Source organism: Miscanthus floridulus, chromosome 8, assembly GCF_019320115.1.
Source record: "Miscanthus floridulus cultivar M001 chromosome 8, ASM1932011v1, whole genome shotgun sequence".
Classification (NCBI taxonomy): domain Eukaryota; kingdom Viridiplantae; phylum Streptophyta; class Magnoliopsida; order Poales; family Poaceae; genus Miscanthus; species Miscanthus floridulus.
Window position 1 is genome coordinate 38,878,542 of NC_089587.1, and position 72,089 is coordinate 38,950,630.

The 72,089-nt window shown below is 46.2% G+C and overlaps 2 protein-coding genes and 1 pseudogene across 2 annotated transcripts; 1 reads left to right on the top strand and 2 right to left on the bottom strand.

Moving 5' to 3' along the window:
* Positions 1-21,565: 21,565 nt before the first annotated feature.
* On the top strand, positions 21,566-22,596 carry LOC136471692 (protein STRICTOSIDINE SYNTHASE-LIKE 10-like; annotated as a pseudogene).
* Positions 22,597-35,655: 13,059 nt separating this feature from the next.
* On the bottom strand, positions 35,656-36,703 carry LOC136471693 (uncharacterized). Its single transcript, XM_066469438.1, has 2 exons — positions 36,308-36,703; positions 35,656-36,197 (listed from the first exon to the last, which is right to left on the bottom strand). Exons 1-2 carry the CDS (start codon positions 36,443-36,445, stop codon positions 36,048-36,050), a joined length of 288 nt encoding a protein of 95 aa, XP_066325535.1. The 5' UTR covers positions 36,446-36,703; the 3' UTR covers positions 35,656-36,047.
* Positions 36,704-38,813: 2,110 nt separating this feature from the next.
* On the bottom strand, positions 38,814-42,974 carry LOC136468902 (bisdemethoxycurcumin synthase-like). Its single transcript, XM_066467304.1, has 2 exons — positions 42,785-42,974; positions 38,814-39,895 (listed from the first exon to the last, which is right to left on the bottom strand). The coding sequence occupies exons 1-2, from the start codon at positions 42,972-42,974 to the stop codon at positions 38,898-38,900; spliced, it is 1,188 nt and encodes a 395-aa protein (XP_066323401.1). The 3' UTR covers positions 38,814-38,897.
* Positions 42,975-72,089: the final 29,115 nt, after the last annotated feature.

Here is a 72,089-nt window from a genome sequence, read left to right on the forward strand (position 1 = left end):
AGTGATATAACCGAGACATTCATGTCCCTTAAAACACGTCAGCTAAAAGGACGGATAAGTAGTATTGTAAGTCTCTTACTCTCTTCTATACCAAGATATTTTAGATTATCAGTATGCATTTTCAACTACCAGTGAATATGCATGCGCGACACGCGTGTGTCTAAAAAAATTGACCACAAGAGATTAAGTACACAATATTTTATTAAATTATTTTTGAAAATAAAAAATAACTAAACAGCTAATAAATAGGATTGACGACAACTTCAGCGAGAGGATTTCAAGAGGTCACAAAAACTTATTTGGTATTTATTTTCATATGTAGTACAATAAGATACACCATGTACCTTGACAAAAATATTTATTTTCTGTAGCTAAAACTTATGCTCAACAAAAGCAATGTTGCTACTTAGATTATTGAGTAAGGACCGTCAATTAATAAGTCACAACGAAAAGGAACATACATACATCATTTATACTACATGAATAATCATTTCAGTGACATGTTTTGAGCCTGCTTTCTAACAATGCATCCAAATTTGAGCCTGCTTTTCTAACAATGCATCCAAATATAAACACTACTTTATATAAGCAGGCTAAATCTTTGCTAAAATAGGATCCTCTAATCTATCTTCCAAGAGATGTAGAAGAAACATCTTCGTAGGGAAGATTCTTGTCCTGCATGTTTTTTTGAAAAATAAGTCCCAACATAAGCTCCACAACTGGATAACACCAAAGCCTTCAGTTCTGATTGCACTCTGAGAAACCTACAAATAGATAGACCACAAAAGAATTTATACAAGATTGATCTTGATTAAAATGAACATGAACAAAATAGTGCATCCCAATTTTGTTGAACGAAACAAGCTAACAGAAATACTCCGAAATGAAAAAGGTCACCATGCATGAAGTCTACCTTTCTAGCACGTACATATGGACTGTTCTCAACAAGCTGGATATGATGGTGTGGCAATCTAATTTGAAGGCAACACCAAAATGATCATGTATATTCATAGGGTTAAAATAAACGATTGGCCATATATGAACTATTGACTGAAGCTAAAATGGAAAGGAAACGAACTCGGGCTTATTTTGTCAGCAAAAAAAAAAAAAAAAAAAAAAAAAAAAAAAAAAAAAAAAAAAAAAACAGGTAGTTCACTCAGTCACCATAGTCAATACAATTAATTAAACGGCTACCTTACAGTAATAGAGGCGAACTCAATCTTGCCATTCACAAAAAGAGACATAAATTGCTAGTACATTTTATATCTAAGGATTGACACTATTTCAAATTTTCTAATAGCCAGTAGTGCTTAATTTAATAGTACAAATGAGAAAACTGTGATGCCTTATCTAGTTTAAACTAAAAAAATATGCCTAATATTTTTCTCTAGATAAATATGTTTATTATGGGGGTGTGAAGAAAAAATGCTTTAAATATAGGTATGAAGAAATAAGGCTTCATACTTTGGAATTAATAAATATATGATCAACAAGGGGACTAAAATAAGAGAAAATTAACTGTATGGCTCTGTGAAACTCACTTAATTCTTCCATGGCCCTGAAAACTTCAAACTTCCTTCAATGGCCTTGTATTCGAATTTCAGTACCCTATATGACACTACCATCCATTCTGTTAGATTTCTCGGTTAAAAAGTGGGCCACCTTTGTCATATTGTGTTGGAGGAGACAAAAATACCCCTCGCCTCTCCTTTCTGTCTCAACCACCACCGACCACCAAGTCTGTTCGGAAAAAGGCAAAATTTGCCATGGGACACCGTTCAAAGGTGTCTTTTGCTACAAACCACTAAAAAAGATGTCTTTACCAAAAGACATAAAAAATCATAGCCAATATGGTGGAAGACACTAAACTGATTATTATATTTGGTTTTAATGGGTAGCCACGCAAAATGATGAAAATGCCCTTACCCTTTTATCCCCTCCTCCTGCACGTGCTGCTCCGACTCGCACTCACACTACTATAGATTGAAATGTCACTATCACCACTTTCACTGACGTAGCGATATAAGCGAGTGTGTTATACTTCCACCACCGGTTGGACCGATAATGAGGCCTCCCAAGGAAGAAAACTGACAGTTGAGACTTCTACCACCAACGGGTTAACAATAGATGCGGCAGTGGTATTTTCTCAGTTGTATGAAAAGCCGAGCCAACTGGGTTACGTGTTATGGCCACCGGCCCTCCACGACCGTTTGGTCTATCGGCGATGAAGTCAGCGTGAGTAATTTCCTAACTACCCACAACACAGTTGCATCACCATTACTTGCACTTCTCCATCTTCAAGGTTGGCCTATTTAACTAGGGTCTGGATGCACCTCTTAGGCTCAATCTACACACTCTTGAATCCACACACTCGTGAGAGCTACTGTATCTTTTCTCATCGCCAAGAAGTGCTTTATCTTCATCCTTGCACCTCTCACGGCCTCCTCCTGGCCATGAGAGGTGCAAGATGGAGATAAAGCACCTCACTGGGTGTCTAGAGAAGGCCTTCAAGATTGGGTGCTTTAGATTACATAACCTTGCTGCCCTTTAGCATCGAGATGCAGATCTGCATCCCTTGACGGTAAGAGGTAGCAAGATTATGGAATATAAAGAACTTCACTGAGATGCAGGTGCAAGTTTTGTGAGGTGCTCCTTCTCCATCCTAGGCAAGGTGCTGCCGCTGAATAGGAGCTTGACCTTGATGATTACAGATCTTCTTGTAGATCTTGTGTTAACAGAAGATCTGTAATCATCTAGTTCTCTCTTGTTTAGGGGCTCCATACTCGATTGGGGATGCTTCAAGTTTGTGAGGTGCTCGTTCTTCAAGATTGGGTGCTTTATATTCCATCTTGTAGCTCTCACGGTCAAGAAGCAGATCACATCCCTTGACTGTGAGGGTTGCAAGATGGAAGGTAGAGAACCTCACTGAGGGTGAAGTTTTGTGATGTGCTGCATCGTTCTTTAGATTCCATAATCTTTATACCTCGGAGGATCTATTGCTTTGTATATGTGCAAACCGTCGTATGGTACGGATCTGTTATCGCGTAGACCTCAATGGAAAATACATAAAGAAGTACTACCAAAGTATTTAATTTTGGGTCGGTACTTGATAGCCTAGTCTCATCGGCTCAAAATAGCTGACACCTAGAGTATCGCCTTTAGAACAAAAAATAACAATAAAAGACAGGATCAAAAGTGACATTCAAATAGTAGATTGTTTACTTGTAACTTATAAGACCCTAGATATAATCTATGGTCCTAAGAAAATATTGTTTACAACATCTTGTGCATGGATGGTCTCTGCGATAGCCTCGGCAGCATCAGTGAAGTCTCCAATCAGGTCCTCTTGATCTTCCAGCCGATCAGTGTCCGGAAAACCAGGTTCCAGGTGACGGAGCTCGTGCCCTGAATGCAGTTGCACTGTAGCAAGAGCGGCACCGACACCATAGCGGACGCCATGAGTTGCCACTTCTCTGGCATGAACTGGGATATTCTGCAGGTGATCTTCAAGAGAAACACCCCTAGCGTTGACTGCTGCAACTGCGCCAAGTGTTGCACGTTGGAGGGTCTCATGGTGATTCTCTAGGTCGATCTTCTGGTGATGAGCCTCCTCGATCTCACGATGAGAAGCAGCCAATTGTTCCTTAAGATCTAATGAAAATGAAGGGTTACCGGATAAAGTCATGAATATAAAAAGCAAAGACTCTTCAAAAAAAATTTACCTGTTGCCCTAGCATGAGCTTCATCAGCCCTCATCTGAGCAACATTGGTCTCTTCTTCAGATGCAGAGAGGGCTATTTTAACAGCATCGAGACATTGCTCGAGCTTACCTACCTCGAGCGTGGCTTCAGAATATAGGTTTTTGGCCTTCCTCCTTTCACGGATAAGATTCTGGATATCCTGACCTAACTTGGAGGATGAAGATGAAGATGAAGATAAAGATACCATGGACCCAACAAGATGTACAATCCATTGTTATCCAACCTCTGCCAGAGTTGGCCGTTGTACCATGGCATGAGAGGTAGCCCTGCATATTCAAAGGATTAATGCAAGTCAGCCATAGAGATAAGAAATAATTCCCTCTCACCGTTGGCGACGAAGAGGGACACAAAGGTGTAGAGGCGGATCCACGGTTTTTGGAGTTTCCTCCCTTGGACGCTTGTCGTGAGCCATTGTTTAGAAGAAGACTAGAAGGAGAAAATGAGGAAGAAAAGATATGTGCCATAGCACAATAAATGAACACAAGCAGTATTCCTTCTACTCCACCTTGCCTCCAAATTTATAGCCCCAGGGGATAGTGGGTTCATCGAAAATTTGGGGGCATGTGTTCACACCGAAATATGGGAAGATGCACATGAAGCCCAAAACTCAAGGAAGCGTGCATGAGTGTTGAATGTCATCCCAACTTCCAACACTATCCCCACCACTTAGTACACCGGGAACCGTCGTATACCTCGTCTTCTCTGATGCGTGCTCCCTAGATCACACATCTTAACTGCACTGAGTCTGGGTGTATCTTCAAGGTTGGCGTATTTAAGTGCATGAGTGTTGAATGTCCCAACTTCCAACACCATCCCCACCACTTATTACACCAGAAACCGTCATATACCTCATCTTCCCTGATGCATGTGAAAGCTCTAGTTTAGTTTTGGTGAATTGATAAAACCTTATATGCTAACCTAGTTTATCAAAGTGATTATGAGATAGGTGGCATATTCCAAGTGGTGAAGCAAATGAAGGTCATGATGTGGTGATGGTGTGACCATGATGATCAAGTGCTTGGACTTGGAAAAGAAGAAAGAGAAAAATAAAAAGCTCAAGACAAAGGTGATATCCATAGGAGCTTTTTGGTTTAGTGATTGAGACACTTTGTGAGTGTGATCACATTTAGGATCGATAGCCGTACTATTAAGAGGGGTGAAACTCGTATCGAAATGCGGTTATCAAAGTGCCACTAGATGCTCTAACTCATTGCATATACATTTAGGTTCTAGTGAGTGCTAACACCCTTGAAAAATATTTGTGAAAATATGCTAACACACGTGCACAAGGTGATACACTTGGTGGTTGGCATATTTGAGCAATGGTGGAGGATTTGGTGAAGTCCCCTCCCCTCCCTCCAAATCCCTTAGCATTAGACTGAGTGAGAGAGCGGCAACTTCTTTCGTCCACCATGGTTCATGGCATACTTCGGCAGCTCCATCGTTGCTAGGAGAAGGCTTTCAAGATCAGGTTCTACAGTGGCCTGCTGGTGGCCATTCATCTTGGGTGTTAGAGGAAGTTCCACGAAGAGATGGGAAAGAACAATACCATCTTTGGTGGCCTGGGTCGCCGATGACACAACGGCTAGGCTCATTGATGGTCGGCGTGCGGGAGACTTCTAGGTCAAAATATCTATAAGAAATCCTAGAGGGTGGAGGGTGCCTTGCTGTTGTTGGGAAACCTTTTGAAACCACAGATCTTGACCTAGGATCTCTTGATGCCGTGGCATGTGTTCCTCCCCGACATTGACAAAGACGGTGCGGGCAAGGCTCCTCGTGGGGCTCCTCATCCTCTTGGATGTTAGAGGGAGTTCCACAAGGTGGTTCTTCCCTAATCTTCTTATAGGCGTCGTCCCTGCTCATGGTGAAGATTCAGAGGCATGGTGAAGGTTAGTTACGCCTTTGTTCGGCTTCTACGCTTCGTGAGATGTCCATCGCTCAGTGCGGGGATAAACCTACGGTCATCGCTAAAATTTGGCTTATATCGATGTTTATACGGATTTGTTGTGAGAGAAAAACATTGTTCGTTCACTGAAAAGTACTACTGAATTAGTGCTGAAGAACAGGGCTAAGGTTTTTGTCATCATAACTGTAGTTGCTGATAGATCCTTGTTATTGTACGCCTGGTGAATGAAAAGTGTGTAACAGAGTTAATCGAAAAAGAATGTCTTTCGTTGATTTTGAACACTGTTACCTCACTGTGATGCTGGTGTGGTGTTGCTTTGTATGTGCAAATTGCCATATGGTACGGCTTTGTAATCACTTCCATTGTTATTATAGAGATCAGTACCTTTATTATGCAACATCAGCTGACGAACTTTGTCATGTTAGCGTCCATTGTTATTGTAAAAAGTACGTTGTGTGTTCAGTAAGCTACTGTTGACAGAAGTTATCATCCAACATAAACAATCAACTTTACTTGTATAAATACATAAAAAGGACCACCAATATAGACTTAGAAGTTTAAACTGACAATTTCCACAAGTTTTGTTGAATCTATGTTTTTAGCAGGGTTATTTCAGAAAACCATCAAGGAGGATCAAATCGTCAAATAAAATCACGCTTATCCACAGCGAAATCAACTCCAGAAGGTTCTAGAAGACTCAAGAGGACTTCACACCGAAGCAGGGGCCAAGTCACTGCTAGGTGGGGCCACCCACCTAGAGGCCGTCTAGCCCCTAGGGTACCCACCTGTCAGCCTCCTTCAAAAGTCAGTTTCCCACTACCTCCTAGGATGCATCTACGTTGTCCTTTAAGTCGGTTGGATCCAAGGGCTCATGTTGGACGCTCTGGCCTATATAACCAGCCCTTGCCCCCTCTCTAGAGGACGCTGCCATAAGTCAAGATCAGACCAAAAATTAGGATTTCCAGAGAGAAGAGAATAGAGCTCCAATTCTTCAAGTTTCTAGTATAGGCTAGCTAGCAAGGTTCAAGTAGAGTTTGGACTATCGCTCAGGATTTTGAATCTGCCATCTAGAGACTGGTATGGCCATTGTATCTCTTTATTTATGACTTTGTGCTACTTCAATATTATATTGCTATTTATTATGTTCCTAGTTTACTCTAGTAATATGCTTGATATAGTTATGATTGATGATGAATATATGCATATGTTCGTAAAGCTCTTAGTTCAGTACTCGAGCGAGTTAAGTGGTCAACATTATGTAAACATGGTGCTTAGATATTGTTTGCCTGCGGATGCATTCTGCACTCTAGGTCATATGGTAGATCACGGATGTGACACTCCCATTGAGTTCTTTGTAGTCCACTCCTCGTTTGTAGAGCAAGTAGAACGTGGTTGCGGAGGGAGACAAGCTCTATTCTTGATCTTATTTAGTAATGTTCCTTATGCATAGATCCAAAGTTAGTTATACTATAGATGAGAGTGTATATACTTGAGTGTATAAAAGACTTACTAGATAAGTAATGACTTAGGAATCTTTTGTTCTTAACGAATCTCCTGCTTAGCCATACTATATTTATGAGTCTCTATTTCTATCTCTGGAATACCATTATTACCTTACACTTACCATTTATTTATCATTTGACTTACCCCTACCATAGCATGAGAGTGATTTTATCATAAGTATACATATTTGTCAATATCTCTATGCCAATACAACCCCATAGCTCCCCCCTGTGGATAAAATATAAATAATGATACTTGGTATACTCCTGGGTGAAATGCTACAATGGTAAATTATTTGTGCGCTTGCGAATACCTTATATATAGTTTATAAGTGTTCTCATAATTACCAACAACGTATTTCTGGCATCATGCTAGGGATGACAACTTAGTTAAGAGTGATGTTAAGAAATGTCAACAGCTACTAAGGCCCAGCTAAATTAGTATCAACATTGTACAATTATGTCACCGTCGGATATAAGCGTCGTTGAAAAAATTGTATCACCGCTGCTATTCGCCGTTAGATGCTAACATCTTCTTACTGTAACCTGCAAAAATAATATTCATAATATTTTGTTCCTTTCCAACGTTCAATTTCCATATGACACGCCCATCGTTAGGTGCTACGTACCATCTTCTTTATGACCCAATCGCCACCGCCGGTAGCCTTCACCGCTGATATCATCAAAATTTTCAAGCCAGCGCGAGACTCCCGCGCGTTTTTAGAATTTTTGGCACATTTGTAGTTAGCTTACAAAGACCACTACCCACCCAGCTGCCACCCTGTCTGTCTCCTCCTCAAGTGCTGCTATTCCTCACCTACTCATCAGCGTGCAAGCCGCCACTCACCGCTGACAAGCTAGTGCTCTGCGCTGGTATGCCTCTGTAGGACACGTGGACGCCTAAGAGGGGGGGGGGGTGAATTAGGCAACTTAAAAAATCTAACTCCAAACTATGGCTTCTTTTTCTACCTCTAGCAAAACCTATGCAAAAGATAATCTATCTAGATGTGCAACTATGGTTTTGCTAGTGTGTTGCTATCTCTACCGTAAATGATAATAATATGATCAATGTAAATGCGGAAGCTTAAAGAGCAAGGTAGAGATATGCAAACTCCCGTCGACGACTCCGGTATTTTTACCGAGGTATCGAGAAGCGCGCAAGCTTCCCCCTAGTCCTCGTTGGAGCCCCTCGCAAGGAATCCCTCGCAAGGGCCAAGCTCCCGGTCGGGTAACTCCGTGGATAGCCTCGGGCCTTCCCCACGCGCAAGTGGGTCTCCGATGTGCCTTCCGGCAAGCCTCTCCCGGATGCTCCCCGCCATCTTCACTATCAAGCTTTCGGCCGAAACGCCGCGGGCCTTGTTCCCTTCGGTACACGGTGGCGGCCGCACCACAAACGCGGTTGGTGCGATCTCGCAAGACTTCAAGCCCCTCCGATGTACAACTCTTGTGCTCGCAAGCACGGGGTGGCAAGAGGTATGCAAACCTCACTAAACACTAGGCATACACCTAGAGCAAGCGCATAAGCGATGGTCTAATCAACCTAAGCACTTCGCAAAGCACCTACGCTAATCACCTGATGAAACACTAAGCACTATGCAAGTGGAGATCACTAAAATGGTGTATCAACACCCTTGGTATGTTTCCTCAGCTCCACTCTATCCAAATGGCCGGTTGGGGGTTGTATTTATAAGCCCCACTGAGAAAGTAGCCGTTGGGGTCGAACTCTCGCAAATCTGCTACTGACCGGACGCTGAATCGTCCTGACCGGACGCGTCCGGTCGTCCCGACCGTTGCAGCCGCGAACTATCGATCGGACGCTGCCAGCGTCCGGTCACCTGCCACCGGACGCGTCCGGTCACAGTTTCGCGCGCCTGGAACCTCTCTGTACTCGATCGGACGCTGCGTTTCTGCGTCCGGTCGGTTGCCGCCAGCGTCCGGTCCTCACGTCCGGTCGCCTGTCTGCCGAGCCACCGGTCCAGCGTCCGGTCGTGCTTCCAGCGTCCGGTCCAGCGTCCGGTCGCCTCTACGAGCTCGTTTCTTAGCGATCTTGCGTACGGCTTGGTTCCTATCTTCATGCTTGGACTTTGCTTGATATCTTGGGTCTTTTCTTGTGCTTCTAAGGTCTTTCTTAAGGTGTTGATCATCGGATCATCACGTCGCCTTCGTCCAAGTCATGTCTTGCACCCTATTGAACTACAAAATAAACACTTGCAAATTCATTAGTCCAATTTGGTTGTGTTGGTCATCAAACACCAAAATCCAAAGTAAATGGGCCAAGGGTCCATTTTCCTTACAATCTCCCCCTTTTTGGTGATTGATGCCAACACGACCAAAGCAAGCAAATAATTAGAATTTTGGAAGTTAAAAACTACCTACTTGCTAGGATGCAATGCAAAGGGCAAGTTTATTTGATACTTAAAGATACCAATTGAGACTAAATTAAAGGTTATCTTGCCCTTGCAAATGTCCCCATGTGGCATTATGGATTCCTACCAATTTTACCATTACTTAGACTAATCCATAATCCACTTTCCTCTCTTTCTCGGACCATTACCATTTGTAGACATCAACTTGATGCTTGCCTTTGGTCCTTCAAATTCTCCCCCTTTGACATCAAACACTAAAAAGGAAGACATTAGTAGCACAAGGGAGGGTCAAATTTCATGATCCTTTGTGTATAGAGTGAAATGGATCACAAAATTTGACTCTCGCATTATATAGACTAAGCTCCCCCTTAAATAAATGCATACATATTGTAGAAAGCAAAGCATATGCATAATTAGCAATTTGTTGCACAAAGGAGTTTAATCTATATAATGCATGGAGAAAGCATATAAATATCAAAGTGAAGTCAACATGATGATTCCAAATGAAGAATGATGCTTATCTCCGGGGACTCCAATTTCCTTACAATGAGACTACTACACATGTGATAGGTTTGAAAAATTGATACCATTTGTAAAAGTGTTAGTCTCAAAGTATCCAAGTTGTAGAATTACTCCCCCTAAATATGTGCACACAAATGTAGAATACTTTGTAGAAATCATGCACATTGATTTTGGAATAAAAAAATACCACTTGAAAGATGACATCTCATGAATGTGAGAATCATTTTCAAAGTAGATATTCGGGAGAGATTATCTACAATTTGGACTTTGGCACATATTAGATGAACAATAGTAAAACAAGCTATGTGCCGTGCTCTTAAACAATTGTGAACCATGTAGGTTTGCTCCAAGGGTTAAGAATGAAACCGAGCAAGCCTACCATATGATATACCTAGTGTATGCATGACAAAAGATATAAGAATTCAAATGCAAACATAGGCATGAAGAGTAACTAGATGCTAAAAGATACCAATTGTAGGAAAATTTTAAATCTAATATCAATTGAAGTAAATTGAATCTAGTTACCTAACATGGAAAGGGGAATTTGGGTCCATAGTATTCACTACCCCACTTGGCAATAATTTTGTCCAACATGATGCACCCCATGAAATGCACCCATACTTTGCCAAGTCTCCAAATTCCCCGAAGTCCTACAGACTTCTCACTTCCCTTTCGGGATCCAAACCTTCTTGGTGCTCTTCATGTTTGAAATGATTTCCTTTGGCACCCAAAAGCGTTTGACTCCATTGTTAGCTTGCTTGTTCACCTTGATGGCCACCACCTTGTCATTTTTCTTCTTCTTCAAGAGATAAGGTGTGGAGACCTTCTTGTCCACCTTGTTGGTGTAGGTGTTGGAGAGCTTGCTTGTTTGCTTTTTCTCCTTCTTCTTTGCTCCTCCCCCATTCTTCACCTTGCACTCATAGGACTTGTGGCCTTCTTTGTGGCACACGTAGCAAACCACGGTTTGTCCTTCATCAAGCTTCTTCACTCCCTTGATGGTGTTATCTTGATGAAGTTGGGTTTGCTTTGCCTTGCCTTTCACTTGAGTCAAGTCCTTGGTGAGGCGAGCTACTTCTTGCTTGAGTTGCTCATTCTCTTTTGCAACCTCTTGTGTGCATGTATCTACAATAACATTCTCAACACAAACTTGGTTGCACAAAGGTGAGTCTAAACATAAATTATTGCAAGAAGTAGAGACATCCTTTTTAATGATAGAACTTTTCTTTTTAGATGCCTTGGTGGGGGTATTTTTGACGGCTTCAAAATTAGCAACTTTATTAGTTAGCTCATCACAATGTTTGCACATGATTTCCATTTTAGCAAGCAAACTTTGATAATCATTTTGTGAGCTAGCTAACTTTTCTTTTAATTTTTCTTTTTTCTTTTCAAGTTGCTTATCATTAATTGTACATGCACTTGTTGTTGCACTAGCCTCAAGTTGCTCAATTTTAGTGGATAGTTCAACATTGAGATTTGCAAAGTTTTCATATTGTTCAAGCAAATTCTTGTATGCTTCTTGTGAACTACCTAGCTCTTCTTTTAAATTTTTGAGCTTCTTTTGTTGACTAGTGCAAACTTTAGCATATTTAAGATTTTGTTGCACAATTGTATTGTAAGAAGGCAAATCATCATCACTATCACTCTCACTAGAGGATGAGCTTTCGTTACCTCGTGCCATAAGGCACACACGAGAAGAGCTTGATGAGTGCTTGTGACCTCGCCTCTTGTGATGGTTTTCTTCTTCACTTGAAGAATCATCCCATGACCTTAATGTTGTGAGGGCTTTGTTCTTGCATGCCTTCTTCTTTGTCTTGGGTGTGGGCTTGTTCGGACAAACTTCCACAAAGTGCCCCAACTCGCCGCATCCATAGCATCCCTTCTTTCTTTGCTCATTTCTTTGATTGGTGAAAATGAGATCTTGAATTTGGATGGGCACACCCTTGACATTGAGCCTTTGGATCATCTTCTCCACCTTGTTGATTAATTTGATTGATTCTTCATCAAGATCGGAGGTGGAGGAGGAAGATTGATCATCATCACTTGAATCTTCATCATCATCATCATCCTCATCTTCTTCTTCTTCACTTGAGGAGCTTGAGCTTGAGCTTGACTCAACTTTCTTGCTCTTCATCTTTTTCTTCTCGCTACAAGCGAGAGCTTTGCCTTTGCTTGATGAAGAAGCTTCTTCTTGCCCCATCTTACGTGACATTTCAAATGCCACTAGCTTGCCAATGACAATGCCCGGGGTCATGGTGCTCAAGTTCTCCATGTTGTGAAGGATGGTGATGATGCTTGCATATTTCTTTTGTGGTAGAACGGAGATGATCTTCCTCACGATGTCGGCATCATCTAGCTTTAATAATCCGATTGAATGGAGCTCATTGATAATTAGATTCAATCGAGAATACATATCATGAACAAGCTCATCATCATTCATAGCAAAGGAATCATAATTTTGCTTAGCTAGACAATGTTTTTGCTCACGGACATTACTTGTACCGTCATGGAGCTCTTGGAGTTTTAACCAAATTTCATGTGCCGTATTTAATGTGAACACTTGGTTAAACACATCCATGCTAAAAGATTCAAACAAGCAATTCTTAGCTCTAGCATTAAAATGCATTTCTTTTTCGTCACTCTTTGTGGGCTTTTCGGGATTCTTAATGGGTTTCATCCCGTCACGAGTGACTCTCCATACACCTAAATCAACCGCCTCAAGGTGGCAAGCCATTCTTACTTTATAGTAAAGGAAGTTAGTGCCATCAAATTGTGGAGGCCTAGCGGTATCCATCCCAACCACTCTAATTAGCGTCGGCTCAACGGCGGTTAAGCCAAAGGTCCAAATATGAGCCAACCGGCTCTGATACCACTTGTAGGACACGTGGACGCCTAAGAGGGGGGGTGAATTAGGCAACTTAAAAAATCTAACTCCAAACTATGGCTTCTTTTTCTACCTCTAGCAAAACCTATGCAAAAGATAATCTATCTAGATGTGCAACTATGGTTTTGCTAGTGTGTTGCTATCTCTACCGTAAATGATAATAATATGATCAATGTAAATGCGGAAGCTTAAAGAGCAAGGTAGAGATATGCAAACTCCCGTCGACGACTCCGGTATTTTTACCGAGGTATCGAGAAGCGCGCAAGCTTCCCCCTAGTCCTCGTTGGAGCCCCTCGCAAGGAATCCCTCGCAAGGGCCAAGCTCCCGGTCGGGTAACTCCGTGGATAGCCTCGGGCCTTCCCCACGCGCAAGTGGGTCTCCGATGTGCCTTCCGGCAAGCCTCTCCCGGATGCTCCCCGCCGTCTTCACTATCAAGCTTTCGGCCGAAACGCCGCGGGCCTTGTTCCCTTCGGTACATGGTGGCGGCCACACCACAAACGCGGTTGGTGCGATCTCGCAAGACTTCAAGCCCCTCCGATGTACAACTCTTGTGCTCGCAAGCACGGGGTGGCAAGAGGTATGCAAACCTCACTAAACACTAGGCATACACCTAGAGCAAGCGCATAAGCGATGGTCTAATCAACCTAAGCACTTCGCAAAGCACCTACGCTAATCACCTGATGAAACACTAAGCACTATGCAAGTGGAGATCACTAAAATGGTGTATCAACACCCTTGGTATGTTTCCTCAGCTCCACTCTATCCAAATGGCCGGTTGGGGGTTGTATTTATAAGCCCCACTGAGAAAGTAGCCGTTGGGGTCGAACTCCCGCAAATCTGCTACTGACCGGACGCTGAATCGTCCTGACCGGACGTGTCCGGTCGTCCCGACCGTTGCAGCCGCGAACTATCAATCGGACGCTGCCAGCGTCCGGTCACCTGCCACCGGACGCGTCCGGTCGCAGTTTCGCGCGCCTGGAACCTCTCTGTACTCGATCGGATGCTGCGTTTCTGCGTCCGGTCGGTTGCCGCCAGCGTCCGGTCCTCACGTCCGGTCGCCTGTCTGCCGAGCCACCGGTCCAGCGTCCGGTCGTGCTTCCAGCGTCCGGTCTAGCGTCCGGTCGCCTCTGCGAGCTCGTTTCTTAGCGATCTTGCGTACGGCTTGGTTCCTATCTTCATGCTTGGACTTTGCTTGATATCTTGGGTCTTTTCTTGTGCTTCTAAGGTCTTTCTTAAGGTGTTGATCATCGGATCATCACGTCGCCTTCGTCCAAGTCATGTCTTGCACCCTATTGAACTACAAAATAAACACTTGCAAATTTATTAGTCCAATTTGGTTGTGTTGGTCATCAAACACCAAAATCCAAAGTAAATGGGCCAAGGGTCCATTTTCCTTACAGCCTCATCGGCACGCCCTCACAAATCCATCGGTGACCAGGCTGGTACTCATCACTGTCGTGGCTGCTCGAGCTCACCGCTGCAAGATCCAAAGGTAAGGGTAATGCTTTCTCGCACTTCCCTTATCAATGTTTCTTAGATTTTTATTCCCCTCTTATCTCATCTGAGTACAAATCAAGCTTTCATCTGATCATTAAGGAGCTCATGAGTACATCCCCGCAGGTGCTCCTACTCTGATTCAGGCGACAGCGCTACCGCTTCCATCATCGGCCCTGCTCCACCACATCCTAGTCAAGATGGAGGAGGAGGCCACCAACAAGAGGAATGAAGTAGACATCCTCATAGACGATGTCTTAGTCCTTATCCTCCGTCGCCTCACCGCCCGCACCTTGTGCAGCTGCAAGTGTGTGTGTCGCTCCTGGTACCGCCTCATCTCTGAATCCGAGCACCGTAAGGAGCTACCCTAGTTTGTCGCCGGATTCATGTTTGGCAACTAGAAAGGCAAATGTCGATTCGCCAGCTTCACCGGTGAATACCCCTCCTTTTCCTTCTTGTCCTTCCCCATTTAAGATTTAGTCATCTCAGATTGCTGTAGAGGCCTCTTCCTCTACTGGTGCGTTGGGCTTCGCTATGTTGTCTGTAATCCGGTGACTAGCAAATCAGTGGTACTGCCGCATAGCAACCTTTGTTATGGTTCAGCTCGCTTGGGGTTTGATCTCACAATCTCCTCGCACTTCCATGTGGTAGAACTGTGGGTAAGGTCTCATGGGGTGTTAGTTGTCAGCATCTACTCATCCAAAACTAGAGCATGGATGTGTAAAGAATCTGAATGGGGAGAGAATATTCTAGTATACAAATTTTCAGGAATTGTGTTTCTTAATGGTTTATGCACATGCTGGAGGTGTCCCACATAGTTGCTGTTGATATGGAGGGAAAGACATGGAGGAAAATTCTTATGTCACCAGGTCCTGCAATGTCCATCCTTGGAAATCAGGGTCAGTTGTGTCTATGTATTGCTGATATTTTTAATGCGTCTGACCTTTTAATCTGGATCCTTAAAGACTATGGTACTAATAAATAGACATTGAAGCATACGGTGAACACGCTGCAACTATTTAGACTGAATAATATTGGACTCAGTTCTGAGGCTGCCAACGCAGACTACAGAGTTATTGTAGTTCACCTAGAATGGAATTTGATTTTCCTTGTTGGGGAGGACAGAACACTGATGACATATGACATGAGCCGTAGAAAAGTTCATGTCCTCCCTGCCCGGGTCGTCCGCTATCCTAAAAGTACCTAGAGTATTTATTTGAATGGACCTCACTATCTGCCTTATGTTCCCTTGTTCATTGAGTTATTAGCAGAGCAGTAAAAGTGCATATGCTGTATTTTATTGTTAGGACATGTCTTTGTTCAGGTAGGGAGTTATTTTGAGTCTATATATAGTCCAATTTTGGCTTGGTAACTAAACCAATGGTATATTGAATATTATTAATTCGGTTGCTTTGCATTGTGCAGGTTTTGGAGTCTCTGTGCTTTTGAACGATTTTCCGGCAATGGCTATATGAGAAAGAAGAGGGGTTCCATGCTACATTGACTGCGAAGCTGATCAAGGAGTGCCAATCTGAAGGAGCGGAGCACATCTGCCTCGTTTTAGTTACGTAAGTCTGTAGGGAGTAGAACCTTTACTATGCTATCTATATACAACTTGTGTTAATTTATCAATTGACACAGTTGTTATGTTAGTGTCGAGCATTGTTATTATAACAAGTACTCTTCGTTATGGACATGATGAATGATGTGTAATGATTATATCTGTATGGTGTGTGTTCACTAAGTTATTAAGGTGTAGCTGAATTAGTGAATATATTGTGAAAACCGGATGCAATTCTATCACCGTCAGGTGTAAGGGCTGTTGGTTGTTTTGTCATCACCGCCGTACCACTCGCCTTTGGTGAAGTAGACGGCCATCACCACCGCTATTCTTCTGATGCGGCAAGGGTTAATAGTGCATCACCGCCGAATCATTTCGTAACCCAACACTCACCAAATGATCATCACGGGCGGATCGTACTGCAACGCGACGGTGACCATGCCCTATGACCAGACGGTTCATACGCTGAAACGACGGTGATGTTCGCCTCGACACAGGCGGGTCACGCTCCATTGCGACGGAATAAGGATCTAATCATGAACGGATCATAAGCATGCGACGGTGTTAGTGCATACCCACACATGTGGGTCGTGCTCCAATGCAACGGAAGTAAGGACCTTATCACAGACGGGTGATAAGCCAATACGGCGGTGTAGTGTACACCGCAGACGGTCTCAAATAGCGACGGTGAGGGCTATGAGCATAAGTGCCGATAGCTTATTGCCGAGGCCGAAATTAGACTGCGATATGGGTTATGATGCGGCTGTGGAAGGTGCGAGTGTAGTAGTGCCGCCTGCATCCGCACCGAAAGAAGTAGGAGGTGGCGCCAGGCTACGGCAGCGGCGGCGCGCATAGATGGTGAAAAAAGGATTAGGTCCCCAGTCACCTCAACCTTGGGCTGCATGCCAGCCAAACCCCGCCATAGCCAGATCGAAGGGCCCCTAGCCCGGCAGATCGGGAGGGCGCGATCCAACACCCGGGGTGGCGGCGGCGGGGCCTCCGATAGGGGTGGGCCAGTCAGAGCGGAGACACGCCGCGTCTTGGCTCTAGGCGCGCGGGGGGGGGGGGGGGTCTCCGATAGGCGACAGGGGTGAGTCGAGCACGCGCAACTCAGGACGAAGGGATAAATGGGTAAGGCATTTTCGTGATTCCATTAAAACCAAATATAATAATCAGTTTAGTGTCTTTCAACATATTGGCTATGATTATTTATGTCTTTTAGTAAAGACATCTTTTTTAGTGGTTTGAAGCAAAAGACACCTTCGAACGGTGTCCCCTGGCAAATTTTGCCGAAAAAAATGCGAGCGTTCTCCTCCGTCGTCTCTCCCACCTGAACCCTAGATCAAGGCGAGGCAGGGGCGCGGCCACCATCCGGCGGCGTGGCAAAGGGGCTAGGCCGGCGGTGCACAAGGGGCCCGGCCGGCGCGGCAAGGGGACAGGATGGTGGAGCCATACAAAGGTCCGACCGGCGACGGGAGAAGGGGCGCTGCAAGGGGCACCTGGCCGGGCACGCCGCTCCCCATCCTCACTTGCGCAGCAGGTCGACAGCTCAATCGACAGTGCCATACAAGGGCCCATCGGCGGCGGGAGAAGGGGCCCTGCTGGGTGCACTGCGAGGGGCGCTTGGCCGGGCGCGCCGCTCCCCGTCCTCACCTATGCGGCAGGCCGGCAGCTCCATTGACTGCGCCGCTCCACCCCTTCTCCTGCACACCCTTGCGCGGCCACCGGTCCACCGGAGCAGCAGCACGGGGCAAGGGCCGTGGGCTCCCTGGTCAGCCTCGCGGCAAGGGGCAATAGGACGGCGGCGGCGCTCAGATGGGACAAGCTTTTTTTTTAATAAATAAGAGAAAATAATATATCACAGACAATGACACGTGGGGTCCACCCAAAGCGCAAAAGGGCCATTCTCACCAAACAAGCCATTACTGTCAAAATAAAACATACAAAAAGTCAGTGTCACAGAGGTAAAAATTATATTTTGTAAGGAAGTTTGAAGTTTTCAGAGTCATGAAAGAATTAAGTGATTTTTCACATGACCATCCTAAAATAAACCGCGGACACTTTGGACTGCAACTCTGCGAGCGACGTCCGAACGGAGGGATGCCCGCACCACAATGTTTCCGGTGCAAATACCTGTCGCATGAACAGAAACCTAATTTCAAGCACCTGAAGTATAGCTGGTCGTTTTTTTTCGGAAACCTATACGTCAACCGCATGTTTTATTTGCCACTGTCAACCGAATTTTTCAACATTGGATCTTGACTCCGGCCCGAGAGCTGCCGCTCGATTTGCCGGATGCCTGCAGCGTCACGCCGCCCCAGCCCTTTCAAGCGTTGGATCTGATCGATCGCGTTTCTCATCTTTGGGTGGACCCGCAGATGCCACGGTACGTGTGCAACCCGGGGTACGGCCCGCGCGCCGGCCTCCCCGCTGTGACCTCGTCGGCGATGACGATGAAGCAACTGCAGCAACTCATGTCGACGCAGTAGCAGCAACAACAGATATGGCAGTACCATGTCTCGGAGTACCAGCCAAGGCCGGACGTTACGCCTTCCTCGGTGTCGGCGTCGGTGGCGACAGCGTGGCACGGAATTTCAAAATTTTGTGAAGATTTTGTTTTTTTTTAATTTGTGAAGAATTTGTGAATAATTTGACATATATTTCTCAGTGTCTGGAATCCATGGAAATAATTTGTAATTTTATTTTTAAAAAAATTAGTATATATTTGTGTTATTCCCAACTTACATCACTCGGTCTAATAAATTACACCGAAGACATCATTGTAAATATAGTAATAAGATAATATAAATATAGTTAGAAGATAGTGTAAATGTATGGGAAAAATTCAGTTGACAGTAGGGACCAAAATAACTGAATGTCACGTTGACAGATTTATTTATTTATTTATTTATTTGCGATTGTAAGGACCTTCTTGCTCATATACCCACACGCAGGCGGTGGACGGACAGCTACTACTCACCTAGTGCGTTGATCCACTCTGGCCCATTCACACGCGTGTTGGTCTTCTTGGGCCTGGACGAGGGTCACGAGGCCGGACCATCATCATGACCACTGGAGACGTCTGCTGAAGACGGCTTCTTGCCGGTTGTCTTCACTGAATTCTACCTCTATCCATCATTCACAGTCACACCTTTGGATGCACGCTCTCTCTGGCCGTACCCGCGCTCACCACGCTGTGGTAGCGCCCGCGCTCGCCTTGTCACGCTGCACTGGCCTGAGCTTGCCGGCCCCGAACCGCGCCATGCTCGCGTCCTCCCTCTCGGCCATCGGCTCTGGCTGGGCGCTCACCTTGGTGGCACCTGCATTCTCACCTCGTTGCGCCATGGCCGCGCTCACCATGGTCGTCGATGACCCTGTGCCACCGCTGCAGATGGTCGTGCAATAGATCTTTGAGCTTGATGTCTTCGAACGCAGGCAGGCTCGAAAGTGGTGTCCGCTATGTCAGGGATGATGTTGGCGTCTGATGGCACACCTCCATGGACGAGCGCGCTTCGACGTTGGCGTTGAGGGAGTGGTAGTTGGCATCGGGGAGCGCAGCAGAGAAGGACAGTTGGTGGCCCCCGGCTGGCCGGGGCGACGGGATGCGGGGGCCATCATGTGGAGGCATGGCGGAGATGACATCGGTCGTGGGGACTTGCGGGGAGAAGAGAGCGCGCACGGGAAGGGATGGATGGTTCGGTGGTATTGGTACGTTCGTGCAGTAGAGGCTCAGGGTCATCACCGAGCAAGGCGAGTGCGGCCATGGCGCGGCGAGGTGAATGCTTGTGCCACCAGGAGAGCACCCAGTCGGCGTCGAGATGGCTGAGGGATGACATGAGCATGGACACGGCGCGGGGCCGGCAAGCTCTGGCCGGTATGCGTGCACGATGAGGCGAGCGCGTGGACACTACCACGGCGTGGTGAGAGTGGGTGAGGCTAGGGAGATTGGGGGAAGTGGGCAGCAAAGGTGTTGCTGTTAAGGAGTAGAAGGTAGCTATGGCAAGGTGGTTTTTGTAAAATTCTGTCATAGTCCTATAGTCCACGGCTTTACAAGTTCACAGATGCATATCCGAATTTGAGAGTTCATAGACCTAAGTGGCACCGATGGACAAGTTTAAGGCCCGCCGGTCTATTTAACTCTTAGTTTTTCATAACATCCATGTACATTCATTGAATCATTTCATCTATTGCTTCTACAAATAAATTTATGCCTAAATTTCTTTTATGATACTATATATAGCAACATCAATGCCAAAAAATGCATAAAAGCTGTATGAATAATGGTACATATTGCATTGCCGTTGACAAACCCCACTTCAAATCAAATAAGAACAAACTCCTATAATCACCACCATAAGGCCTCGTTCGTTTTAGTCGGATTGGATCCCGGCGAGGATTACTTCTAGGCCCGGTTTGAGTGATTCCACCCGTGTCACTCAATCCGAGCGAGTGGCCAGGCTCTGTTCCGAAGGGGACGAGGTGGGGAATGAATCCGGGCCGTGAGCAGAGCGGGGAAAACCGAACCGGGCCTGTTTCCATTCCGGACCAAATCTAACCGAACAACGAATCCAAGCCATGCATGACTCCATTCCCGGCCATTCCAATCCGCTCGGATTGGGCTGCATTCCGGGCTAAACCGGCCAAACCGAACAAGCCCTAAGTAGATTTGAGCGTTGGGGGAAAAACTTGGGCCCAACAGCGTCATAAAGCAAAACGCCCTATTTTAGGACTCGGCGCTGCCTGCCACGCCGTCCTGGAATCGGACCCTGGTGTTTTCGCGGCAAAACGGATCGGACCCTGGAAAACGAAAACAAACACCGATGGCCACGCAAGGCCGCGTCCGAGTCTGACACGGCCGCCGCGCACCCAGGCCAATAAAACGGCACCTAGCAGCCCGCCACGCCGTCCCATCAAACCAAAGTTGCGCAGCTCCATCGGCCAATTGACATCGTAAGGGCAGTCCCAATGGTGTATTGATGATGGTTTCTATCATCATTAAATGACTTACCACGTAGGCAAAACGCTGACATGGCAATGTAATTAATGAAGAAAGAGAGCAAAAATCCTAGAAATGGTTTCCTCATGAAGAAATTAGGTCTTCTCTTGACCCAATGCACCAAGAAACCATGAAATCGTTATTGGGGAGAAACCACCAGTTTCTAGGAGGCTCGTGCCGTACTCCCATTGGAGGAAGAAGATAGAGTTTGGAGAGAGAAAGAGAAAATAATTATTACTCATAGAAACCATGGGTTAAAAAACAGTACTTTTTTGGTGTAGGCCTTGTTTAGATTGAGGTTAGGAATCAGTATTTGGCACTGTAGCACTTTCGTTTGTATTTGATAATTATTGTCCAATCATAGTCTAACTAGGCTCAAAAGATTCGTCTCGTAATTTACAATCAAACTGTGTAATTAGTTATTTTTTTATCTACATTTAATACTCCATGCATGTGTCCAAAAGATTTGATGTGATGGAGAGAGAGTGAAAAAACTTGCAATCTAAACAAGGCCGTAGTATCCTATGTTATAAAAACTACTAGTTTGTTTCATTGGGACTGACCTAATCGAGCTAGATGGGACGCATTAATCATGCCGCGTCACTTCTACTCGCCGTCGCCCTCGCGCTCCTGCTCCCGGCGTCGTTGTGCGCCGCCGAGCCGATCAAGTCCACGCCCATGCTCTGGGGCTTCCACCTGCCGCTGCCCGACGGTGTCATCGGCGCCGAGAGCCTCGCCTTCGACCGGCGCGGCCAAGGCCCCTACGCCGGGTCTCCGACGGCCGCGTCCTCAAGTTGGGCGGCAGAGCCGTCGGCTGGACCACTTTCGCCCACAGTCCAAACTACAGGAAGATCCCCTGTGCACGGCGTCCGTGGTGCCGTCCGAGGAGACGGAGAGCATGTGCGGCCGCCCGCTTGGGCTGCAGTTCCACGCCATGACCGGTGACCTCTACATCGCCGACGAGTACATGGGGCTCATGAAGGTCGGGCCCGACGGCGGCGAGGCCCAGGTGCTGGCGACCCAAGCGGACGACGGCGTGCCGTTCCACTTCGTCAACGGACTCGACGTCGACCAGGGCACGGGCGATGTATACTTCACAGACAGCAGCGCCACGTATCCGCGCAGGTTCAACACCGAGATCATGATGAACGCCGACGCGACGGGGCGGCTGCTCAAGTACGACGCGCGGACGAAGCAGGTCACCGTGCTCAAGACCGACCTGCCGTACCCCCAACGGCGTGGCGGTGAGCAGCGACAGGACGCATGTGGTGGTGGCGCACACCGTGCCGTGCCAGGCGTTCAGGTATTGGCTCAAGGGGCCCAAGGCCGGTCAGTATGAGCTCCTCGCGGACCTGCCTGGGTATCCGGACAATGTGAGGCGCGACGCCAAGGGTGGCTACTGGGTAGCGCTGAACCAGGAGAAGGCGCGGCTTGATGTGACGACGCCTCCATTGAAGCATCTAGTTGGTGTCCGGCTTGGTGTAGATGGCGCGGCGGTAGAGGAGGAGCTGACTGCGGCCAAGGGCATGACCTTGAGCGACGTCGCCGAGAAGGATGGCCAGCTGTGGCTGGGATCGGTAGAACTAGACTACGTGGGTCTAGTTTAGATTACTACAGTACCGGATTAGCCGATCAGATAACAATACTAGCAACAGTGACATGCCCTCTAGTATTCAGATTGGACAATAGTTGTAGTCAGAGTACTCTCTCTGTTTGAATAAACATTATTATATATTTATAGTGTAGGGAGTATCTTCTTATGGTTCTAATGACATTCACATTGATTTTATTTATTATTAGATTAGATGTACAAAGTCGTTTATGATTGCTCATATAGCAGCCGTTGTGTCGCTATGGATGCTCTACTTATAAATAACCTTTTTCACGGATGTTATACCAACAAATACACCTGCATAAGCGATGTTACCAACAAACACACAACACAAACTATTTTTTTCAATAAAATTTTAACAAAAAATATAATTATTGGATATCAGTCGCTAATTGATATACCGTGTTATTGTTAAAAAAGATAAATAGGTATATTTTCGGTCAAACTGCTTTGTACTTGCGCTGCTTAATCTAATATGGAGATACCACTAATTAGTTTATAACAGTTTTTTGCTCCATTGAGCGCCGTGTTGCAACCAAGATTAATTTGTTGTAAATAGTTTCTAAGTAATATATTCTTAATGCAATGATAGCTCTCCCGTGTATTAAAAAAAAGTTTTAGAGAATCTACCACGTTAGATCCACATACACTGCTAATAGTCAATCACCGTAGTCGGGTATGCAAATTGGGGATCCTATTCACCTGCTGATGAAGACCCCCTACTATCACGGTAGGTCGACCCACAACCTTGCATTGATATACCACTCCCGTTCAGAGCAACACAACCGACAGTGATAGAATGACAAGAACGAACTTCACCAGCACCCCTCTCTATGCCAACTATGGGCCATTGTTAGTAATTCTTAAGCTCTTTGGTAAGCTCTAATCACACCCCTAGTGAAGCCCACCATCCAATTCATCCCCTAAGTACACAATTTGGTAGATTAGCCATGGATGGCCTTCACCTAAGCAAAACCCACCTATGTACCTCCCTTGATTAGTTCTAGACCCTCCTAGCAACCTCTAGAATTCAACCTCTTAGCAAACCATAGCCCAGTCTACTCTCGACAAGCTTAAGGGTAAGCCTCGGTGCCTTCACCATGGCCGGATGTCCAAAATGCCTAAGACCACACAACATAGACCTAGTAGTTTTTGTTAATAGACTTGCTAGTGCTCGGATGTCCGATTCGGGGCGCTAGCTTCGGACGGTACCCCCTCAGCGAACGAGCGAGCACCCTAGTGCGCCGGGCTTGCCAACGAGCGCCCTAGCAGCAGGCCCGTGCCTCCAGCCGCTTCCCATGCGCATCTCATGTGCGACTCCCGATCTACTTTTAACACATCCAGATGCAAGAGTTACAAACATGCAAAGAAGATACATGAAACACCTTAAACACGTGTCTGAAACACTTGCAAAAAACACCTAAAAAATACTTGAAAACCATTACAAACATATGCAACATCCAGATAAAACATTTGCAATAGATGTATGAAAACACCTGAAACCACTTGAAAATACGCTTGCAACATGCATGCATATGTAACATCCAGATCTACTTTTGCATCATGCGGATGAAAATACTTGCAACATAGGTCTGATACAGATGAAACATTTAGAACATACAATTGGAACATACGTGTATAGCCATTGCACAACATGTGCAACATCTTGAGATCTATTTTTACAACATCCCGATCTACTTTTGCAACACCGATACGAATCACTTGAACAACATACCTCTGAAACACCTGAAACACATGTTTTCAACATGCGCTTTCAGTTCAATGTCTTCTTGCTACTTCAGAATGGAGGTCTCCTTGCTACTTGGGAATGGAGGTTCTTCGGTGTGTGAAGTTCACCAGTGTAGAGCTTGCCGGTGGCGTGGAGCTTGCATCTCTGTTGGAGAAGGCCACAACAGGTCCGATGAAGAAGGCCGCGGCGGGTCGCTCTGGTGGAGAAGATGGATCGTGCACTGGAGAAGGTTGCAGTGGGCAGGAGGTGTCATGGAGAGGGAGGAAGATGGGCAGTCATGCTGGGGTGCAGTGGAGATGCCGACCGACAGCCGACGCCTGGACGCCGAGGTGGCACGGTAGAGCACTATCGCGGCACAGCGGTGGAGCGCCTTCTAGAGAGGACAAGTGAACAAGAGGCTTCTAGACAAGACGTATGAGTGGATAAGAGGATACGATGTTGGACCCATTGGGCTGGCATCGTGGCCCATGAACGGCGGCGTCCGGACGATGGGACGACCGGGTGTGAGCATTTCCGTTTTGTTAAACCCCTCAGATGGGTGTGAGCATTTCTGTTTTGTTAAATCCCTCAGATGGTCCATAGAGACCCCATGGATGCTCCGTAGCAGCACCAGGTAATCCTGTGGAGACTTGTGAGTTTGCTGATGCCTCTATTTTTTTTGAGAAAACGGGTATATATTTCATAAAAATATTTCTGATGGTTTACAACCCAATGCTTACAACGACACCCTCGAAGGAAAAGAAAACAACATTCAGGTCCTTGCAAGCTTCAACCGGTCATCCTCATCGTCGGCGGCCGGAACAGTCGCGTTGAAGCCAACCACCCTCCCAACGAAGAATGGCACCAAGAGCAGCATACCAGCAGCACCAACATGCTTTTTACCCGCTGAACACACAGGCCTAACAAGATGGTCAGCAGCCATCGCACCACCGGACAACTGGGAGCCTGGCGCCTCAACCACCGACATCCTCAGCACGTCGGCCAACAGACCACCCCGGAGGGGAAGGAAACCACTAGAAAAGGTGGGAGCAAAAGACCCACCCGATTTCACAAGTTGGTAGACATACCTCCCAAGGATTCCGCCGGAGAATCCAGCATAGGTGCCAGTGCCGACGAAAAAGAGGGAGGGATCGTAGGGAATCTCATCGAGAACTAGAGCACCTATCAGGACTCTAGATCCGATAAGAGCACGCTTTATTCTCCATGGATCATCACAGAAGGAAGGAGCTCCAGTTTCTCTGGCTCCGCCACCGGATCCACCACAGCCACCCCTTCCAATGCTGGTCAAGAGGAGTAAAAGAGCCGACAGCCATTTCACAAGCACCGCCGAAAACCCTAATCCTAAGACTATCTCCAACAGAGCTGACCCAAACACGAGACCTATCTCACCGTTTGGGTCACGCAACGCAAAATAAGAATGAACACAAAACTGGCGAACTCCAACAGCGAACGCAAAAAGAGAGGCCTAGGAGGCGTGGGGGCGGAGCTGAGGTGCGTCGTGTGGGCAGCCGCCGGGTTCACCGGAGGTGGAGGGGCAACGGGGCCATGGAGCTGAGGCGAGGGCGTGCGGGAGGCAGCAGGCTTCGTCGAAGATGAAGGGGCAGCGGGCCGCGGCGTCCACTGTGATGGATCTGTGGCCGCGTCTGCTGCCAGGGCTAGGGCCTGCGTCCCGAGTGATTCACCGCGCCGCGCCAACCATGGCTGCCCGCGCTCGTCGGCAATGAAGGAGGAAGGGAAGGAGCGAGGGAGGGAACGCTGATCGTCTGCCCTGCCATTAGAGTGCGTCGAGGTTGCTGTTGGGGAAGCATCAGGGAAGCCGAGGTCGAGCTCGCTAGCAAGTCGCCACCCTGGGCCACGCTCGCCTCTGTCGCTGAAGCCGCGCTCGCCGTTGAGCTCGCCTCTGCTCGCTCACCGTGAGGCCGCAGCCGCCGCCCTACTCCTCTTCCCATCTAGTCCTCTCCTTTCCCCTTCCTCTCTCTCCCCTTCCACTTCCTCTCTCTACCCCGCTCTGCTTCCCTCTCATCTTCTCGCCGAGCATGGACGCGGGCGTCGCTGCCCACTCCCTACGCCGTAGGTCGTCGCTCGGCTACACGGCCGGGCGCGATGGGACCTTGCCCGCCGCCACAGACCATGCCATCGGTGCCCAAGGCCTCGTGCCCTCCATCTTCTCCCTCCCCCTTCTCTCCCTCCCTGACGACTCTCTCTCTCTTCTGGTCGGAGCGCCGCCAGCATTCCTCTCTCCCTCTTCCTCTCCTCTCTTTCTTCCTCTCTCCCTCTCTCCATGAATGGGAGGAAGTCCGAGACCGCTGCTGCCTTCTCCCTCCATCTCTCTTCCTCTTCCTCTTCTCTGCTCTACTCCGCCGCGCCGGAGTCAAGCGCTCCAAAGCCACCGACGGCGTTGCCGCAGCCAAGCACCGCCGCCCTGCTCTGCTTCTCTTTCCATGTCTGCTCTGTTTTCTCTCCCTCCCTCTCTCTCACGGATGACGCAGTTTTGGGTTCTCTCTCAGCTCGGACGCAAAATAGGTAGTGCATTTGCGTACTCTGTTGGAGGGTGTTTTTCCCTGTAGATGATGCATTTTGGGTATGGGTAACGTGTTGCATAGCCTATTGGAGACAGTCTAACCTATGCAAACCTAGACTAATAGGAGAGGGTATGTACACCGGACATCGACCCCCCGTCTCCCCTCCTCCTCTGACACTGAAACGGCCGCTGGAAGCGAAAAGGAGGCGGCGGAAACGACGCTGGAATCAGAATCGTCCTTCTGTCGCCCTTTTTTTTATTGTAGCAGAAAGAGAGGCGAAGGGTCGAGAGAAGGCTGCCTTTTGCCGTATCAGAGGGAATTCCTTTGTGAATGTGTTGGGTCTGACTAAAGATGGCAACGGCCCCGATACCCGATACCCGACAGGTATTTGATCCATTAGGGGACGGGGATGGAATCATATCTTTACCCGCGGGCATCTAAATGGGTAAGAATCCATCCCCGACGGGTATAGCGGGTACGGGAACGTTCCCTGTTTACCCGTACCCGTTACCCGTTGGGGAACCCGACTATTTGAGCTGTCATGCGAGTATTAGGCCCAAAGAAGCTCAACATAGGTATTTTCGCCCAAATCTGAACAATCATATATATAGTTTGTGTGTTCTAGGAACCCTAGTTCAATTTTTTCTCACCATCTCCGTCAGCAGCACAAGCACGCCTGCCTCACGAGCGCTCGTGCCCCTCGCTTCCTCAGTTCGGTCTCTCTGCCACTTTTGCTCGTCCTCCTCGCAACCTCGCTCCTTCTCCTTGTCATCTCCGAGACTCCGACACTTATACCCGGGTGAAGAAAAAATGTCTCCGATTGCAAAGCTGCGACCCCAAGTGTCCTTGTTTATCGGGTATGCAGTACCTGTCGGGTATCTGTTACACGACCGATGCCCAACGGGTACGGGGATGGTCAAGAATCTATACCCGAGACAGTTAACGGGGACGGAGACGGGATGAATTCTCCGTAGCGGGGAAGAGAACATTCCGACGATACTCGACGGGTACATCCCGTTGCCATCCTTAGGTCTGACTCCTGAGTTCTGGGCTCTGCTGATGCCTCTGTTGTATTACTGATCGGTTGAATGGGCCGTGAGCCTGCTTGCTTAACCCAAACGTTTGTGGAATCTTGCAGCCCACAATCTATACTGTACATGACATAGCGATTGCCTATACTTGCCATTTGTACTGAAATGTGTATATATAGTAACACCCCTATCCAACAAATAATACACATTTCTTAGTGTATTTTTAGTAACATGTCTAAAATTTGACCAAACATATATGTATAAAAATATTAGTATTTAAAAATATCTCATGACAAATTTAATAATACTCATTTGATACGATGAATATTGATAATTTTTTATGAGTTATACAAACTCAAGATACTACAAGTTTATTTGAAGAAAAATGTTGCTAATATTTTTAAACCTAGTACAAACCTCATAGTAATACTCTTTTTTGGGACTGAAGAACGGAGTGGTGAAAACAAAACTGAAGATCACTAGATTAGTGCAGTACGGACACGAAGCCGTGCGCCAAAATTTGCAGGGAAGACTAACAGACGCGTTATTGCTGCGGTAGTTCGTCCAGTGAGCGCGCTAACGATATCAATTATCATATCCAGATTAGTTGGTAGGTTCGGTTGCTTTGCCGCACGGCTGATTGCCATTTTGGCAGCTTCACGTTGAGCCGAACGGATCGTCACCGATGCAGCAGGTCGCTTTTGGCCTTTGGTTCGTCGTGTGTCACGATCAATCGATTATGACGCCGGGGATTCCTTTCTCTTTGGCAAACGAGAATAAACAAGACGGTGGATATCCCATGCTCATCGAAAGAAGAAGAGATGAAAAAGAAAAGGCCCCCCATTATTTATCCCTGTATAACAGGAAAAAAAAGTAATGGAAGATAAGACGAAAACAATGGAATTGCATCTGATAATTGACATCTCACATCCCTGCAAATGATCACAAATGGGGAATGCACCGACATGTTAGACCAAAAGCAGTATCTTTAGGCATAGAACTAGCATGTCTACTTGCTTTTGAATAAAATTGTGATTCCTATAACTTCTACTAGTGCAGTAGCAGTAGATAGAACGAGAGAAAGAGAGGGGTGAAAGGTGCAAACCTTCGGCCGCCTTGGATGAAGATGGGCTCGTCATCGCAGTGCTTGGCGATAACCCGGTCACGGTGTCGAGTCAAAGAACGGCGGTGCAGTAGCGGTTGCAGGGCAGCCCGGCGACGTAGCAGCCCTCGGTGTAGATGCAGAGGCGGTGGCGGCGCGGCTGGTGGCTTCCCATCACTAGCTGCGCCCCTCTAGATCGGATTAGGGATTTCGGTGGGGAACTGTAGCTTGACGAACCTCGTACCCAGAGCCGCCGACCCAACCTCTATTTATTGCGCAGTATGACAGGGGCCCTCCAGCCATAGTGGGCTGGACGCCCCCAATCAGGGCGTGGATCAAAGGCCTAACTGGGCTGTTGGGCCTAGTTTGGAATTAGAGATCAATCTAACAATCTCCCCCTTGATCTCCTACCATGTTTCAATTTCATATCATTTACTTTTGTTCATTCCATTACAGATTAGCGCATAGAGCATGTTTCATCGTCACGGTCAATTGCCTATAGATTTAACAGCTACAACACACCACTCTGTTCTGAAATAGATACTTAACTTTGGGGCTTCTTTTATCCTGAAATTATAGGCTTTCCCTTAAACTCATGCCGGCTACATGTTCTCTGAACATGTTGGGTGGTAAACCTTTTGTAAGCGGATCCGCGAGCATCTTTTCAGTACTTATATGCTCAAGACTTATGACATGATCCCATACTTTATCTTTCACAACATAATACTTTATGTCAATGTGTTTGGTAGCACCATTTGACTTATTGTTGTGAGCATACTGTACTGTCGGATTATTATCGTAGTATAATTTAAGTGGTCTATAGATGTCGTCAACCACCTTCAAACCGGGTATGAACTTCTTTAGCCAGTTCACCTGCCCCATTGCCTCATAACACGCTACAAACTCGGCATATATTGTGGACGACGTAGTTACGATTTGCTTTGAACTTTTCCATGAAATAGCTCCCCCTGTGAGAGTGAATACATATCTAGACGTGGATTTTCTATCATCTCCCGCATAATCAGAATATGAATATCCCACTATATGGAGTGAATCAGATCTTCTATACGTCATCATGAGGTTTTTCGCTCCTTGCAAATAACGCAAGACTTTCTTTACTAATTTTCAGTGTTCTGTTCCAAGATTGCTCTGGAATATGCCAAGTAACCTGGTAACAAATGCCAAGTTAGGGCGCGTACATACTTGAGCATATTGCAAGCTTCCGACAGCTAAAGCATATGAAGCCGTTTTCATTTGATCAATCTCATACTGATTCCTGGGACATTGAAAATCCACATATCTGTCGCCCTTGACTATAGGAGCAAGTGAGGGACTACATTTGTGCATACTGAATTTCTTTAAGATCTTTTCTATGTATGCCTTTTGTGACAGTCCTAATACCCCTTTACTTCTATCTCGGTGAATCTCGATCCCTAGAACGAACGAAGCTTCACCAAGATCTTTCATATCAAATTTTGAGGACAAAAACTTCTTTGTCTCCAGTAGTAGACTGACATAACTACTATCAAGTAAGATATCATCCACATACAGGACAAGGAAGATAAATTTTCCATTCTTAAACTTTGCATAGACACAATTGTCCTCTATATTCTATTTAAATCCAAAATTCCTTATTGTCTGATCAAACTTCAAGTACCACTGTCCTGAAGCTTGTTTTAATCCATAAATGGATTTCTTTAGGCGGCATCCCATTTGTTCTTTTTCTTACATGACAAAACCTTTTGGTTGTGCCATGTAAACATTTTTTTCTCTAAGTCTCCGTTGAAAAATGCCGTCTTTACATCCATCTGATGTAATTCTAAATCATAATGTGCCACTAATGCCATTATGATTCTAAAGGAATCCTTACATGAGATTGGAGAAAAGGTCTCTTTGTAATCAATCCCTTCTCTTTGTGTAAAACCTTTTGCCACAAGTCGCGCTTTATATCTCTTTATATTCTCTTGAGAGTCAAGTTTTATTTTGTAGACCCATTTACAGCCTACTGTTTTGGCTCATTTAGAAATTATTTCTAAGTCCCAAACTTTATTGGCATTCATAGATTTCATTTCATCTTCCATGGCCTCAAGCCACTTTGATGAATGATCACTTCTCATGGCTTCTTCAAATGAGGTGGGATCATCCTCTATTTAAAATTCCTCAGTGTTGTATACTTCATTATTAGCAGGAATAGCTGATTTTCTAACTCTTTGAGACCTTCTAGGGGCCTCCACATTTGGCACGTCTTCTGTTTGAGGCTGTTGTTGCTCCCCCTCATGTGTGGCAATAGGTTCTATAGGATCCTGAAGAACATGTTCCTCATCGTCATTCATTGTTGTCACAGGTGGAATAACAACAGGTGCTAGCACCATAGTATCTTGCACTGTCGATGCAGCAACAACAGGTAGTGAGAAAAATGGCTCATGAATCATCGGAGTGGGCGCATACACTCGCTTCTCTTCAAGGTCAATTTCTCGAGCTACCATGCTCCCCCTCATCATTTCATCCTCTAGAAAGACAGCGTGTCTCATTTTCACAAACTTTGTATGTCTGTCTGGACAGTAGAAATGAAAACCTTTTGACTTTTCTGGATAGCCAATGAAATGACAACTTACTGTTTTGTGATCTAGCTTCCCAATGTTTGAGTTAAATACTTTAGTCTTAGTAGGACTCCCCCACACATGTAAGTGGTTTAGTGAGGGTACTCTTCCTGTCCACAACTCATACGGTATTTTGGGCACCGACTTACTTAGTACTCTATTGAGAATATGAATGGCGGTTTTTAACGTCTCTCTCCACAGGCTCAACGGTAAGGTGGAGTAACTTATTATACTGCGCACCATATCCATTAGGGTACGATTGCGTCTTTCTGCTACTCTATTTTACTGAGGTTCACCCGGTATAGAATACTGGTCTACTATGCCATTCTCCTGTAAGAACCTTGCAAAAGGTCCAGGAACTTGGCCATATGAGGTATGCCGACCGTAGTACTCCCCCCACGGTCGGACCTAACTATCTTAATCTTTAAATTGTATTGGTTTTCAACTTTTGCCTTAAATATCTTAAATTTATCTAATGCTTCTGTTCTTTCTTTGTTTGGATAAATATAGCTATAACGGGAGTAATCATCTGTGAATGTTATGAATGAATCATAACCATCCACACTCTTTACAGGAAATGGACCACAAATGTCTGTGTGAATAATCTGTAAAATTCCTGCGCTTCGTTTAGCATCTTTCTTAATTTTCTTTATATACTTTCCTTTTATGCATTCTCTGCATTGTTCTAAATCTGAGAACTCTAATGGAGGAAGAATATCATTCTTAACTAGTCTTTCTATTCTCCCCCTCAAAATATGGCCTAAACGATAGTGCTATAATTTCGACGACGCATCATGAGCTCTCTTTCGTTTTCTGTTTACATCCGCAGACGAGGATACATTCTCATTGTCGCACGCAACATTCCCATCATCACATACAACATTCATATCATCACGTAGTGATAACAAATAAAGCTCATTTTGTAAGATAGCAAGACCAACACATGCATTATTAAATGTTATCTTACATTTGCCATTTCTAAAATGGCAATCATATCCATCATTGTCCAAGCATGAAACACTAATCAAGTTTTTCTGTAAAGAGGAAACATAAAGTACATCTCTAAATAAAAGTGTGAAGCCATCAGCAAGTTCTAGAGAAAGATCGTCAACGGCTTCGACATCTGCTTGGACTCCATTTGCAACTTTAACGTGTCTTTCTCTTCTTTACGTAGTCCTTGTCGAACGGAATCTCTGTAAAGAATTAGCAACATGAATAATTGTACCTGAGTCAATCCACCAAGTAGATTTTAAATACTGTACATATAGGAATTCATTTATGAACGTAATAATGTTCTTACCTTTCTTTGCCATGATCATCTTTAAGTAATCGGGACAATCTTTCTTATAATGTCCCGTCTTCTTGCAAAAGAGACACTGGTCTTTCTCTACTGTGAACTTGTTCTGCTAAGGCTGATGCAGCATGGGACAATTTCCCTTTGACTTTGAGGAGGAGTTAACATTATTATTCTTTTTCTTGTTGTCTTCCATATAATTGATAGTGCCACCATTGACAGCTTTCATTCTCTCCTCTTGCACACACATAGCCATGAGCCTCTCTAAATCTCACTTCTCGGGCTGTATGTTGTAATTGACAACAAAAGTGTCAAATTCCTTTGGCAAGGAAGCAAAAATCAGATGGATAAGAAACTCTTCCTTGAGAGCCAGATCCATTGGTTTTAGCTTGGATGTTAAATTGCTCATCCTTAATATGTGCTCTCTTATGCCATCATTTCTAGAGTACATCTCTGTCATCAGCCGCTTTATCAGCTGGGTAGCATATGTGTTTGAAGAGCCAGTGAACTGACTCTTTATTCTATCGAGGTATTCGGTGGTCGTGTCATACTCTGGGATTGAGCCCATAATTGCAGGCTCAATCGTATTCTTTATCATAGTCAAACATTTCTTATTGACAGTGACCCACTTCCTATGCTCAAGGTCATAGGACATCTTTTGGGATGCAAAATTCCTCTGTCTAGTTGCCCAAGCGGCATCAGGCTCGTTTGTCTCCCTCACTGGTGCCACAGGGTCAGTGGAATACGGTGAGGTAACTACCCAGTCCACCTCATCCAAGATGAAGGCCAGATCAATCTTTTTCTTCCACTCCGTATAGTTGTCACCTTTGAGAGTGGGGATCTCTTTGATACAAGCCATCAAATTGTATCCGCTTGAAAACATAATTCATATAGAGTGAGAACATAAATAATAACAACAATTGCATGCCTTGATTCCAACGTTGGTCAAAATTAAAACATACAACTATTCTTATACACTAATTCTACATCACCGTTGGACAGAAATAGAATTAATGCATGGAAAACTTATGATTAAACCTTATAATATTGCTATTATCAACGTTGGTCAGAAAAATAATAATATTATAAAATTTATTGATTAAAATTGACTACTCTTCAAAATTAAATTCTCCCGTTGGTTTGAATTTAATTAGAAGATCATTAACTTTAACATTGCAACGGAAAAATAATTCAATTTAATGAATTTTACCCATAAAAAATTCTCTTTTCTATTTTCTTTAAGCCATTTATCCATTTTCCAGGAAATAATGATTTACTGGAAAAAGAAAAGGAAAAATGGACTCAAATCAACACCGTTCCTTCGCCCGACCAAAAAATCGGCCCGGCCTGCCTTCCTTGCACTCGCACTACCCGCACCCAGGCGACAACCTGGGCCTGGGCCGGCAAAGCCGCGCGGCCGCTTGGGCCGGCCTCCGGCCCAAGCAATCTGAGGCGTCCGCTTTCATCCGACGGCCGAGCATCGATGTCGCAGGATCAAAACCGGCGCGCGGCTGCCTCCTTCGGAACCCTAGCATCATTTCTCTTCTCCCTCTCTTCCTCTCTCAGCCCCGCAGCGCAAAGAGCGAGCACAAAGAGCGAACGTCCATGGCGGCCGGAGGAAGTGGCAGCGCCACCACGTGCCCCTTCACCGGTGCGTGCATCCACCCAAGGGTGAGCGCACCGCCGTCGAAGGGCTGCGCTGCGGTGCCCTTGACACCTGGGCCTGAGGCGGAGCCACACGGTGGCGTGACTTTCAAAAGCAGGATCTCTAGGCGTAGAACTAGCATGTCTACTTGCTTTTGAATAAAACCGTGATTCCTAAAACTTCTACTAGTGCAGTAGCAGTAGATAGAACGAGAGAAAGAGAGGGGTGAAGGGTACAAACCTTCGCCCGCCTTGGATGAAGATGGGCTCGCCATCGCAGTGCTTCGCGATAACCCGGTGGCGATGTCGAGTCGAAGGGCGGTGGTGCAGTAGCGGTTGCAGGGCAGCCCGGCGACGTAGCAGCCCCTTGGTGTAGATGCAGAGGCTGTGGCGGCGCGGCTGGTGGCGTCCCGTCATTGGCTGCACCCCTCTAGATCGGATTAGGGATTTCGGTGGGGAACTGTAGCTTGACGAACCTCGTACCCAGAGCCGTCGGCCCCACCTCTATTTATTGCGTAGTGTGACAGGGGCCCTCTAGCCATAGTAGGCTGGGCGCCCCCGATCAGGACGCGAATCAAAGGTCTAACTGGACTGTTGGTCCCAATTTAGAATTAGAGATCAATCTAACAATCGACAAAGCTCGGCATCCACCTCCAAAAAGTTTCCCCTTCTTTTTTTTTCCCCAAATGAAGGCAGTAATGCTGAACAGGCAGAATCAGGTATGCGCGTCGTCACCGTACTATGTAGATAAGCATACACATTCAGATGAAAGCAGAGAGGATCAGATAAGCATCGCCGCCGTGACAGTTGCACTGCGCTGACAAAATCGTCTCGGATTAAATTGATGGGTTGCTCGCACACACGCGGTTGGCTGCGATTTCAGGCGCAGTTGGAGCTTCAGTTTGAAGCAACTGGCTTTCTGAATGGCGTCGGCGCGGCACGCCGTGGGTCGCGGTCTCGACGACGCACAGGGTTTCTCCTTCGGTTTTCGCCTCGCTAGAAGAAACGAAAACAAAGACCCCCGCTTTATGGGGTCCCATGCATCTTTTGCTTTTGCAATAGAAAAAGAGGAGAGCACACAGGATAATACTACGCGATCGGACAGCTCACAGACCTCGCAATCGTCCACACACACATCACTGCATATACTGAACGCACTGACGGACAAAATAAAGTGCTGTCAGGCAGCTACAATATCCAAAGATATTTCTTGTGCTAAATACCAAATCAGGCACGGCACTTGCACAACTGCCGGTAGATGCAAATGGAGGCAAAAATGGTTCGAGGAGCGAACGAGCATGTGCGATGTACTAGTATTTACACAAGCTGCTGGACTGGACGTATTACAGTTTTGAGATTTGGACGTACGGGCATTACAAATGATACTAGCTAGTCGAAAGTGCAGGGTTCGATTTCTGTTCTGATGAACGTAGAGGACGGACGGGTCCATGTCCATGGCGGCGAAAGTGCAGGCCAGCAGGATTCAGAAGATTGATTGGTTGATTAGGAGGCGGCGGCGGCGGCCTTGAAGAGGAGGAAGGAGAGGCGCTCGAGGGAGAAGTAGATGAAGGTGCCGCTGGTGTGGGTGAAGAAGCACCCGAAGTTGGCGCCCACCACGCACTGCCACCCCACGCCGTACCGCTTGTCGAACTCCTGCAAACACCGTAAAATCTTCATCGTTCATGAATCATGATCCCATCCATCAAATCAAATGTGACACGAGAACGGCGAGAGAGCCAGAGAGGAGAGGCAAGAGGGCGTGCCGTCTTGATGTGGCCGGCGATGCCGCGGCAGTCGGCGACGTCGAAGAGGTCGAGCGCGCGGGAGGCCGCCGTGGTCGCCGCGGCCTGCATCCGCGCCGGCATGTCCGTGTCGTCCACCCGCGCCTTCCCCTCTAACATTCTGCTCTTCTCTTCTTGCCCGGATCCCCTCCTCCTTCACCCTCTCTCTTCCTCTCGCACACACTGCTATGGCTATGCAGGAGGATCCGGCTGGCTTGGTTCTTGATTCCGTGGGGGCAGACGGCTCTTACAAGGAATATAAATGGAGGAGAGAAAGGTTCCCGAGAGAAGGACAGGGCCGCAGCAGGGGATCGGGAATCTGCGGAAGAGAGGAGAGGGTGATGGCCGAAGGGTGGGCCCGCTGCTATTATTGCTCCTCCTCCCATTCCGGAAGGCGCTTTGCGTGACGTGTCCGCTCTATCTTATCTTGGCTTCTTCCCGATTCTCCTCTGCCTCGCTCGGTCGCGCCGGGTCCGGACGTCGTGGTTGTCGGCGGCGAGCGTCGGCCGTCCGACTCCGAGGCTCCTCCACGGGTCCGTCACGGGAGCGCGAGGAAAATGGGCTACAAAACGAAGGTTTCCCTCCTTCCTACAGACACAGCCCGGTAGGCCCATCTACCCAATCGTCATTTCTATCAAAAAGAGGGCCCAATCGCTGAATGTTCATGTGTTGCGTCCGAATGAAATTGCGAGTCGTTTATAGCATGCATACATACATACATACATACATACATACATACATACATACATACATACATACATACATACATACATACATACATACATACATACATACATACATACATACATACATACATACATACATACATACATACATACATACATACACACATACACACAGTCTTTACTTGGTATATAGCAAAAATTGCGTACTTAAAAAGTAAAAAACAACTTAGAGCGTAAAAATTAAACAAACCACACCGCAATCCACTCCAACACATATGGATTGAGGTGAATGTATGTGCATCCAAATAAGCTCTTATAATTTAGAACCGATGGAGTACTATTTAACTGGCTCTAAAAAAAGTCTCCATGTTAATCATAACTTGACACATTAAAAATAAAGGTCAATCTTAAAAATTGTCATAAAATGAGAAACATCTTGCCATCTACTCCTTCTCTTCCAAACTATAAGTCATGTTGGATTTTTCTAGAGACTTAGCGTATATCTAAGTGTATAACAAAGTTTATACATATACTTATAAAAGCCACGACGACTTACAATTTGAAACATATGAAGTATTTGATACCCTAATTATCATCTTACTGTTGTATCAGCCTCACAAAATTCACTAGATGAAAGGATAATCCTTGAAGTTCTCATAACACTAGAAATATTTGAACTTCAATTTGGTAGGCTATAATCACCATTGACAAATAAAATAATAGACATGGATCTATTATATTCCCTAAAGGGTTACCCACCTGTATCACCATAACAAAACATAAAGTGACCCTCTAATTTTGTATCTAAATTACCACTTTTGCTATTAAAAAAGACAAACTAATAATCCATTAAATATATGTCTAAAGTACTAATGCATGGTACCATAAAAAGTTTGAATAATCCTAGATTGTGTTGATATATGTTTCCAAATTATCCACTTTTATTACTATTAATACGTAGAAAAAACTAACTTAAACTAAACATAAATATTATGCCATAATGTAGAACAAGTGTACATGCCCATGACAATAAATATTTATTGTGTTGACAATAAGTATTTATTTTTTCTTAATAATCCTGAAAATGACAAGTAAGGGCACATATACCATGATACCAAAAAAATTATATTAATATCCATGACAATTTAAAGTTAGTTATTTCTTCAAATAATTTTATACAATTTTAGCTAAACCCTATGACATCTATATTTATAGTATAATTGTTAGAAACCATTTGTCTTTATAATCCAAATTACTCTATAAGGATCATATGCCCATGGCCATACCCTATTGTAGTGTTCGTGATAAAGGTGACAATCCAATCACTAAGACTAACATGTGTTAGACATACTATATTAGGTTCAGGTTTTTCAGCTCCACTCTTAAGTTGTTTATAACCAAACAGGTGCAAATAACTCCGCTCCAATAAAAGACGAAGCTAGACCCCAACTCTATGTTTTTATAGAGAAGAGGTACATACTCCAGGGATATATATTTCCAAGCTCATGCACCATGCCATGGATTACACAACCTTACCAGTACATTTTTTCTCTGCTCTCCTCATCCGCGACTCTCCCTTCCCCGCATGACTTATGGATTACAAGCGCCGTCGCCGCCCAACAGCTGTATCCTAGCGCTGCCGCCCTCTAGTCTCGGCCACTAGAGGCCCTCCGCCGGCGAGATGATCATCGCATTTTATCCGGTGATCCTCCAGACCTCCACCACCGTGGCACCGTACAGCTAGCTAGTTTAGTTTTTTTCTACTTTAAAGTATAAGTTGAGGCCTTGATGCATGCTTATAAAGATATAAACCGTTAATGTATTAATACATCAGTATTTTATATAGCGTTGCAAGCTAGGGTGCTATATAGTACATGCATTAAACACTAGTTTTCTATGAGGTTGGTGGCGGCACGCAGGACCATTATCTCAACTGTGATCCCCGGTCCGAATGCTATCATGACCCCCCACTCGGCAGTCTCCTCATCATCGTCGTCCTTGGCCGTTAGTCGGCGGTGAAGCTCCTTGAGCACAAAGATGACGGTTGCGGAGCTCATATTGCCGTACTCCCTGAGCACATGGCGACTGGCTGCTAGCTTCTCAGTCTCCAGTCTGAGAGCTGCCTCAACGCTGTCCAAGATGGCACGGCCACCAGGGTGCACCGCCCAGAAGAGGTCATTCCACGTCACCACGTCGATGCCAAGCGTCTCGAGCAGGCACTGCTTGATGGTCTGCTCCACGATCATCGGAACCTGCTTGCCAATGTGGTAATCCATGCCGCCCCGCGCGAACTGCGTGGTGATCGCGTCCTCGGTCATCGGAATGGTAGCCTGCGTGGCGCACACGGTCTCGAACAGCGGCCGTTCCGTGCCGGCGACTGGGCCAGCGCCGAGGATGACGGCGCCGGCGCCGTCACCGAACAGTCCCGGGCCGAGGACGGAGTCCACGCACCCGTCCGTGGGGCCGCAGTAAGAGATGAGGGAGATCTCGGAGCAGACCACGAGGACGCGCGCGCCGTGGTTGTTCTCGGCGATGTCCTTGGCCAGGTGGAGCGCCCGGACACCGCCGGAGCAGCCGTGGAGACTCAGCGTTGTGCGGCACACGGAGGGCCGGAGACCCAGCAGCGACGCCAGGCGGAGGTCCGCGCTCGGGGTTCGCGCGCCGGAGTAGGTGCTGAAGACGATGTGCGTGATGTCCGTGGCTGGGCGGCCCCACTCTGCGATGGCATTGGCAGCAGCGCACGCGGCGAGCTTGGGGACTTCTGTTGCCGTCATCTCGATCCGGGCTTCAAGCGACGGCTTTTCTCGGTCGTTGAAATCTGGATGGGCGCCGAGTATTTCCTCGTTGATGTGGAAGAAGCGTTTCTTTATACCTGATTTCTCACCTGCAGTTTGATGCATGCGACAGGGTCAGATCATAGGATAGCCATGTCACACTTTATTGAGGCTACAGAAACGTTATAAAAATCTCTATTAAGAATGACCTAATGCAAATTGAGGCTAATTGGCACCCTTCATTTAATTTACTTGTTAGATTTACTAGTACACACGATGTGTTCGAATGGCTCCACGCTTTGCCAAACTACTTGGTGAAATTTTTGCTGAGGTGTGAAGAACAAATTTCTCACGACAGCTTAGATACACTTTTAGCAAGATTTTGTTTGTGCGTGGGCATGACACATGGTCTCTAAGTTTGAAAATGTGTGACGTGCCCAAAGCGCAAAACGGCGGCAAATAACCAAACGGCTAGGTAGAAAATCTATCGAACTATTGACAAATTTGGAACATATTGAACCATACAGTTGATGGAGTACTTTTAGAGCAACTGAAGAGCTCCCAAATCATGCCCCTACTTTTGATTCTAGGGATTTATTCTACTTTTGCGTGCCCTATTTTTAATCTTAACTTTAGAAACAGCCTTCAAATTCTAGACTCTACTTTCGTGGGACCCATTTATTAGTTGCATATATTTTTTTTATTTTTCTCTCATCTTTCATTTCGCGACCACGAGCCACACTATTGCTCCCTCCATGGCTGATTGGGAAGCGCAACCAGTCGGGAGGGGAGGCAAGCTTTTGGAGAGGATGAGGTCGAGGTTGAGGTGGCTGTAGTGAAGGGCACCTTGTGATCAAGTTGGAGTTTTGGTAGAACTTGCTCAAGGTTGTACCGGTAGGGAGGACAGCTGAGTAGAGAGGGCGCGCTAGAGGAAACCACGACAGGGGAGGACACGCTCACAAGGAAGGCGGATGGGGAGGTAGTGTTCTGGGGACGGCTGGAAGGGGTAGATGTCGGGTGGGTGGGAGTAGGGAAGATGGCCAGAGCTCCTTAATCCGACGAGCAATGGAGGGGAAGGGCACATGGAAGGATAGCGATCTGATTCCAACTAGTAGATCACATGACCAGCATCCAGAATCAAAATTAGCGGCTGTGGGGGTGCCGTATGGGACGGAGGTGTAGGTGGAGTCCACGTGGGTGCGTAGGGATAGCAATAGGGCGGTCGGGCCAGGTGGAGCGTCCGTGTACCCACACCTGAAACACCCGACACTCAAACCTGCCCCAGCCCCGAACTCCCTTTCGTGTGAAAATAATGTGCCCCCGTCCTTGAACCTGATGGGTCTCCGAAACCCATTAGTTTTATGAAACCTGAGCAAAGTTGAACCAACATAGACAAATTCTTCACAATAAAGCACAAATCAAACTGAAAACCATCACAATGCATGGCCTATCACATGTAGCTTGCCTGATGAGTAGTCATGGCATAGGCACCATCTGAGTGACTAACACACATGTGCTTCCTCGCCGCGGTAGTGGGACGACTACAAGACGCGATCCATGAGGAGCCGGGAGAATGGACCTATAGGAGATGTGTGAGGGGTGAGTAGGATTGCAGGAGAAGAGGGCCACTGCTCAGCATGGTCATGCTTCTACCTTAGGTGCGGATGGGAGAAGGTGGAGATGGGAGAGGGTTGAGCAGGGCTGCAGGAGAAGAGAGCAGCTGCTTAGTAGGACTGCACCTCTACCTCACGTGCGGATGGGAGAAGGTGAGTGGACCCGAGAAAGGCAGAGAGAGTAGGAGAGGGCAAGCAGCGGCGATGTTGCGTGTGGCGCGACGCGTAGTGGAAAAAAATTAGTGGGGATAGTCCCCATGAAGCAACCGAGGACACCTTCCGTGGATTGGCGACATGTGTCCATGTGCATACATCAGCACTTGGAGGTGTTGCTTAAATTTAGGAGTAATAGTTGGAAAGAAAAGTTACAACTCTCTCGTGAGTTGGATACATGCATATGAACACGTGTCATGAATTTATGGAAGGTTCCATGGTTGCTCCATGGGGACCGTCCCCACTTTTCTCGGGTGTTGTTGGATTAGCACCAAGGGGTGGGACGATGGGCTCAAAAAGAAGTGGGCTGATTAACTCATTATTTATGGGCTGGATTCATATAGCTGAATCTTGAGGTCCCCTATGAAACCCACGTGGAAAAACAGACCCATCCCAGCCTCCATCAGGTAAGGGAATCATTTACACAGAAAAAGTAAGCCCCTGGCGTGAGCCTCATAATTGACGGCCCAAGTAGAGGTCTGAAGTTGAGCTAACATGTTCTTTTCTTTGGCAACAAACTTGTACGTGCCATCGTTTTTTATGAAACCTACATGCCGCCTATGACGTATAAAGCCACACTTTGGATGCTTGAAAAAATGGTTTTTGTTTGAAGAATGCTACGATATGGTACTGGTGTTTTATGTCATTGATCTAGGTCTGGGAAGTGATTAAACGAATACTAAACTATGTTTTTCAAGTAAAAGACAAATTATGCAAGGAGGACCAGGATGCCATATAATTTGAAGATTCAGCATTGACCATTGTCTCCTTTTTTTTCAAAAAAGTGCTCAACCATATTCAAATATTCCAACCTTTTAATAATCTTGACTAAATGCTGTATAGCTACTTTATTCTATAAAAAGAGTACTCCATTGGATTTGTTTCAAAGGATGTTCAAGTTATGAAAAAATTAATTTATTCCTTAAATGCAACTTTTAGAACCGTGTCAAGTCAAACTATGCATTGCATGCACTCTCTTAAGTATGTGAATACTCACCGTTTCTGAATAAATCAACTTCTAAGTTTTTTATTTAAACTTTATAAAGTTTAACAGAGTTTAACAAAAAAAATCAAATTTATGACACCAAATAAGCACACTATAAAAATATATTTTGTGCTGCATCTAATAATAATTTAGTGCGATTTTTAAGATCGAGTGGGAACCTAGCTTACATATTCTCTTGAGCTTGACCTTGAGGTCGGTGAGATGCTCGCTCTTGGATATGCGGAAGAAGTAGTCTGGGAACTCGTCCTGATGCACGGAGTGCGGCGGGTTGGCCGTGCCTATGGCCAGCACGGCGGCAGGTCCTTCAGCTTGCTGCGTGCCTCGAAACTGGCAGACGTTTACGGGAGCGCTTCCCATGGTCTCCTAATTCCTGGTGAGTGGTGACTGGTGTGGAGATGTGTCTTGATTTACTAGGAACGCAAGAATGTTAGCTTGCTTGTATTTTTGCACACACAAAGCTCAGTCTAAGCATTTATTTATACTATACTCTCTCCGGTTCTCCAAAGCAAGTCGTTTTGGATATCGACACGGTCTTTAAGAAACGATTTTGACTGCAACTTTTTGCTATAAAATATTTATAAAATATAGTCAATATATACTTTTATGAAACTACATTTCGAGATGAATCTACTTACATCACTTTCATATTTTCAAACTCAACCCAAAAAAAATTATCTGTAGTCAAAGTTTAAAATATTTGACTTAAGACAACCTTAAAACGACTTGCTTTAGGGAACCGCAGTCATGCCAAAGGGTGGTTAGGTGGCCTCAACGACACTTATCAGGTCCTAAGTTTGATTTCCCGTGAAAACGAATTTCAGGTTAGGGTTAAAAAAATCCTCCTCGTCTGTCCTATGGCCAAAGCACAGGTCAAAAGGTCCGGCCCGGTTCTCACAGGTAACGGTGCCCTTATGTCAAGGTGGAGCACGGGTTTAGAAGGTTTCTCGATCGGTATGAGAAGGTCTTCTCTCTTACAGCAATGGCCAGATGCGACTTACCACTACAGGTCAAGCTTTTTATGCATCTAACGCAGTCTTTCTAGCACGAATGTCATGTTGGGGAGTCAATAGTCAAGAGTGTTGAAGGTTGAAATCTCTGGGAAATTTCGTGGAAACAAATACGCAAAATAGTAGATTTGGAAATAAATGCCTGCATCCACTGAGAACCGTCACAAAGATGTGTGAACGCATACCCTAACTTCAACGCTCGTGCGCGAGAAAAATGACCGCCTTTCAGCATCCAATTAGGAATGCTTAAACATTTGTTGTGATTGTTCTGAATTGTAATGACCAATTAGGCCGTTAAGTAGGTCGATCGTATCATTTGCAGCGGCTAATGATAGTTCACAAATGCCTTTTCATGGGGCTGTTCTTAGGCCAGTCTCCACGAGAGTTTCATGTGAGTTTATTTGCAATTAATAGACCGTCACATACATATTTTTGATGACAAAACAACATTTTTTTAACAAAAGATAGAAGAAGTGGGTTTCATCAACTCTCTTGGCACGATTGTTAACTCTCTATGACTAATAAAATTATATATTTATGATATCATAAAATGAAACTTTTCATTGAAAGTGGGTGTTTTATCCACGTTTCATTTCATTGTGTATATGACATGACAGCCATGGAAACAACACCTTGAAACTTCTTGCCGTGACTAGCCTTAATTTCATATTGTCGGTGTTTTGTAATCCGGACTAGAAAATTTATATGATTGCTGCGCTGCTCTAGGAAGACGATGGTAGCATCCAAAATACACGAGGATTTATACAACAGGTCGAAGCACTACGTCTAGTCTCAGAGATGATCGAATGCGTGTTCCTCGCTTGAATGCTCTTAAATTCTTACAGTGAGGGGTGCAAGAATGGTGGAAGAGGTAGGAGAGCTAGAGCTAGGAGACGGGCTGTCCGAAGGGAAGCTTCAGGAGCCCTTCTATGGTGTAAGAATGAGTGATTGAGTTCGGATCCCCAAGATAGGTGCCCTGGCCACCCTTATATAGAGTTCTAGGCCAGGGCATGTACAAAGAAGAAGGTTCTACTGACTGAAGGGTCGTGAGCCTAAGGGAGGACTTAGTTAACTTGGCTTGCAAGCTATGCCATCTTGTGGTGCACGTCTGGGCGTGGTTGTCGTCATGGTTCTGTGGCCACATCGCGGCATGGTGTGACGTGGTGCTACTGAGCCGACCATGCCAGCATTGTTGGCACGGTGGTGGTTCGCTAGCCATCCTATGCGATATGGTCACCGCCGAGGTCTTCGTCATCGTCTCCTGGTTTCCTAGGGCGTCGTACGGGAGTTGGTAGCCACCCCCGGGTCATCGATCGCCTGGTTGACTTGTCAAGTTGGTGGCCACGATCCCGATCGTTGGGGTCGTGGCTCCCGTTGGTCTAGATGGCTTCTAAGTCCAGGCCCTCGTCGTGGATCCCATCCCATAGTGGGTAGAATAGTACATGCGTCTTGTCGGGCCGTATCCGGCGGGTGGGCACCGTACCGGCTGTCACCGCATTAGACGGTGTTGCCTTGTCTGTGCTGCGTGGCGCAGGGATGGCGTCTGACCGGACCAAGGTGACCGCTGTCCCCTCGGTTCTTGCGGGGTCAGTGCAACATATCTACTATTGTCAGAGCAGGCATGCTTGGTTAGGCTTGACCCCTTCCCGTTCCTCCCAGGGGTCGGAGCGGTGGGGAGGTCGTGTGGTTAAGTCTAATGAAGGAGTCATGGCCGACCCCCGCCTTAGCGCTTGGCCTAGTTTTCTTGGATTAGCTGGGCCTCGGTCGTTCGGGCTCTTGCTGGCTGATGTATCGTGGGCTGCTTGGCCTGCTAATTAATCGGTGCCTTGAGACACCCCGGGGTTATAACCCCGATAGTGGCCCCCGAGCATTTTTGCGATCGCGAAGTGATCGTGAAAGCGCTATGTTGCATGATATTGAATGCAGGTTCGTAGTTCGCAGCTTGTTCGAGCTTCGTCACTTGACCCCTTGTGGGCTGGTGCGTTCAATGCGGTAGGTGGCCATTGTGCTCTGCCCCGTCAGGATGCCCTCACGATGTGGAACATGACCACTGAGCCCTGCCATGTCAGTGTGCCGTGTATCAGGGTTCATGACCCAGGGGGACCGAGTGGTCTCATCGACGCTATATCGGCCCTACCTTTGGGAAGGTCTTGATTTCCCTAACCTCACGCGGGCATCTAACATTAGTTGTGACCTCCCGTGGTTCACCACGCGGTGTGGGGGTTTCAGGCTGCTCAGTCTGCCCTTGGGCCTATAAATAGGGGCCTTTCTACCGTTTGAGGCACCTTCAGTCATGTCTAGGTATTGATTTTTAGCTTTCCCTTGAGAGGCCAAGTTTTGAAAGAGAAGAGGGAGAGAGTTGAAGGGAATCATGAGGTTCCGGGTATGCGATCCGCTGGGGATCATTTGGGGTGGCAAGAGGTCGGTGCTGCCCCTTCTGACAATTGGTGCTAGAAGGCGACTTGTGAGCAGGGGACTAAGAGGTAGCATGGCCACCGAGTTGGGTCATATGCGACATCAGTGCGCTACCCTGTCGCTATTTCTCGCCCCAAACCTTGGTGGTTCGTGTGATCAAAATGTGCGACGACCAGAGGTGTTTCTGGCTCCTCCGTGAGTTTCACGCGTAGTCTGGCATTTCATTGGGACCCTGTTAAAGGTCTGCCCAACATCTACTTGGGACTACTCATAGAGCAGGGTGAGGGTGAAGTAGCGCGGCCTTGTCACGCTATCTGTGTCGAACGGATCAAGATGGCGACCCGACTGCGCTTGGATTGTTGGTGATGGCCAGGATCCCTTTATTGCCGAAGGGATGGCAGCGGTCCTCCTGCACGGGATCACCAAGGTCGTGCCATTAGGTAGGGCATTTGTTGCCCGCGCTTCTTATTCGGCCTTGGGTTGTCAATCGACATCACCATCAAGGTGGCGCCCACCCTTGGTGTTTTAGCGGTGTGTCTGCTCTTGTATTTGTGAAGACATGGGCTTCCCCTATGTTTACAACGAGCCCCCAAGCCATGGGTTTGGGGTCGTGCCTTTGGTTTGATGATGCGAGGCATTGCTTCCTCGACCTCTCCTTGCGTGGTCGCGAGGTTTTCTACGATCGTGCGTTGGCTCGTAGGTCTTGGACCTTTTTATTTTTTTTCCATGTGACCGAGCCGTGATCACATTTTGGGTTTCGTATCGCTTCATATGGAAGTCACTGCTATGTTGCCTTGGCCATCTGCTTCGTCGATCTCTCCTAGAGAGGTCGTGGACCTTTGATGGTTTGTGAGTCTTCGAAGCTAGCCTTAGGTCTTTGGACCTAGAGATGCTGGGAGGAGTTTTTAGTCATGGCATGGCTTTGACTCCTTTATGGTGTCACGAGGACCTGACTCCTATTTTTCCCGGCAATCCCTACCGACCTCGAGGGGTCGTGATGCCCTATTATAGGTAGGTTTGGTTTCACCTCACGCGGGGAGAGGCATATCCACTGTAACCATGTGGTCGGAGCGGTGTGCCTCGTCAGGGTCAATGGGTAATCCGAGCAGGTCTCAATATCCTCCCCAATCGACATGGAGTTTGGCTAGGCCTCATCGAGAGACGTCCCAATAAATCATTGGCCGTCAATCCCGTCGGTCCCCGACCGCCTCCGCAACGGTCAGAGGTCCACCCAGGCGACTTCGAGGCAGACGACTCAAACGTAGAGAGAGATGGTCATGTGGCTCCACACCACCAATTAGAGCCATAGGGGCCCATCTCCTCCCTACCCCTACCCCTACCTATTTTGTGGCCTCGAGCCCTTCTAAGGACTGGCCTAAAAGTGGGTTTCCTAAGCACGGCGCGGGGTTGTGGTTGTGGCGGTCGTTCCACGCATGATCTTGAGGAGCGGTTGGCTTCTCCGGTCACATCATGGCTTAATGGCGCCCACTCATGCGCAAATTGAAATGATATGGAAAGAGTGGGGATGTGCGTAGCTTACTTTGTTCACGCCGCTGCGTGGGTGACCGTTGCTCTGTCTTCCCTCCGATTGCTTTACCTGCACTGCGAGGTTTCCCAAGAGGTTAGTAAATGCAAGTGAATGTGTGTGTGCATCTCAAGCATTCACGGTGGTTATAAATATGCAGGAGTGGTATGGCAGGAGAGGCATTTGCTTTGAGTGGCCTGCTCTACCACTTCCCTATTCGCGCTCTCGTGTGTTCGGTGCTCCTTCTCCACCAGTCAGAATGGATCACGGTAAGCGGCCCATGGAGGGGTCGCCGGGTGCTAGCGGGGCGCTGCCACCTCTTCATCCATGCTTGCGCGATCAGGGGTAAGTGCATTCGGATGATGTTCAAGTTTGAAGGTCCAATCTATATTGACTATGGGTGTTTGCAGAGCTGCCTACCACACCACGTTCGGAGGGGCCGCTAGCGCCGCTCGTGCCATGACCCCACCCATAGGGGGGTCGAGCTCGTCATCGTCCACCTCGGATGATCGGCGTGAGTTCTGTGAGCTCGTTCGCGGGGCAGATGAGGCCCGCTAGCGCTACTCTGATGCCACCCGTGAAGTGAGCCGGTTGGAGCGCTGTCTTGATGCTGTCAGGGTGGCCCTCGAGGCCTCAGATAGGGAGACCGCTACCGCATCGATGGCGGCCACCGATGCCTAGGCTCGTATCGTGGGTAAGGGTGCTTCTTCGTCTTGTTGTCCTGTTCGTTGCTTGCCATTCCTGATCCTCCTATCTTCTTGGTGTCAGCGTTGGAGGAGGAGCTGGTGGCCTCCCACCATGAGACGGAGGAGGCTTGACTTCGGGTGGTTCTCCTTATGGAGGACCATGAACACGTGGTGGTGGCTAGAGTTTGGCAGGGAGCTAGTGTTGCCTTCATGCCCTACAGCTCCATACCGGCCAGGACTTCCATCAGGTGGCGCTTGGGTTCTCGGACCATGCCGGGTAGGTGGAGCAGGCGAAGCTGGTTGGCGACTTTGCCACCGCCGCGGCTGCTGTCGTGGCTACCGTAGACATGGAGGAAATCCTCCGTGGCAGTGGCCAGGGACCTTAGGATGTACCTAGGGTCTTTTAATAAATAAATTTTCTTAGCTTGTATCTCGCGCTTCTTTTTCTTTCGTGTGCTCACTAATGATCCAATTGTTTGAATGCTGTAGTCGCGTGACCTCGCCTAGGGATCATCCCGCGAGGCTTGGTCTAGTGCAACTCTGTTTTTGTGATCGAAGTGTTGTAGGGAAGATCTGGCGGTAGCATGCCTTTCGTTGTCCTTTTTCCTTTAGGTCATGATGACCTTTCTTCCAGTGAGCATCGGTGCATGGTATGCCTCGGTGTAGCCCCCGTGAGTGAACCGTGTCGACTGGCATGTGTCGATCAACACGGGTCACTTGGGGTCACACACATCGTCAGAGTGTCGCTTGGACATGTGCTCATAGAGGCATGTTGTGATCTTTGGGCACAGGGAGGATACATTGATCATTATGTACAAAGTCTTAGTTGGCTGAGGGTAGCTTTGGTGCGAACGCCGAGCTTCCGTGCCACTGGTCGTGGCCTTCGTCATTCGCGATGCTTGATGCGGTGAGGCCTAAAGTGCGTGGCTCATCGAATCGAGGAATGCATTGTGTCATGAGCCCTCTGGCGCTCGTCGATCGTGTCATCCTCGAGCCGTGTCATCATCTGCCTTGTTGCATGCCGCGGTCGAGGTCGTAGAGCGTGACCTCCACATGCTCCCTTACCGCGTAGGGAAGTCATGTTTGGGTTCAGCCCTAGGGGAGTGCACATGACTGTCATGATGTCGTAATTTTTCTGTTCACAGAGGTGGGCCTGCTGGAGGTCACCTCCTATATTGATGATTCTGTGAGGATCAGGCATCTTGAGCTTCAGGTAGGTGTAGTTAGGGATGACCTTGAACTTGGTGTGGCATGGTCGGCCTACGATGGTGTGATAGGTGCCGGGGAAATCCACTATTTTGAAGGTGAGCATTTCTGTGTGGAAATTGACTCGGCCTTCGAACGTCATGGGTAAGTTGACCTACCCAAGGGGAATAGCTTGAAGCTCGGGTATGACTCCATGGAATGGAGCACCGAATGGTCATATTGCCGCTCGCGATAGCCCCATGGCGTCGTATATCTCGGTGTCTAGGAGGTTGAGATTGCTCGGAGAGGGGGAAGCACGCGAGACAGGCAGGTCTTACCAATGATTAGATCTATGACAAGGGGAAAGCACCCTAGTTGTGGAATGTGGTTGGGGTGATCCTTTCTGTCGAAAGTGATCACGGTTTCTGACCATTTCAGGAAAGCCGGGACAACTTCGCCTAGAGAGACCACATTGACCTCCCTAGCCATGAGCTTCTATCAGCGTTTGGACTCATACACCACTGGTCCGCTGAAGGTCATGAGGCACCCTTTTAGGTCAGGATATTGTGGCAGAACCTCCTAAATTATAGGACCCATATGCACTTGTCACTGTCCAACGACCTTTGACAACTATGCATATGTTCCTGGTAACTTAAGAAGTCTGTCGGGTGTCCTTGGAGAACCCCGAATCATCCACGATTTTCGAGCAGGATCATATTACAGAGTCATTGTAGTATTACAACATTTATTCAAATAACTACATCAGAGTAAAATAGCGGAAGTCTTACGGTAACTTAGTTTACAAACCAGTTGTTTCAAACCTTACAAACTAAGTTTGATAATTATTACAAACCATAGTAGTAGTGGAGTGGCATTAGTATCATAATACAAACACACAAAATAAACATCCTGCCCAAGGATCACACATTCACTTATCGTCATTGACATGAACAACAGTCATGTAGCAAGGTCCAAAATAGATCTACTCATGAGGCTCACCTGCAACAAGGGTCAACGAACCCTGAGTATGAAAGTACTCAACAAGACTTAACCGAAATAAAACTGAGAAGACTCAGGAATGCAGGCTCAGGGATTCAAGGTATGGCTTTAGCAATAATCAAAGTTCTTTTGCGTAAAAGCTCTTTAACAAAATTCTTTACTTCAACATATAAAACTTTATAAGAACCACATATGAATCTGCCATGATCCATAATGAGATCATGAACTTCATATCAAACTCTTTCTCAAACCTTACTCAAGTTTCAGTTATTAACTATGATGATGAACAGTGAGTTGAGTCTCCATAACCGAGGTGCAACGATGATTCGAACCGATTAAACCCAGCCGGGGATTCCAGACCACATGACATATGCAGGTCTCCGACTTACATATATCAACCTACTCTCGGATCTTCTAAAACAAGAACGGGTCCGCGCCACCTGAGAATACAGTACTCCACTATTCCAGCCCATGGCCACATGGGTACACGCTACTCTCGCCATCTCTCCACTCCCAGTGCGCGAGTAGCCATTCTCGTAATAGAATAGCCGAGTTAAGGCTTACCGGAGTATGTGGTTAGTACTACAAAGTCTCACCTCATGCAATTCAATAACGAACGAACCTTAATCGACACAGGCGGAAAGAAACCGCTCACAAGACCTCCATGTCTTGTGGCTCTCACACACCGAGTCCGCCCGGTCTAGATTTATTACTTCTCATGCTGATATCTTATGATAACATAAGTAACCAAAGATCCATTTAAAACTTGCAGGTGACAGGTAATCACCCAGCTAAGCATGACTAAGCATAACTAGGCATTTACGAATTAAAACTGGTAACAAGGTAGATATAGAAAAACAAGGTTGGTAATGCACCAATTAGGTTTCCACCTGACTTCTAATCACTTAATGCAGTATATAAAAGCAAAAGCGATAGAATTTATAAAACACAAGGTAGGTTTAAATGCATCCGGGGCTTGCCTTTGTTGACGAAAAAGTTAGGTTCCTGCGACGTTCCACAATTATCAGATCCGACCTCAACAGACGGATTAACCTCCTCCGCAACTTGATTAACTACCACGTGTTCACCTTCGTTCACTACACGTAGTAACAATGCCATGTTTAACATGATGCAGGATACGAAACATGATGCTTGATGATGGATGCAAAATTAACAACTCGAATACAACTTTCCTTCGCGGTACAGTTGCAAGTCAAACTAACTAAACCTTTTTCGTAACACTTACATCCATTGCCAAGGATCATTACCAACTAATGACCCAAGGTCATCACTCAATCCAAAATTTCAAACAAAACCTAAATCATTAAAGGTTACTATTTGCTTTTATGAATTAATTATTTAATTCGAAATTATGAAATAAATCAACTTGTTCCAATTGAGCTCAAAATTTTTGTAAAGGTTCATCACATGATAAGTAAGTGGCAAAACAAATTTCATAATTTTTGGATAATTAATTAAGCCTAGAAAAATCATGGAAACCCATTTATTAATTAAATAGAGCAATTTTTATCACATTCAAAATGTACTAAAAATCAACGTTTCATATTTTTCTTAAATAATATACATCACAGAGAGGTTACACAAAAATTTTCATAAATTTTGGAACTCTAATTAATTCTACACAAAATAAACAAAATCAGTACATTTATTAAATTAACAAAACACAAATTAAAAGGAAAATAGGCCTCGGGTCCTATTCGGCCCAACTCGGCCCAGCGAAGCAATAGGCCGGCCCAGTATGGCCTGCCTCGGCCTGGCTTGGTCACTTTGCAGACAAGCCCTCGGTTCATTTTAGAATTAAGCCACAGTATTTCAACACTATTTGACACTATTCAAATGAGTCACAAAATTCATAGTTAGGCCCTTGCCTTAGTTCTTATTGTCGCGCGGAATCCTTGGTCGCGAATCAGAACAGAGCACGAGCTGGGTGGCTCAATCCTAGCTGGTGAAAACTCGCCGGTGGCAATTGAAGTGGTGGTCGAGCGACGGGGTGGCGAGGCGAGCCTGAGGATGGCCTCAGCTCGGCAGGTCGCGGTCCGTGATGGCCTGGCCACGTGAGCCCGTGGCTCGGTGGCGGAGTGGCATGGTGGCAGGGTGTGGAATGGCTACAGCAGCCTCAGAAAGGTGAAAATAGAGTTCATAGGAGATCAAGCATGCTCACCACGACATGATTGATCAACTGATAGAAGCCAAGACGCGCTGGAGCTCCCTGCCGATGACGGCGGCGTTCAAGACGGCTCGTACCGATGTCGCGACGGCATTCAGACGAACACTGTGGTTAAAATGACCAACCAGTAAGCATTACAGCTTTATGGTGCTAAGGGGAGTATGAAACAACAAAGAGAAAAGCAAGAACCTAGCCCGAGATGGCTGGCCATGTCGAGATGGAGCTCGACGGCCATGACGGATGGCCACGAGGAAGAAGATGGCTCGCTGATGACTCCGATGAAATTGGATGGCGTGAGCGAGTCAAAGTGTTGCGCATGGATGTGGTGAAGCTATCTGTGAGAGCAATTGAGCAGAGATGGCGCGGTCACGGTGAATTTCAGACAGCGCGTGAGGTTGCGATGGCGGAGCAGAGAAAGAAGAAAGGAGAAGACAACGGCCGGCTCTGTGTCTCAAGAAGCGAGGAAGGGCATACCAATTTGACCATCGACGTTTTGAGCTGGCCACATGATTGATTGCACATCAAGGCTCGAGAAACGCCCAGAGGGCCACGCCGACGCCGATGAAGCAGCTACGTGGCAGCACTGACTGCTCCCGTTGCTACTGTTCATGACTGACAGCCTCTACTCTTCCCTCTATTTCTCACACATCCGATCAGCAACTCAATTAGCTCCTTTAAACAAAGTTATTCACCTAGATGAGATGTCCAACATTGCTTTAAGGATCAAGTTCTAATTCTTACTGGTGTAAGAGATTTTTAATTTAGAAGAGAGGTACTTGAAACTGTAAAACGGAATTCAGTTTTAGAATTTCAAAAACAGTTTGATTAACTATTTTTGGTAATTAATTAATGATGAAACATAGATCAAACACTTCAACCAATATCACCACTTTAAAGTACAAGTTTTGTACCAATCAATGAAACAAAAGTTGTCCAACTTTTATCTATGAAAATTGATTTAATAGATTCCCACATCAAAATTCACAAAGTTTCCTAATCATTATTATTAACATTATTTCAGGTAATATATAAAACACTCCATAAAATAACATTTGCATACTATAATATACTCATGAAATGCATTCATGAGTTGATGCATGATGATTATGCATAATGATGACATGATCACCTTCTTAATTATTTTTTTAACATTTGGGATGTTACAGATATGCATCCCCTTTCTCCTCATTGCTGGTAGGCCCGGACGGCGTGTCCGTGCCGGTCGTCTTGTATTCGCCACTGAAGTAGCCCTTGATGAGGTCGTACTCCCCGAGGGTGTGCTTGACTGGATAGCCGTGGTTGTGGCGCGGCATCTTGACTATCTTGTCGAAACTAACGTGGTTGAGCTTGCCAGTCTTCTGCTTATGGACCCTGTCGACCGCCGTGACGAACTCACTATCGCGACGCCTCCAGCTGTCCTTCTCACCCTTTACCCGTCGATTGCGGTCCTTAGCTATAACACCCTAAAAATTTGACCTAGTTTAAAAATCACTAAAAAATTGAACTTTTTAATACTTTGCATAGGAACTAGAATATATAATCAAGATAGGTAATATTTATAAATAAATTAACATAGGAAAACAAACTTGATGTGTGAAACTTTGTGTGAGAATGTTTGCTTGACTTGTTGAACTTATGGTGGTACACTTTTGCATACTCATGCATTCAAATTTGAATTCAAAATCATTTAAACATATGCATATATAATCTAGGAAATAGAAAAGAGAAAGGAAAATAGAAAAGCCACTTGGGCTCAATCTCTCTCCCTCTCTCCCACACCGGCCGCAGCCGCAGCCCATCTCCTTCTCTTCCCCCTTCCCTCTCTCCCTCCTTCCCACGTGGGCCGACCTAGCCATCACCACAGTAGCCGCGGCCCAACGCCAGGCCCAGCCTCACCTACTCCCCTCTCTTCTCTCCCTCTCTCTTGCTGACGCTCAGGTCCCGCTATCAGCTCTATCATCAACCTCATGACCAGCAGCCGTATGCAGCATAGCCGCGCGTCAATGCCCCGCCAGCTCCACCTTGGTGCCAGTGGAGATAAATGGCGACATGAGGAGACCACAGGACCCCACAGCGCCCTCTTTTCTCCTCTTCTCCCCTCTCCTCCCTCACTGTGAACTCGTCAACGCCAACACCATGGTCGCCTCCACACCGAGCCACCGGAGTAGTCGCTAAGGCATTTCGCCATGCGCATGGGCAACCACTAGCTATGGTGAAGTGACCTGACGAGGTCAACCATGAGCACGCATGGTGGATAAGAATGGCCAGGGAAAATATCTCGCTGCCAGGACCGACCTAGATGGCCTATAAATGGGCCCGGCCAGCGATGCTCTCGCCTCGCCCTCTCCACCATCTACTCCACCGAGGGCGGGAACACACCATCTCCCTCTCTATTCCACCTCTCCCATCTTCCTCTCCACTTTCTCTTGATTTCCCCCAAATTGGAGTTCGCCGACACCATTGGTGCCACCTTGTCCCTTCTTCTCCCCCGCTGCGTTTTTGGCCAATTGGAGTGACCGGTGAGTCCTAGAGCCCCTCCCCTATCTCTTTTGCTAGCTAGTTGGTTGTATTCACCTCTATGTTGTGCTATCACCGTGCCGCTTGCTCCACTGAGCTACCATGGCCGTCGGCCGTCACCAGCAAAGTCGCCCAAGGCACCACACCACCCTCACCACACTCACCACTCACCCACACTCACATACACGCAATTGGTCACGGCGGTAGAGGCTTGTATGGCCGGGTTCACTATGCAGCGCCACCGCATTCCCTCCGGTGAGCCACCATCGCCGCCACGGGCAACCATTGCCGACGGCAACCCCACCATCGGCCACGGCGTGACCCCGCGAGCACTGTACACCCATCACCTGCATCACCGAAGGCCAATGCTACCAACGTAACCAACTCCGATGAGCTGAGGCTCCCTCTCCCCTGTTCTGGTGTCATGGCAGTCACCCCATCCGTCGTCGCCTCCCTCTCCCCCTCTCTCTATCTCTGACGTGTGGGCCAGGCACGTGACGACATTACCGTTACCGTCTCCTCCTGTCCCTCCCTCCCACTCTCTTCCTCTCTCACTAATGTGTGGGCCCTATGCCATAACACCATTGCCGCCATCTTTGTTGATGTAGGCAGAGTAGCCCACTTGTCATCCACACACACACAAACACCACGCACAGCGCGGGGTACACTTTAGAAAACGCTAGGTACACCCGGCTATTGTACATAGAGAGCTAAAAATACATCTTCCTAGCTTAGAAAAATTCCTAGAAAATTTATAAATAAACTAGATGTATTAGAGAATTTAATCATGTAGTTTGCACACATTTTCATGCACCAGAAAATGCATATAAATTTCTACCTAGTTAAATAGCTATAGAATAAACTTCTAAAATACATAACTTTTAAACCCTAACTCCTTTTTACATGAAACCACCTCTAAAATTCATCTAAAATCTAATCCTATCATTTGCACCTAGTACCACCATATTGTTCTATGTTTGCTTTTACCCTTTCTTTTGTGGTTAGTGGTAGTCTTATTTCGATCGATATGCCCGATAGACGACGGTAATCATCAGGAGGACGAGGACCCAAATTTCCTAGATGTACTGGAAGGTGACAATGATGAAGGCAAGTCCTAGCTCCCCTTCCTACCATCTTGCTTTAAACAACTAAAATGCTAAAACATGACTATAAGATTATTACCCTAGAATATGAGCTCGGTTATTGTGATATGAATATTGTTGGATTAAGATAAATGGTTATCTTGTTACTTTATGAGCTCCACATTTTGAATAGACTTAGGGATAACAATAGAACTTAAAATTTTAAACCTAAACCTAAACCCCAACAGGGGTGAGTGCTGGTAAACTGTGAGGTAGTTTACCATGGCAGGGATGCCTAGAGAGGATTCTTATGGGAGATACTCGCCTCAGTCACATAAGGACCGGTTCGTAGCCCCTCTCGCCTTGTGAGATATTACGTACAACCACATTTCTAGATGGGTAGGCTTGATCTCACACCCCATTAGATAGAAGTATAATTCCTGTTAGGTGGCCGGTGTAGGCAACGGAATATCAGGAGCCAAAACAGGGATAGGTTTTCTTCCGTGGTCCGGTTGGCGTGGATGCTATGTGATCTTCCACGTTAAGCTTTTGGTTTTTTGACCGTGTTCGAGTCCACATTTATTTTTGGCCATGTTTGAGCCATGTTATTTTGTGATGATTTGGTATCATCACATTGGGACGATTAGGTATCTTCCTGGTATTTGTGTTTTCAACTCCTGAGAAGCCATAGTAGAGTTATATGGACATCTAAGGTCACGTACATTTGGGTACGAGGTCTCATTAGGTCTATTTCATCCACTGATCATGGATGAGGTTGCACCTGTCGTGTGGGGAAATTTATACACCTCTGTAGAGTTACTTAAACCTATTCGAATGGCCGCGTCCTTGGAATGGGCAAATGCTAGGATGGGATACTATGATTAGACATACTTTTATGTGTAATGAAACTGGTAATGGAATTGATGCTAATCCAGGTACTAGTGGGAATGGTAATACTCTGCTAGGACCCAACCCTTAATTATAATCACCACTACACTTCTATTTCCACCCTATGGTTAAGGCTTGCTGAGTACGTATGTACTCACTCGTTGTTGACATATAGACTTTAGCATGGAAAAAGACTATGACTTCGATGAGGAAACGTACCATGAGGATTAGAATCCTTGCAAGGAAATACGTTCGTAGAAGTATGACATCAAGGCTAGGGTTTTGACCACGCTCAAGTTGCCTGTGGAATAGGACATCGCTTCACTGTATAATAATCCCACTCTAGAGACCACCAATGATGCCGTTTCATGGCCATAGTATTCCGCTAGATATGTAGCCTATGACCATGCCCCTTTGGGCCACTATTGTAAGACCTTAATTCTAGATATCAATAAAGCTCGGAACCTTTTTTTATATATCTATGTACCATTCTTGTGATTTTGTGCTTATCTTTGCTTGATCCTAGCGCAAATACGGATGCACTTAGGACTCTCAAATTGAGGGTCCGACTTAGCCTCATTCGCAGGTTTGGCTTGAGCCTTACCCTTGTATTTGTAGAAGATTGCACGAACGGCCTCCTCGCTAGAGGCGCGGCTTGTCATGAGGTGAAGCAATGCCCACGTCATCCATGGTTTGTAGCGTCCAAGCTCACAAACGAGTGCTTTGTTGGTCATGCCAGAGATGAAAACTCTGATCACGTCTGCATCCACAATATTAGGAAGCTCATTGCACTGCTTGGAAAAGCGGTGGATGTACTCATATAGAGTCTCTCCCAATTTTTTTTGCAGGCTTTGAGATCCCAGGAATTTCTAGGGTGCACGTATGTGCCCCGAAAGTTCCCTACGAAGATGCACTTGAAGTCTACCCATGAGTGGCTGCTATCCACAGGGAGATGCTTGAGGCATGCTCGAGCGCTTTCTGCAAGGTAGAGTGTCAAGTATTGGATCATGAAGAGATCATCATCCACCCCACCAGCTCAATAGGTGAGGCGAAAGTCTTCCAACTACATGGTGGTGTTGGTGTCCCTAGAGTACTTGACGATGTTTGGTGGCCCATGAAAACACACCGGGAATGGTGTCTATCGGATCCTTTTTACAAACACCTACGAGCCGTAGACGTTCGGGCTTGGGCTGCGTCGAGCATCCTGAACCATAGGATGTCGGCCGTGGTTGTTTGGGTCACTGTCACCATAGTGTAGTTGATCTTGGTTCACCCAATCTGGCCTAGGGCACCTAGCGCCATGAGTTAGATGGGCATTGTGGTTTTCGATGTAGCGGCTGCACGCTGGGGAGGTTTCCCGCCTACGTGTCGCACCGCCATCACCTGGCTAGAGCACGCTTGGCGCATGGTGCCCTTTAGGGATGCCACGCACTGAGGAGATGTGTATGAGGCTGGCCTTAGGATGCCACCTCTCCGTAGAGCTTCAAGCTACTACACTGCCATAGTTCTAGTAGGTCTCACAGCTCCTGATGGACGCGCTTTCCCTCATCGGTCGAGGGTTCAGGGGCCATCCGCATGATCATGGCGGCCACCATGATGTTCTGGCTAGCTCAAGGGAAGGTAGGCATCTCCCTCTTGCCTTGTTGGATTTGATCATATACACGGTGTGCCCACGCCCGCGTGCCATCAGCATCGAGGTGTTGTGGGCTCAGGCATCCGTCATCGTGGCATTCGTTGGTCTGATCAGCTTCATGGACTTCCTTGGTGTTGTGGTCATACTCGTCCTATTCTCCGGGGGTGCATGGAATATATAGGTGTCATCCTCTACATCCTCTACTGGTGCCACCCCATCCTCTAAGAGGTGCAACATGTTGCATTCTCTTAGCAGATGGCAACTCCATTCAGAATCGGACTCAGAGTCCGTTTTCTTAGGGGTCACCAATAGGAGGTCATAGATGGACTCTGGATCCCATTCCAACATCCCCACAAACCTAGAGGATTCTGGTGTTGTCGAACGACCATTGCGCTTGGCTAGCTCCTGCTCAAAGAGCACGATCGTGTCTCTCATTTTAGAGGGCAATGCGGTGTTGGGGTTCTAGAATTTGGCCTCTGGCGGCAGGGGCCCACTTTCAGAGAGTTGGGAGAAAGCATTTGCCAATACATAGAAAATGCATTGGCTCAGCTCTGGCTCGGGATTCACCCTAAGATAGGCGTTGATTATGCATGCTAGCGCATCGGAGTCGACGATCATGGGACTAGCTTGGGCCAGTCCATGATCAGGCGTCGAGATGTGCGGCAGAACCACATTCTCTTTGCTAAGCCACAGCTGACCCAAGTGGTCGGCTATGAAGTCTAGGTCCCCGAAGCATTGGGTTTGGCTAGGGGTAAGACCGTCAATGGGAGCTGGCCCATCGATGTCGGTGAACTCGAGGCTTCTAAAGAGGATGCAGCTACTGGGGGCCGTGCCACGAGCGAGTCCGACGTAGATGCAGGGAGCCATCACTTCCTTCTCAATAATGATAGTGCATGACTGTGCCCTACCTGGCGCGCCAACTATTGGTGTTTTGTAAACTAGACTAGTAAATTTATAGAATTACCGTGCTGCTCTAGGAAGACGATGGTAGCATCCAAAAGATATGAGGATTTATACCGGTTTAGGCCAGAGCCCTACATCCAGTCTTAGAGATGATCAAGTGCGTGTTCCTCGCTTGAATGCTCTGAAGTTCTTACAATGGTGGGTGCAAGAATGGTGGAAGAGGTAGGAGAGCTAGACCTAGGAGATGGACTACCCGAAGGGAAGATTCAGGAGCCCTTTTATGGTGTAAGAATGAGTGAATGAGTTTGGATCCCCAAGATGGGTGCCATGGCTACCCTTGTATAGATTTTAGGGCCAAGGCATGTACAAAGAAGAAGGTTCTACTGACCAAAAGGTCATGAGCCTGAGGGAGGACCTAGCTAACTTGGCTTGCAAGTTATGCCATCTTGTGGTGCATGTCTAGGCGTGGTTGTCGTCACGGTCCTATGGCCATGTCATGGCATGGTGTGACATGGTGCTACTGTGCCAGCCGTGGTGGCACTATTGGCATGGTGGTGGTTCACCTACCATCCTATGCGACGTGGTCTCCATCGAGGTCTTCATCATCACGTTCTAGTTTCCTAGGGTGTCGTATGGGAGTTGGTAGCTGGCCCTAGGTCATCGATTACCTGGTTGGCTTGTGGAGTTGGTGGCCACAATCCCGATCATTGGGGTCATGGCTCCCACCAGTCTGGATGACTTCTAAGTCAAGGCCCTCATCATGGATCCCATCTCATAGTGGGTAGAATCGTACATGCGTCTTATCAGGCTATATCCAGCCGGTGGGCACCATACCGGCTGTCACCGCATTGGGCGGTGTTGTCTTGTCCATGCTGCGTGGTGCAGGAATGGCGTCTGACTAGACCGGTGTGACTGTTGTCCCCTTGATCCTTGTGGGGTCAGTGCGACATGTCTACTCTTGTCAGAGCAGGCATGCTTGGTCATGCTTGACCCCTCCCCGTTCCTCCTATGGGTCGGAGCGGTGGGGAGGTCATGAGTTTCTTGCACGTTGTGTGGCTAAGTCTAATGAAGGGGTCATGGCCGACCCCTGCCTTAGTGCTTGGCCTAGCTTTCCTAGATCAATTGGGCCTCGGTCGTTTGAGCTATTGCTGGCTGATGTATCATGGGCCCCTCGGCCTGCTAACTAATTGGTGCCTTGAGACACCCCGGGGTTATAACCCTGACACATATGAATAATGAGCTTCTCTTTTGTGAGTTTCCATATATATTTTTGGTATAAGAGCTAAATGGTGAGGCCTGTTCGTTATATAGATTTAAATTTAGAGCATCCCAAAAAGGAAATTAAGCCACTATTAGAGTTAGAGATGGTATAGGGTTGGGTAAGGAGCGTATGGAGAAAATACCCACCTATGACAAATTGCCTAGCTATCAGGTAAGACTTCACACCTGCACTCATATATGTGAGTAGGATTTTGTACCCGTACCCACACATGTCGACTACGATAGCCGTGGGTACCTGCACTTGCAAGTTAGATTATCACCATAATAGATGAGATTCTTTGTATTTTCAGCAACAAGTGAAGCGACATATCTGCAAGTGTACCCGCGTGTTGAATTTTTGTACATGCACCCACTGGTAGAATTTTGTGCCCAACTCCACATCCATCTAGTGCAATACCCACGGGTAGGATTACCATCCCTAATTGGAATCAAGATAATCTAGAAAAGGAAATAAAATGGGATGAACAAGAAAGAACGAGGATGAACCTAAGTAAGAAATCCATATCCCGGGGAGCAAATTTGACAGCTGTAACTACGGTGACCTCCTCACTTTCTGCGATGACCATCTCCTCCTCTCTCGTGAGCTCAATTAGGGTTAGGGTTTGGGCTTCAATAGGGATGCAACGACTTATGCGTATATAGATATATCAAGCAGATTGAGTCCACATGTCATGTACATGGGTTGAGAGATGAGACAACAAGAGGACAAAACCCTTGCCAGATGCAACTAATAGGGTGGCCCGACTATTTTAATAACATGCCTACAACACGTGGTGGATGATGTCTAGATAGGGCCGACAAGCAGAAACCACATGCAAGATTTAGTATAAACACCATGTTTACACTATAGCTCACCACTCTAGATGTGTACACACAAATCAACTAGAGCACCCGTTAAGGTGGTGTTCAACGTACAAGCAGAGGCTTGGACATCAATCTAGCAAGCATACAATTATATAGACTAAGATAACCACATGTCACATCTGGCCTAGTTTGGAATTTGGCCCACAGTGGCTCATGTGCATGTTAATGAGATATTGTGGAGGGTTTAGTACCACCTTGGTTGTTAAAGGTAGGTTAGACCAACATATAAGGCTTCTAGTATTCATCCCACCATCCCTAGGTTAATCCTTTTATGTGAAGCAAGGATGAAAGCATAAGTGAGATGGCGGTGGTGTGGTTCACTCAGTGTGCAGAGTGTATCTGAGTTGTTTGGACTCTAGGATGTTACACCACAACAACACTATCTCAAAGATAAATGCTGCACAAAGTACGACTAAGAAAAGTAGAGAAATATATTATATTGAATAAAGTAGAATCTTACTAAAAGGGAAAGATATAAGAGCTATACCAGACTCTCTAGAAGACCAGATTTGCAAACCCGAGCAAAGCTCAACTCTACTCTAACAATGGAGCTTTCTACTTGTTGTGTGTCTCTTCTATTAAGTCATGAATGAAGAGGGGAGTGTGACCCTCTCTATTTATAGTGGTTGGAGGTGGACCAATGATTCTGTGTGCTCTTCACCTTATCCATCAGATAAAGCCACCATAGAGTGCATGTGGAGATGTGCCCAAGATGTTTTTGTTTGCATGGTAGCTGGTGGAGGCGATGGAAGGAAGTAGGGGGTCGCTTGACCTACTAGGGGGCTCAACCAGTCACCCCCTATTGGTATTTATTAACTTGTCACTTGTTTTAGTAGCCACCTATTATAAACCTATATCTCCTAACATTACTTTACTAGGTTGTCATCCCTAGTGATGATGCCAGAGATACTTGTTGGTACTACCTAGCATTACTATTATAATAACTCTAAGTAGTTCTTTATTAATTTATGTGACTAGAAAGAATATATAGATATGAATGAAAAGGGATCTGCATGCGCACATATAATATACCATTGTAGCACTTCATCCGGGAGTATTCTAGGTATCGTTATTTATATTTTTACCACAGGGAAGGTCTAGCATGGACAAGTATTGATAACTTATACTATTGATGGAGAAGTAAACCATAACCGATATTCTACTTATAACAGGGGTAAGTCATAGGATAAGATATATATATGATAAGTATTGATCATTGATAATGATAAATCACTCAGAGTACTTTTTTCTATGGCATTAGCATGGTCAGGTAGAATATTAGAGGAATAATTCCTAAGTCATTCTTAATTATAAGTCAAAGCATACATTGATTAGTGTTATTACACCTAATAGTCATTGCTAAGATCATCTTCATATATACACATAAGGGATATTACTAAGGGAGATTAAGAACAGAGCTTGTCCCCCTTCGTAACTAGATCCTACATGCTACCTACATTGGTGAGTGGACTACAAAGGACTCAATAGGAGTGTTATGTCCGTGATCTACCACATGACCTAGAATATAGGGTGTATCTATAGGTAAACAACGTATAAGCACCACGCTTACACAATGTCGACCACCCACCCATGGATCCTTAGGGTGAGCGCTATACGAACATATGCATGAATATGATGATAATCCAACTATGCTAGGTATATAATCAAAGTAAACGATTAACATTATAATGAAGAACATGAATAAGATGAATACTAATATTATCATAACAATTGTAGCAAGGATATAAAAGTAATGGAGATACAAAAGAGAGAAGGGGTACAAAGATTATACCGAACCACGCCCTTGACACGATCGGGAATCCAAGCGAAGCCTGCTTGCCTCCCTCTAGACCTAGCCTAACTAGCTATGCCCTAGAATATGATGAAGCTCTGAGGATGATTAGGGTTTCTATCTTCTCAAATGACTTGATGCCTTCAGGGGGCAGGGGCTGATTATATAGCCCAAAGCATTTAATGGGAGCCCTTGGATAAAACCGACTTAAGGAACGATGTAGATGCAACCTAGGAGGTCGTGGAGAACCGACATTGCAACGCGGAGACTGATAGGTGGGCCTAGGGGCCAGGCGGCCCCACCTAACAGCATCTGCCTCTCTGCCTTGATGTGGTGCCCTCTGGTGTCCTCTAGAACCTTCTAGTGTCTGTTTCACGGTGGATAAGCGCAATTAAATCTGACATGTAGGTCCACCTTGATGGTTTTCTAGATAAACCCTGTAGAAATCACAGATTCACCAAAACTCATGGAATTTATTAGTTTAAACCCCTAGACCTTTGTTGGCTATCTCAATTGTGCCCTTATGCATGTTTTGTTGATAGTTTATAATGGTTGTTAACTACCATCAACACCCCCCTGGCGGGGTCTCTCTTGGTGCCATCTTGAATGGGTTTGCACCCTGTGGGGCCACTAAATAAGTTGGTTCTTTGTTATGTGGGCCCTTGAATCCTTGTGCTTTGGTCTTGATGAGCCGTCTAGAGGAAACACAACTATGATTGAATGGTTGATAGTGCTTGAAAGTGTGTTTCTTGGCTCTTGGGTGGATTGAGGGGTAGCGGGTCCACTAGGGTGGTGTCCATCCTCCTAGTGTGGGCCAACTAGCTCTATTTCCTCCATTTAGCAAAGTTCTCAGTGAGGTTCTCTATATACATGTGGAACTATTATTTGATAAAATATGCTCATGGTATGCTCAACTTCCTTTTTATTCTGAAGATTGTTCATGGTATTTTAGATATGTAAAAGTGTGACATTTTTACTTTCAACAAGGGTAGAGATGAGGGGTTGGTGATGACCTCTTGGGGCAAAGCAGTGAGAGGGTGGGACCACATCCGCTCACCAATAGTCCCCCTACATGGTGGGTTGAGGTGCGACTTGGCCTGGCCATCACCATGGCGCGTATGGATAGTTCACGGGCAAGCCCAGCCACCACCACGACAACCAAGATCTAGATGGAGGAGGCCGACGACCAGAGAAGTAGGGAATCTATTGATGCAACCATCGGTAGAATGGCAACAAGGGTGGATTTACTACCTAAACATGGGCGCTGCCCCTAGCGAGCATCAATCTCGCTAGGGGCACATGGTTGATCAAAACTTGAACTCATGATACCATGTAAACAATAAATGATAATGGTTTGTGAAATTGTTGATTAGATTGTTGAGCCTCATAGAAGGATTATACATGAGTATATTAGTTAAGGGACAAGAAACCTCCTTGTAAGGACCGTAAGCCTAAGTGGGGCTAGGTTGCATTAGGCAACTTAAAAAATATTTATAACTGTGGCATCTATTTTCAACTTAAGCAAAACCTATGCAATCATAAACATCTAGATGTGCAATTAAGGGTTTGCTAGGTGGTTGCTATCTCTACCGCAAACGAGTTATGCAACCTAGGTTCTAATCCTATCAACTAGCCTATCAACTAAGCTAGGAAGGTAAGGCACACAAACAAGGTATACAATGTAAATGGGGAAGGTAAAGGGTGATAGAGACGTAAACTCTCGTTCGATGATGCTGGTATGTTTACTAAGTTATCGAGAAGCGCACAAGCTTCCCCCTAGTCCTCGTTGGAGCCCCACGCAAGGAAGCCCTTGCAAGAGCCAAGCTCCCAGTCAGGTAACTTTGTGGATATCCTTGGACCTTCCTATCGATAAAAGATGCTTGGCAGTCCACCGAGGGGTATCCTATGATGGTAGATTGATCAGTGGAGGTGTGTGTGATCAAGAACCGGATGGTGACACAAGGCGTAGAGACAGCGATTTAGATAGGTTTGGGCCGTCTGATCGACGTAATACCCTACGTCCTATGTCTTTGGTGTATTGTATTGAGTATGAGATGTATCGATCGTGTCCACTAGGGGACCCCTGCCTCTCCTTATATACTCTAGAGGGGTAGGGTTACAAGGAAAGTAGCCTATTTGGTATTATACAATATCTTGTGATGCACACCGAGCAGCGCCGTGCACGCCTTGATCTTGTGGGCTGGGCCACCTCTGATGGTGTGGCCCATGTCTTGTCTTGCGGATACCTAGGGCCATACCCCCACACTTCCCCACACGCAAGTGGGTCTCTGAAATAGCCTCTTCTAGACCGCTCCCTGTCGTCTTCATTATTGAGCTTTTGGCCAAACAACTACAGCCCTCGTTCCATCCGATACACGGTGGTGGCCACACCACAAACACAGTTGGTGTGGTATCGTCGTAAGACTACAAGCCCCTCCGTTGTACAACAATGGTGCACGCAAGAACTGAGTGGTAAGAGATATGAAAACCTCACTAAACACTAGGCCTAAACACAGAGCAAGCGCATAAGCGATGGTCTAACTAACCTATGCACTTTGCAAAAGGGCCTATGCTAATCACTGAGTGAATCTTTAAGCACTTTGGTGTCTAGAGCTATTAGAGATGAGCCTCAACTCATACAAGCCTTCCTTGAGCTCCCACACACCTCAAATGGCCGGCCAAGGGGGTAGCCCCCAAGTTGAAACTAGTAGTTGCAACTTTCTGCGTAGGCACCAAACATGTCTGTTGTAGAACACCAGATAGGTCCAGTGCCCTTCCACAGCTAGCTATAGGAGCTTTCCATTGCCGACTGTTAGAGTATTGTGCCTGATCTGGTGCTTGGTCCGGTGCCTTGTGGCCGAGTCCAACTCGAGTTGCAACCTTCTTTGGTGTAATGGGACGGTGCCTAGTCCAGTGCACAACCAGACATGTCTGGTGGGGCGTTGTAGTGCCCGTCCGCTGTACACATGTGTTTACACCAAAATTTGAGAGAAGAATGCGGGAATTTGAAGGCTTTCAAGATTGTGCCAATCAAGGAATCGATTGCATAAGGATCGATATCAGCTGATTCAGATATGACTCTGGAATTAGATCTCTTTGGATGATGTCAGCATATAGCAATGATGAGCTACGGTTGGTGCCAGGAAACTACATATCGAACTCTGCGAAAAGGAAAAGATTAGGGTCCAAGTTAATTTAAATTAGGAATGTTTTCTTCTATGCCAAAGATTGTAATGAGTCATGCTCGAGTAGGATTCATGTTTAGGCTTTGGGTATAAATATTGGACCCCGGCTATTGTAAGAGGACACACAATCAATCAAATACAAGTTACTTACTTTTTTCAGCTCCGGCCACCCCTTAGGAGTAGGAGTAGAGTAGATCTCGGCTAGTTCTTCAGCGAGCAGGGCTGCATCAGTCCGATCGACCTCCGGCTTGTCTGTAACTACCATCATGGCTTATACTTCTATTCGTACGGCTACATCAATCCGGTCGACCTCCACTACGACTCTAGTATAAGCTAGTTATCGATTCTTATTTAGTTCAAGTACGACTGCATCGATTCGGTTGACCTCCACTGCTCGAACTAGATTAAGGTCAAGTTATCGGCTCTAAGGGTGGCGTCCTTCGGATAGATTCATTAAGTTACCGATATTGCTTATTGCTTTCATTATTTATTTAATTACAACAATATCACTTCGCCCGATTGGGATTGATTTAGATCGGCCTTATATCTGTTTAACCCATCATTTATTAATCTAAACTGATCTAATCTGCATCTTAAACGATGAGTTATGTTTTATCAGCTATTTTATGTCAATCTTGATTATGCATAGTGTGCGGTTAAGGCATGTCTGGTCTTGAATAGATCTATTGGCTAACAAAAACTGTTCCATGGCCCGTTATCATAGCCTGTGTGATTCTGTCTCACACCCCACTGTTTGCACCATAGAGTGGGGATTGTTACTTGGTAGATTTGTTCCTGATAGGGTATGACCTTAACTGTGCGCTATGCCTGAATCGGCTATTTTAGCCGATATCAAGTGCTTTCACATATGCAGTTCACGTCATGAGACCATTGAAGTAAAGATAGGTTGAAAGATGTATTAGCCCCATGATCTTATTATTGTATTATGGCCTATATGATTCTACCTCATGCCCCACTGATATTAGTAATAAGTTAGGGTCATCGAGTTTATCGTTGTTTCTACGACCTACATGATTCTGCCTCATGCCCCACTGGTCATAACGATACATGAGATCTAATATGTCCATTAGATTTATCTCTATTAAATGGTTAAATGATGATGAGCTGCTTCTTTTATATAAAAAGGGATTCGATTAGTTGCAGTCATTGGCTTAGCATAAACTGATTATTATTGACATCCTATTGCCATTGACTAACATTTGTCTAAATAACGATATGCATCCTGAATGATAACCGATTTTTCTTCCACAACCCCATGAGCTTTAACTGATTTATTCTGATGAGTATGCTGGAATTGACTATTTAGTCGATCTCCTTCCATATCAGCTCTCAGAGCCACACATTCGGGACTGTCTGGCAACACCGGCACGTTCCACCTTAAATTACTGATTAGCTTCCTCTCCTTGTCAATTGTAGGGTCAAATTGACTGGCATGTCTCAGGAGGAGTGTGAAGGATCGATAATCCCTATGTTGAAGCATGGCAGATCTCTAGCTCCATCAAGCAGACCCTTCTAGCTTGTTCGTGTGCCTCGACATGGAATGAAATTTCATGTCGACACACGTTCTGGCACACCCGATGGGACCCCATAATCATCATGGCGGTTCACAACAACAACGACATCCTTATGGTACATTACGAAGATTTACCTGATGGAGATAAAGATATCATCGGCAAAGCTATAGAAGAATTTTAGAACAAGTGTTTGTTGTCCTACACCGAAACACGTGACAATACAATTGTTTAGAAATATCCACTACCCAGAGTTCTGTTGATGGGCAGATAGATGCAGATGAGACTGAAGACAGGCGTTTCTTCATAGAAGCTATAAGCAAGTTTGTTCATGATGCCATATCGAACCATAATGAAATTTTCTTGAACACATTCCATAACACCATGAAAGAGGTGTTTCATGGGTTTCCAGTTGATCAGGTTGGACCGACATATTACAACATTCTACATCTGTCGACTCAAGGGACTAATCAAACCGGTACCAGCCATCAAGAAGCAGCACCAACTAGAGATGATGATGTCCAGGTAGTTCAGAGTTCATCTGAACAAACTCAAGGGGTTACTATAAATTAGATATAGTATAATCCTAGATCATTAGTGTAGCATGTGCAACAGCTAGTGGGGCAAGGTTAGAACTGGGTGATTAATTTTGGCAATCAGGCCACATATCATCGTCGGCTCAAAAAATAGCACCATCAATTCAAAGGATCCGTAGAGATATAGATCTTAATGTCTATAACCAGAGACGTCAAGCGGCAAACCAACAAATTACCTAGCAGATAGAGATTCCATAGGGGTATCATTATGGCATAGATTATAACACCCTTCATATGATTCTAAATCCTGGGTATCAAGGCACACGGGATTTCAATCCATAGATGGGTCAGCAAGTGCAGAGAAATCCAAATTCACATGCTGACATGTTGTTGCTGAAGGTGACCGAGATGATGAAGAATCAGTTCTGTCTGAAGCCAAAAGGGATGACCTTCTCGTACAAACGCCCATATCCAGAATTGTATGATTTGGTCATTCTTCCTACAAATTACAGGCTCCTAGAGTTTGCTAAGTTCACTAGCCAAGACAGCCCAAGCACAATAGAACATGTCAGTCGGTATCTTACATAGTTCGGCGAAGCATCTGTTGAAGAGGCCCATCGAGTTTGTTCTTCTCCTTGTCCCTGTTAGGGCCAGCCTTCACTTGGTTTTTATCATTGTTAGTCAACTCCATTGCCAATTGGCCTGACCTAGAAAAGAAATTTCATACATATTTTTATACTGGGACTAGAGAAAAGAAGATCACCGATTTGACAACTATAAGACAGAAAACCAACAAATCAGGGATTGAGTTTCTTCAGAGGTTCCGAGAGACTAGGAATTTGTGCTTCTCATTAATTTTGGCTGATGATCAGCTAGCCGCTTTGGCTGTCCAAGGGATGCTGCCAACATGCAAAGAAAAACTACCGGGACAAGAATTCGACAACTTGGGTTAGTTGGCTCAACGAGTGGTGGCACTCAATAGCCAATTCTAGAGTATGCGCAGAGATACCCAATTCCAGAAGAGTACCACAGTGGCCGAAGCTTATAATCCATATTCATTCGATGATGGCTATGAAGATGAGGAAGAAGAGGTTGCCATGACTAAATGGAATTGAGGCAAAAAGATAGTAATGGTGCCAAATCCTTGGGGAAGAGGAGTCGAGGAGAGCTATGACTTTGATGTCACAAAATTAGACAAGCTCTTTGATTTCCTGCTTAAGAAGGGATGGATCAAGCTGTCCGATAGTCATGTTATGTTGCCCCCTGATCAGTTGAAGAATAAGAAGTTCTGCAAGTTCTATAACGCTACTTCTCACTCCACTAATGAATGTATAATTTTTCAGCAGCATATACAGAGGGCTATTCAGCAAGGAAGACTCAAATTTGATACACCTCGAAAAATGAAAGTTGATGATAATCCTTTCCTAGGAGATCAAAACATGGTCGATGCTAGGCTGCTCAAAGGAAAGACTAAGGTCCTAACATCAACCAAATCAAGAGAAGCTAGAACAGTCGATCCCGAAATGCAAATATCGGCTGACGAATACAGAGAAATTAGAAGACGCCGCGACAAGCAAAAGAGCCGATATGAGTAGGGAGAAATGTCAAAAGAAGGGGCGACAAAGCCACGAGTTACATCTCAAATTCTATTGAATAAATGGCAGTGGTAGAAAGAAAAGGATTATCAGCATTGGTTAGAAGAGCAAGAATACCAGCGTCAGCAGGAAAAAGTGAGGTATGAAAGAAGGCAAGCTGAATCACATTGGAATTGTCTTTTCTTCAGACATTGCTGAAGCGAAGGTTCCAAGTTGCCTACCAGGGATAACTGTCCAGAGTGCAGCAATCAATATTGGGAGTTTAGGCAATCTCAAGCCAATCATCGGTCTATCCATGCTCAAGATGCATGTCATCATAATAACATGAATCGACGCTTAAAAATGGAAGTATTCATAATCGGCTTGGAAAGTGTGTTGTTGATCAAGACTGGGCTGATTATGAATAAGAAGGTAACAAGAGAGAATATGTTTGGCAGGAAGGTCAATGGTGTCCAGGAGGTTTGACTAGAAGCCAGAAGAGAAAGTTGCAACACCTGAGGAATAGAGAGTTGGAACAGGCTCAGACATCCGATAAACCTCAAGTATGGCATGCTAAGCAAACAATCGATAGAGGGCAACCATCAGCTAATATTCAAATGGCTTTTCTATTGCCATCAGAGTCCAGAGCTCCAGCAGATCAAGAAGTTTACTCAGATTTCGCTAAATTGGAGTATGAGGAGATAGTTGCCAAGTTGACGGTTATACAACAAGCAATATTTGATAAACCAGTCAAGCATCGGCACTTAAAGGCTTTATATGTAAAAGGTTTGGTTGATAGGAAGCCAATGAACAAGATGTTTGTTGGGTTCATAAACCTAGGGTCCCTCGTGGACTGGCTTCCCAACAAAGGCTCAGTCCAAGCAGACAACGCGCAACTCATGGGCTAGCCCAAGTATCTAAACAACAGGCTAGAAGGGCAATCTAATCACCGACCGAAAGGTCTGGCCGAGGAGGAGCGATGCCTGTTTTCTGACTCCGGCCACCTCTCCGACTAGAGGGCTCACTTTAGCCTCTAGCCCGCCTCTAGATGGCCTCTCCGACCGAAAGGCCTGGCCAAAGCACTACTTCCAACTCCGACCCCACATCACCGACCGGAGCACGTAGAAAACCCTACTCACTGCTCTTCTCCGACTGGCGCAATCAGAGCCGACTGGGACTAACTGACCGGGGACGCCTGCTTAGAAAGGACCATGGAATGAATGGAGAAACCAAGGCAAGGCGCATAAGTCAAACCACGAAACCGGGGACTGTACCCTATACACCTACAGAAATAGTACTCTACAACCTCCCTAACACAAATAGTGTTGTAGACGCCGACATTTTCCCTATAGTATTGTGGGCGCCATTAATTCCCATACGGTAAGGCTCCCCTACGTGGTGCCTCTAGGCATCAACTGTGCTGTGGGCGCCGGTATTTACCATACCGAGTGAACTTGGTAAAACTCCTCGCATGCCTCTAAGAATCAACAGTATAGCAGGTACCGACATCTGCCATACCTAAACAAAACGATAGTACCTCCCACATGCATCCAACATCCAACTGTGTTGTGGGAGCCTACCATCATCCTATACCTATCGTCGTGGGCAACAAGGCTTAGAAGCATACTCTCTCCCTCTCGCTTGTAAGGCCATCCCCTTCGTCTATAAAAGGGGATGCGT

What these genes read in the sequence shown, in the direction of transcription:
- LOC136468902 (XM_066467304.1), bottom strand. Translation starts at nt 42,974, where the DNA reads ATGGGAAGCGCTCCCGTAAACGTCTGCCAGTTTCGAGGCACGCAGCAA. An exon ending in GGTCAAGCTCAAGAGAATAT is followed by an intron (nt 39,896 to 42,784) that starts GTAAGCTAGGTT and finishes ATCAAACTGCAG; the next exon opens with GTGAGAAATCAGGTATAAAG.
- LOC136471693 (XM_066469438.1), bottom strand. Translation starts at nt 36,445, where the DNA reads ATGTTAGAGGGGAAGGCGCGGGTGGACGACACGGACATGCCGGCGCGG. An exon ending in TCGCCGGCCACATCAAGACG is followed by an intron (nt 36,198 to 36,307) that starts GCACGCCCTCTT and finishes CGGTGTTTGCAG; the next exon opens with GAGTTCGACAAGCGGTACGG.